Source organism: Saccostrea cucullata, unplaced genomic scaffold (genome assembly GCF_032062105.1).
Source record: "Saccostrea cucullata isolate Sc308-1 unplaced genomic scaffold, CSIRO_AGI_Scuc_v1 ctg429, whole genome shotgun sequence".
Taxonomy (NCBI): domain Eukaryota; kingdom Metazoa; phylum Mollusca; class Bivalvia; order Ostreida; family Ostreidae; genus Saccostrea; species Saccostrea cuccullata.
In genome coordinates, this window is record NW_026929220.1 from 122,726 (window position 1) to 194,814 (window position 72,089).

A 72,089-nucleotide genomic window follows, 5' to 3' on the forward strand; every position below is an offset into this window, starting at 1 on the left:
TGTGTTTTATATTCTAAAACTGTTAAACACATTTTTGAATATAGGTGATGCATGTGTCTAACTTCAATTTATATTTTATGCAGCCATCATTTACTTGAGGAATTGATCAAGTTAAAATTGGTATCGTTTTCGTTTGATTTTTATCCGACTATAAGTTTTCAAAATATTCGCGACTATCGTCTTCATCAATTAGACGCATGCCTTTTCACATATATCGAAGGGTTTGATGATCCAAGACTCATTTCCATTGTTTACTTTATAAATTTCCCGGGCGACAATTGATGGTTACATCAATGTTTTCTTGTTTTGTATTGTTTTATGGACTTTGAGATTGAATACTGTTCGTTATCTCCTTGTCCTTCTTTACTCAGAAAAGCCTTGGCACGGAAATACATGTATGGTTATTTCAACCGGGTACGATGTAATTAATTCATCCTGTAAGTAGTAGTTTTATCTTCTAAAGTCCACATTATTTTATTAGTTAAAAGAATAAGCATTTTTACTATATAAGTAGATTAATTTTATATTTAAACTACACGCGTTTGGTAACAAATACATATGTTTTACGGCAATTAAAATCATGTTATTAAAATATCGATTTGAGATATTGGTATGTGCAGAAAAAAAGATTTGTTATTTATTTATTTATCTATTGTTTATTTATATTTTAGCACCTGAAATTAGAATTTTAAAACAATAGAATAATTTCAATGCAAGGAAAAGATCGGAGGCATTCCGAATAAATCGTTCATCTTGCGTTCACCGTTCGTTCACTGTTCACTTTGCGTTCGTGTTCCCCCTTTCATTCGAGTTCTGCGTTCACTCACTGTTCACCTTTCACACATCGTTCACCAAGTTGCGTTCAGGTTCGGACATCGTTCACTCACCGTTCGCTCTGCGTTTGTTCACCGTTCGTTCAGGGTTCCTTTACCGTTCAGGTGGGAAAGTAGAACGATTTAGGAACTATAATTGTTCGGAGGTCATAAACAAATTTTAATATCGTAAGAGCATATTCTAAGTAATGAGGCTCGTCTTGAAATACATGTATGTCTGACATTTTATGTATTTTATTGATAAAGTTATATAAATCATGAAAGCAGCAACACTTTTCAAGATAAGAACTATTGTCTTTAGCTGTATTCCAAAAAAACGAAAAATACTCTCAAGATTTGTTAAGTGCAGACTTATGTATCAACAAGGAAACACGATATGGATATCAACGATATCAACCCAGTAAATAAAACAAAAATTAAATATTGGCATTAACTAAGTTTACAGATTGGTATTAATGGTCAATTAAACATTTGTCAATAACATTCTACTACATGTGAATGATAAAATACATTTTTCACTGTGGAAAAATAAATTAACCCGCCTCTCAAGGCATCTAAAACTTTGTATTTTGATGTCTCTTCGACAAGTGCTTTGCAATCAATACCTTGGTTATATTTTGCTGTAGGAGGACTAAAGATCCCATATTTTTGGGGTCGGGTTGTCTTGTCCCTGAGGATGTGTGACCCAAGGGGCATCCCCGGGTGAGCCCCCAGAAGTGTGTTTTTACATCGTGCACCAGGTCCATGTCGGTATGTCACGAGCGCCAAAACCTACTACATGGGGCAGTGCGGCGGAGCAACAGCTCGCTGCCGGGGCAACTGCGGTCGACACGTCGGCCGAAAGATCTAAAAGCAAAACTTTTTCTCAAAGAACCGGTATTAGCAGGGCACAGGTTACGGTCAAACACCGCCTGGTTTTTGTCTCGAGAAAATTACTTGCAGAAGTAAATTACAATAAGTATTATCAAGTTTTGTAATTTACATATATTCTTGTTTTCATATTTACCAAAAAGTATAGCTAGAATGCAATTTTCATTCATAATTATATTCATCACTTAAAACAGATGATGAAACAGAAAACATTTTCCTTATCATTTATGAGTAGAAATATGAATGGAAATGATATTGAATTGTGATATAATATAATTTTTAAAAAATGAAAGTGATAATGCAGTAAAAGAAATGACAAATAATAAAATCTGATGAATTAACAGTAGAATTTTATAAAGCTTTTTTTGCCACAGTTGAGTGGAATATTATTTAAAGTACACAGAGATGTTGAAGAATGTGGTAATCTATCTTTCACTTTCAATAAAAATGGGTCTTATAATACTTATATAAAAATAGTGATAAAATGTTAAAGATTAACCTATAAATTGACCTATAAGTCTTCTAAACGTCGACTACAAGATAATAGCAAGGGTAATGTCAAATACATGTAGAGTAAAAAAATGTTTTATTCTATTATTCTATTCTGTGAATTAGCTTGTTTATTTACATAATTGCAAGACAAAATAAAGAAAAAGAAGAAAAAATGGACATGGTGTAAGTTTGAAAATTCCAAACGTAATTTGTCACTTTTTCGGGGTTAATCGTGTTTAAGTTTTAAACAAGGTTCCAAAGTATTTCAATTTATTTTTTAGAAATATTTGAAATATTTTATTTATTTTGTTAAAATCCCTCATATCATTTTTTTTAAATGCCCATTACTTTAAATTTCTCTTTAAAGTTTACTGTTATAAAATATTGAAATGATAACCAACAAAGTTAAAAATAAAATCAAATGTTTTTTTATTTAAACTTACAAAAATAGACTAAAGAAAAACTAAAACAGCATTTTCTTGAGAATAGCTGGTTGGATCCTCTTCAATATCTGAAAAGATATATAATATCAAGGGGTAAAAACAATGAAAAAAAGAAATTGAAAAAAATTGAAAAACTGTCAAAAATTTATAAACATCACAAGAATTCAGGTGTGAGAGATCCGCTTTAAGAGTGGACTCAAATATCTTGGTACTGTTTTTTTATTTTTTTTTTTTTTTTTTTTTATTTTTTTTTTTTTTTTTTTTTTATAAACTTCAATTAAACTCTACTTGCACAAGTATTAAACAAATGTCACGCAAGGACATTGAAAGAAGTTCGTATTGTACATGTATTGTTTGTCAATTAGTTTAAGCGAAAATCATCGCGTTTCCAGTCAATCAGGTCCAGGAAAATCACTAGATCCACCTATATAGCTAAATATAGCTATCTAGGTATTTAAACCTATCACATATAGCTTAATCTACCTATTTGCGGAATTCACGTGCGTTTTTTGGTGACAGATTTTCACGAGGAAATTGTCGCATTATGGTAAGTAGTTCTTTGTTTCTACTGGATATGTAATAGTTTTCGTTCAAAATTTTTACATATATAAATACCGCGTTAATGAATACAAAATAGTAAAAGAAGACACTCTATACATCCTCTCAATTTTTCTTGTCATTGAAATCGAAAGAATGTCTTAAAAGCTTTTTAAAAAGTAAAAAAAACCTTACCATTCTTCATATGCGTGATCCCGTGCAATGTCGTCGCCGGAAATTGTGGTTGCAATCTAAAGGTAAGATGCGGAGTAGGTCGAATCCGCATCTTTCAGTGATATATTTATGGAAGCACAGAAAATGCAATAAATACGTGGATTTGAAAACTAAACATATTACAAGTTTTATATGGAAAAAAAGGAAGGGAAATAAAAAGGTTTTGTCGTATATCTTTAAATGGCATACATTAAGATGTCAAAAGAGAATAAAAGTATTTTTTTTATGCTGAAAAGAGGGGTGCATAACATTTCATGTTCTCTCTTCATGAAAACAGGATAGCCAAAGATTCCAATTCGAACCAAAAAAATTCAACCCTGGCAAAAAAAAAAGGACAGGAGAAAAGAGGAAAAGTTCGCAGTGGACAAAATGCTGGGAACAGTTACCAAGAAGATAGTACAAAAAGAGCCCAGGCTCTTTACCAAAGGAAAACTACTTTGTTCAAAAAGGTTTTTTTTTCTTTAATACTGTATTTATAGTCATCAGTAAATTGCACGAGAGAGTGAAAATAAAGGAACACACATTCTTCTTCCTCTTCCTCGCGATCTTCAATTTCCTCTATAAGCTGTACCAGTTCTTTATAAAATTTAAGAAGCATGGCTTTTTTCTCCGTTTTTATTTTTGCCCACTCCTTGGACTTCTCATCAGCTTAAGAAAAGTTCAAAGGAAATGAGAAAAAGTGTATAAATTGGTATACATGTACCACCATTTTTTAATATTTAATTATTCCTTAACTGGTTGAAGAAAAAAATTTATTCCTTTATCCCATTTCCCATTGGTCCTTTTTTATTGTGCAAATTTCATTTAAAATAAAATACACATTGTTCCTATTAATATTCTTCTTATTATATATGAGATAGGGCATACCCATGTCAAAATCCAATTCTTTCAATTTCTGCATCTCAGACTGCACCGCGTTTATTATTTCTACTTTGGTTTTATTTTCGATGTTGTTATAACTTTTTCTGTCTTCGGATAGGATGAATATGGGTTCTAAAAATTTGCACAGCTGCACGGAATTAGATTTTGCACATTCTTTCAAAAATAAGATTAAGTTGTTCTTGCATTTTGTTGAAAAATTTGCCAAATCGGGATCTAGATTTCTGCCTGACAAATTAGATGGTGGTCTCTTCTGGAAGGGGGTCGAGAAATATTCACAGTCTCTAATGTTTATTCTCCAGTTCTTGATTTCTTTCTCCAAATTTGTGTGGTATAAATCTTCTTCTACCTCCTCAATATTGAAAATGGAGTACAGATTTTGTCTAATCTGTGAATGTAATACAATTAATTTTGTATGTCTTATTATGTCTTATTATGTTAAATTATACATACGTGTAACGATCTGAAATGCTTAAAAATAAAAATAAAGTGTTAGGAGATAGATAGTATGTTAGATAGAAGGAAAGGAGAAACTTTATTAAATTTAATACTATATTTTCAGGCCAAAGAATTATACACTACTACTAAGTGTGAGGTTGCCATATTAATAAGGGCACCGTCAGGCAAAATGTGCCACTGGAATACGCCCTTCTTTGAGGAGGTAACATATTTAACTATTTGTAATACCAAGGTCTGGTAATTTGAAATTGAATTAAACTTCTTTAATTTTAGATAAAATGTTTCATTTATTTCTTCAAACAGTCTGTAAAATCCGTCTTGTCCCCTAATACTTCTTTGCACTCAGCGTACACTTCCCAAACCATATCTTCGAAACGCGCACCAATTTCTACATCCCATTCCACCTCTTCTACATCCCATTCCACCTCTTCTGCATCCAATTCAAACACTCTGTCTACAACCAATCCCACCTCTGTTTCCCATACTGCAGAAGTATATGACGATTCATCACCACCCTCCTCCCCACCTTCTTCCCCAACTCAACCTTTAACTGCCCAAGTAACAGTAAATTCTGCTTTCAATTCCTTCCCACAGTCTTCATCATTTTCTATATCTTTGACCTCCTCCCCTTCTCCCCGTAAATATAAAACAGGGATGGCACCAATAGCATCAGTCAGACCAACAGCATGCAGAACCAGCAGTAAAAGTACACAGACTTCTTCCTTTGTTGCTGGGCTGACCAAACAATGTTTGCCTTTCGGAGGAGGAAAAGGGGTACTGGGTCGGCTGCGACCATAAGTCATGCCGATGCTAGTACTGGATTCATGATCGATGTCTTGGATTCACGTTTCCAAACAAGATGATTCTTAAAAAAGTTAAATTTCTTTGTCCAAATCATTTGTAATGTAATTTATTAGTTGTTAAAAATTGTTAATTGTTTGAAATGGTGCAATAAAAATGCAAAGTGCACATTATATACAATATTTAAACCTTTTCTAGTTTGTCAAGATTTCTACACGCTTGGTTCCAGTGCTTCTCTTTAGGCGCGCCTGGAGGTAGCCATTTTTTTGTCATTTTGTTTCTAGACTCAAGGATAAAGTCGCATCCTTCACCTTTACTTGGATGTCCTGATTCTATAAAAATTATTATAAAAATTTATTTTAAAGTCTTTCTCCTTTTTCTATTCATATTACTTCGATGTAACATGTTTTGGAAAAAGAGAAGACAAAGTTTGGTACACTTAGGAGTTAAAGATTCATTGTCATTTAAAAATTTTGACACTTCAGCTGGTGCACATACTCTCATCAATGAGTCTCACTTCTATCTGCTGGTAATTGTACTTGTTGGTGCCAAAATATAATGGTGCAAAGTCTTGCAGCCATTATTACGTCAGAATTGTTCCTCCGAACATCAGCGCGAAACAAGTAAACAGTTAGAGTGTATGTGAAAATGTTCTCCTGAAGAAATTTGTCAATGTAATGCAAGGTATCATTATAATTTTTATTGCGTTTAAATGAATTTTTTAAAAATTGGATTAATGAAATATATAAAAAGTTGATTCGAACTTGTAATTGGGGTCCTGTACTCCACAGCACCATTCAAAGAATCCTTGAGCTGACGATGTGCCATCAATGCTCAAACACTGCCTGACATAAGGCAATAGCAATCCATCCCCTTCATTTCGGAAAAGAAATAAAAATACACGGTAACAAAAGAAATTTTACTGTAGAGAGTTTGTAATATTTTATTCCAATCATATTTAGTGTATAGTATTACCTGTGCCAAAAAGCAATATTTCTAGAAACTGGAAAGCCTTATGGTGGTCATTTGCATTCATACAAGCTTGTAACGCTTTGGGCGATCTGTACCCCTGCATTTTTGCCAGATCCTCCCCAACAACGTTCCAGATGAGCTTTATAATGGCTATAATAAGAATGTTTTATAATTTTTTAACAAAAAAACTAAATCGTATAAATTGTGTGTGTGAGGATGAGGGTGTGTGTGTATGTAAGAAATACAATGTTGTACAAAGGTTTCTTCTTTTATTGTAGTATTGTTACCTTTGGTCATGTTCATTTCGAAGTGACCCAGGCCAGGCTGCAAAAGGATATCTTGAAGCTCGCTGTGCTCCCTTATCACTCTACTCGCAATAAGATAAGGGAGGCCATCGCATCCAATAACCGTCCACCTTCTGCAACCGCCTGTTGTCGAGCCTTTGATGTTAGTAAGGACTTCTTTCACAGCATCATAGGAACAGGGGTGTGTAGTAACCGGATTGCCCATTACAATCGTTGGTTTGCCATGATGATTGTGTTGTACAAAATCATAAGGATCGTAACGAATCCTTGATTTAGAACGGGTATCCTCATCTTCCTTCACTCTTTTTCGGCGGCCGATGGCTTCCTCGATGAAATTCGTGGCGCCTGTCAAACCTTCCTTCTGCTGTTTCACAATAATCTGGAGACGGCTTTCAATGAAATTGGATCGAAGATATCGAAAGAAATCAGAAAATATTTCCAGATAAGACAAAAGATTGGAGGAAAGTGTGTTAAATGACTGTGAATATAGCCATTTCCTCGGAGAAAGATGATGATTCTCTTGTAGAAAGGTCGGGGTATTTGGAAAGAAGTGAACAATTGTGGTGATAGCAGAAAGAATTGCTTTATTATCATAATTGACACGCCAGCTTCTGGCAAGTATTTGATTGTTGTCAAAATAAGTGATTGTGTCTGCTCTTTCATCTACTGCTACTGGATCACAGGCTTGGTCTTCGATCCAAGAGAGAAGAGTACGATAGCTAGCAGCTGGCCCAGCTACTGAATTTAGAGTACACACACTCATACTACCAGAGAAGAAGTAGGATAGTAGGTTTTTGCTGAAGCTGAATGGGAGCACTAAATTTCCTCTGAATAGGGAATACAAATGTTCCACACACAAAAAAAAAAATCAAATTTGATTTCTCTTTCTTTGAGAGGTCATTGATGTTTTTGCAAATGATTGCAGATAAAAATGTAAGAATGAAACTGTTTCTATCTTTTATCCAGTTTTCAGCAGTTACTTCGAAAGAAATTCGGTATTTTTATAAGTACTGTTCAACTGGCAAATGTCATCCTCAATATTTTGTCTTTCGTTCTCCACCAAAGCATCTAGAATTTTTCTTATATGAACCACAGAAAGTTTCTATTGGATGTATTAAGTTAACTATTTCATCGACTGTTGTGTCAGTGTTGTTGTCTATCAAATTTTCAGAGGAATAATTTGCACAAGATGAACACAGATATGTCGATTTTTCGTGCAGTACTTTTTTTTCAACTAGTTTATTGATTATACTTTTTTTGAATTTTTTGCTAGAAATTTTGTACACAACAGCGTTGTTGTCATAATGTAGTTTGCAACTGCAAACAGCAGGCATGGTAGCATGCACACCTAAAACAAAAAAAACTTGTTTGAATACTATAGAGCCATTGTGATTAACCTTCATATTGCTAAATCTTCGCTCATTCATAGGAAATGTTGTACAAAAAATACTCAAAAGACGCTTCAATTTTGGAAATTTATAATACATTAATGATTTTTTTAAAAAAATCTCCCTTATAAGACTATTGATGAACCTTAAAATTTATTTACCATTTAAGAAATAAGATATCACTTTTAATGAAGTTGATTTTCTGATTTACAATATCTATGTGGTTTTTTGAGACCAAGTCTTCCAACAATGTATTGGAATCCCCATGGGAACCAATTGCGCTCCGTTATTAGCAGACCTATTTTTGTATTCATATGACGCATAATTTATGCAAAATCTTATGCGCGAAAAGAAGAAATCAATTGTTGTGGCCTTTAACTCAACCTTCAGATATATCGACGACGTAAATTATATGATAAACTTGACGACTTTAACTTTTCTATCGTCAACTTCCCTTACTTATGCAGCGATATACCTTTATCACCTGCATACGTAGTGTATATGTCTCAGTTGATTCGATACAGAAGAACATGCTCCACGTACGAACAATTTATAAAACGAGTTTAAATATTGACAAGCAAGTTGATGAAACAAGAATATCAACAGTCTCGTTTAAAGTCATCGTTTCTCAAGTTCTATGGCTGATACAATGACCTTGTCAGCAAATACAATTTATTGAGTCAAATGTTGACTGGTGTCAAATCTGCGAAATAGCAACTGCAGTATCTGTTGTTTTTTTTTAATAGAATGTTTCCAATTTTAAAAACATGACGTTTATCATGCTCTTTTAGACGCTTAAAATATAAACATTCACTATAATGGTCATACGTTCTTTAAATCACTTACATTCGGTCCATGTAACACTTTGAATTTTAAAACTATTTAAAAAACTCTTTTGTTTAAGAAAAAGAGCCTTTAGATATTTAGAATATTAAAGTGTTATTAAAAATTCAAATCGGGTTTTAAAATTTCATATTTTAGATATTGAAAGTAAAATTCTTAAAACTAGAAGCTTTCTGGTTATTTGAAATTTGAATTAGAATCAAAATTCTGAATTTCAACAAGTGTTTCACAGGCCACATTTAAGAAATTTAGATTGCATAAAAGTATAATTACAATGAAATACTTCAATGAGAGATTTAACTTTGTATACAGTACATGTAAAGATAGACAGACGGACAAGCATAATTCCAGGATAACCCATATATAATTATAGCAAAACACTCGTTGGAAACTTAAACACATGCATTAAAATCGTTATAATGTAAACATGTTTAATTAAAAATTTTTGTCATTAAAAATTACTACCTATATATATATATTACCACCCCCCCCCCCCCCCAACACACACTCACATACTGTAAACCAACTTTTATTCGCGACGACTTTATTTCGCGATTTACCAGGGGCAAACTTGTTCGCGATGATTAATTTTCGCGATCACTCCTATTTAGGTTCTCTTGTTAATGGACACATAGACTATAATGAACGCTTTGCGGCGAGAAATATTGACGATGACGAGGTTTTCGCGAACTTCGCGAAAATTTCTCGCACGCGAATAAAAGTTGGATTACAGTATATGTTACCCCTCTCTTTTTTTAACTTAATGCAAAATTTATTTTTAAACACATCTTAAGTATATATAAGCAACCGAAATTATGCATGAAAACAAGATATAAAACATAAGGAAACTAATAAACTTGAATTTTTATGACTTCAATAGTCCTCCTTACATAAGTGATGCAAACCGGGCATCAAAGTGATAATCGTCCCGGCTCCGCAACTACACAACCTTTTTCATTTCCGCTGCATGTAAAAATGGACTATTACAAAGGATGCTACAAGATTTTAACCCAAATTTTGAAAGATAAGTAGAAGAAAAAACAAATTACCTTAATGAAGGCAAGTCAGGAATATTTTTTCTTCACATTCGGCCTCTTTATTGAAAAAAATCGTGCAAACGCGGCATTTTTATTAGAATTTTTTAGCACGTGACTGAGTATTGTTAACAGGTGTAAACAACTGACTAGTACTCAGTATGCGACAATTCCTAACTATGAATTCTATGACATTTTGTGCATTTCAGCTTCAGATATAGGTAGATTAAGCTATATGTGATATGTTTAAATACCTAGATAGCTATATTCCGTTATATAGGTGGATCTAGTGATTTTCCTAGACCTGTCAATGACAAAGACATGTATTTAGTGAATTCATGGTATTGAGAAAGGTAGACTTACTTACCTTTTTTGTCCAACTTGCATGTGTTATCCAATGCTATATATAACAAAACAAGTTAAGATGGTAAATGGCCAAAAGCGGTAAAAGAAATTCCTTTAACCAAATGCACTCTTCGTCTAAAACCTGCACGTTTCCCATACTTGTAAACAGCTGACAATTAATTGTTGATCAAACGTTTGGGTCATGCGAAATTTCACCGGATGTAACCATTCATTCGGGTGTATACAAATCGTGAACAGAGTATCCTCTAGTCGATAGGAAGATAATACATATGTCTTATCTGATCAAATTTGCATTTTTGGGGGGATATATTTTGCTGGAAAGCATATATGCTTATTGAAGAAAGAAATTTCTGAGTGTATGGCGTTTTGACACGTAATGATGAATTAGCATATGGACAAGCCATGTTTTATATCATTTTTTTCTCACCTAAAAATCTTATTCTGATAAGATTGTAAATGTATTATTAAATAATTAAATAAGTAGAAATTGAATAAATTGACAAACAATTCATTTTTAAAGAAAGGATACGCATTGGGCAATACACTACATATTAATTGATGTGATATAATGTACATTCCATCCACAATATCGCATCATTTGGGATCAAAATGGCGTTTTTACGGAAGTACGCCTTGTTGTGACGTTGTAGAGAGACCCCTTAAGTGATGTTGAAATTATCAATATCTACATTTCAGTGCAAGACCTTCAAAATTTTAAGACTGTGTAATCAAATCGTTATAATTGCTAAAATGTGCTGGAAAAAATACAAATATATTTCATCCTAGACAAGATTTACTAGCGTTCCTCGTTTTCAATAATGAAACAATTAGTTTGAAAGAAGTTGGTGACAGAGACAAAAATAGATCTTCCCTGATGAACTTTTTCCTGGAAAAATAATGTTACAGTGTCATTGCAGAGCCAATTTATCATTTTTTGAAATGTTGATTACTGTACTGCGAATGTCCAGGTTGTTTTCAAGTCACATTTATTACATTTCCAACTTAAGGACAGATGATACAAACAAACGTTTTTCAAAAATTTTGAAAATAGCAACTTCGGTCATATTCTACTGAATAACATGAATTAGTGTAACTACGTAGTTTTTAATTTTTATTAAAGTTGCACAAAAATGGAACTTGAAGTGAAAAAAAATTGTATAAAATAATAAGGATGGCTTCAGAAGGGTACAATTTTGAATGTCACAGAAGGTTTACAATTTCCTTATGTTGTAGAAATTAATTTTGTGCATCATTTGCAATAAAATTAGGTCAAAAAATTTATACGAATCCAGGCATCGACTTTTTGTTTGTATCATCTGTCCTTAATGAGAATCTCTTGGATATTAGATAAAGGTAGCTATTGAATATTTCATAACTTTCGTTTTGAATATTGACAGTATTGCGCCGAAAGCTATTTTGAAAGATGAATTCTTTTCTAAAGATATTTCATTGAAATTGTATGTAGTATTTCAGAAAATCAACCAAACATATAATTAAAATGTCTGCAAAAGCCATTGACAACACCAGTAGAGTAAAGGGGAGGAGTCTCCCCCATCCAAACCCCCGATTTTTAAATATTTATGTTTTCTTTCTTTTTCTCTCGAACATTTGAGTATTAGTTGTAATTTTTCGTACTTACTCCTATATTTTTTTTCTTGAAATTAATTTCTTTACTTATTGGAGAATGGATTTAAAAAAAACTTGAAAATGTGGGTTTTTTTCCATCAACATTCGAAGACTTCATAATAGAAGAAATTATATTGAAGATTGAAAATATATTTTCATGACAAGGATTGTGCATTGCAAAGTCAAAAGAATTGAGATAGATACAGTACTGTATTTATTTCTTGTATCTGTTTAATTTTCATCATATTCATGAACATTTACTTAAACAATATTGGTACTTCAGAAGAGTATAAATCGAGGTCGCGTGTTGTAATATAGATTCTGGCACGAAATCCCTTAATGTTCAACGGTCATAAGTGCAGAGTATTATTTGAAGCAGTTTGTCGGCAATTGGTGGAGTCATAATATGACTGAAAATCCTGGAAGGGGCGTTAAAACACTTAAACAAAACTTTCAGTGATTAAAAAAATACGTGAAGAATTAATGTCATTCTATTGTGATGTAATAAGCTTGATCGTTTCTATATATAAGCATTATGTAAAACAGTAGGCAAACAGGTTATTTAGAGCATATGCATTAGCTTTTAAAGGTTCATTGCCTTGCCGATTTATTATGCATAAAGTTTGTATCTCCATTTGTTAAAAAATCACTGCCTCTTTTTTTTATTAATGTTTTAGGAGAATATACATAAATTGCGAATTTTGACATATGCATGTAAGTGCCCCTAATAACGTTATTTTATCTTTCTAAATGCAGCACACAGCACGCATAGATGATGATATACCCTGAATGCCATAGACCGAAATCAATCTTAATGATATATTTATGTAAAGTAATACTTAGTAAAAGGTCTTAATTGTATGAATAATTTTGACATATTATGAAAAATTAGTTACAAATAAGTAACTTTATAGTATAGATGCATTTAAATTCTCCTTTATCCGAATGCAAACTTTAAGAGAAATCTCCTTGATGTTTAGATACTGAAGACGTGAAGATGCGCAGCACAGTTAAGGTTACAAATGGAAATATCCGCGATTTATTAAGATAAAAAAATGCATACTTTATTAGGATGGGCGATTCTATTTAAGATTTATATTATGGATTGATATTAAGAAATGTAATGTGGTTTAATTCTACATGTTGGGGACATTTCGATTTTTTTAAATTTAGATTTCTCACGTGATGTCGACGTCACATGATTTTAGCAATTATACTTGCAGTGTAGAGGTTATCTATAAATTTCAATATTGCAAGGTCATAAACAAGTTAAAAATCTTAGTTTAACTTATAATCCTTTTTAACACTACATGTAGTTTGTGAAAAATGCTGCGAACCTATATAGATACCCTTTTTAAATTGCTAAAATTTAATTTGTTGGTCGGCAGGTTGAATATTTTGCTGGTCAACTACATTAAATATAGCTATAATGAATTTATTTGCAAGTCTTCATGAGGTTCGCAGCACTTTTCAAATATCTTAATGCTTCTTGAGTTGATGTGTAAAAACTTGACAAGATATATTGAGAGAATGCCCTTGCAATGAATCTATTTATTAGGACCATTACATTATTTTTTAATGAATCTGCATACAAACATTCGACAGTATCACATGTCTGGAGAATGTACGGACAGTTTATAAATAAAATACTAAAATAGACATCGCATCAAAGTTACCGGCCTTTTATTTAATTGCAAATAATATTTTATTTGAGAACAAAAGACATTTTTCATTGTACAAAATGTGCCTTGATCAGCCTCTCACTGTGTACAAACTGCGTCATGACGTCACATTGACAATTGCATTGCGATTGATGCATCGTTTTTATGATAAAAGTGATGATTTTAACTTTTCTATCGTCAACTTCCCTTACTTATGCAGCAATATACCTTCATCACCTGCATACGGAGTATACACATCTCAGTTGATTCGATACGCAAGAGCATGCTGTACGTAGGAACAATTTCTGAAACGAGGTAAATTATTGACAAGCAAATTGATTAAACAAGAATATCAGCAGTCTCCTTTAGAGTCACCATTTCGTAAGTTCTATGGTCGATACAATGACCTTGTCAGCAAATATAATTTATCATTAAGTCAAATGCTGACTGACGTTTTTCATACCAATTGTTAGCCCATTATTTATACACTGAATTGAAGACGGATTTTTTTCGTTATTTCCTAATCATGACAAGGAGAACACGGCGGGTGTGACCGGTCTGCAGGGGATGCTCACTCCTCCATGGCACCTGATCCCACCTCTGATGTTTCGGAGGTCCGTGTTTGCTCTGCTCTTATTTTGTATAGTTTAATGGACTATTAGACTGAATACTGTTCGTTATCACCATATCCTTCTTATATACTGCTGTGTGGGATTTAACAAACGACAAAACCACATCTAATAGTCAGGGATGGGGTAATGGTAATTGACTGTAATTAATTACAAATTTCGATGTAATTGAAAGTAATGTGTAGTTGACCAAATTTTCAATTGCAAGTAATGTTAATTTAATTAATAAGTTTCAAAAAGGCATGTAATTCACAATTACATTCAGTTACACTGGTTTTAAATGAATGAAAAATAGTCTCCTCTCCCTCAATTTTATAAAGATTATTTAAGAAAGGTTAATAACTTATATTTTAGACCAAAATTTTTAATAGTAAAATTTCTTGAAAAGAACTTTTTATATAAATTGTTGTTTAAATACAATGCCCCTTTCCATTAAAAAAACGTTTAAATCAAATTAATCTTTGTAAAGTTTACAATTAAAATTCATATTTTGATTTTTTAATTAATTAGTCCATATGAAAATAAGAAGTCCATATCTTCAGCTTGTGTTGGAAGTTATAAACAGGTGCTAATTAGTGTCTTGAGGTTGTATACTTATTCCTACATAAACATTTTCACACCTCTGACTTTGTCTGTTTGTGTTTTAATACATTGTCTTTGACTTTAAAGAGGCTGGGTGGTCGTGGCCATTTTTAGACTATTTAGATCTCCTTTAGAAGAAGAGCTCCATATAAAGATATACAAAAATGTCAAATTTTAAAACTAATATGTATGAAATTTTTCTTTGTCAAATGATAGCTGAAAGCTAAAGATATCATATCTGAAAATTTAAGTTATATCTGGTGATTAATTTTTTGTTAATTTGTTGACCCCCCAGCCTCCTTAAATTGTAAGTTGGCACAGAATAAGTCAAATACCCACATTTTGAGATAAACTTTTGATGCTGAAAAAAGGAAATATAAAGGCAAATTAAAGCATCAAAAGCACATTTAGCATAAATTTGAGCTGTCGGCAGGGGATGCTCCCTCCTCAATGTTATCTTATCCCACCTTTGATGTTTTCGACGATCGGTTTTGCTCTGTTTCTGATTTGTATTGTTTGAATGGATTTAGGAGCTTCTATGCCTTTGTAATAAACACATTTCAATATTCCTCACGATAATTTAAAGTAAGATTGACAGCTTTTTTTTTTTTTTTTTTTTTTTGTAAATGATAGCATGACACTCCTTTTACTCACTTGCTATTGTTCATTTGCAAAATTATTTTGTTAAAAAGATCCTGACTGTACACAAAAGTAATCTTGAATTGATATTAAAACTATGCTTCAGCTTTTGAATGACAATATCTATGATGTTTTTGGAGACGAGTTCTTCTATCAATCTGTCGGTTTTCCCATGGATACTTATTGCACCCCTTTATTAGCAGAGCTATTACTGCTTTCATATGAAGAAGAATTTATTCAACATCCTATACATGAGAAGAAAAAACACATGCTGTGGCATTCTACTCAATACTTACATATATCGACGAATCATTATCAATGGACAATACATACTTCCATTATTATATTGACACGTTATGCAAGTATCCCAATTGAAATAAAAAATACCACTGAGTCTGGTAAAACTGTTCCAAATCTGGATATTTTACTAGGTAAAGACATAGATGATAATTATAAATTAACAACAATGGTTATGTTTAACGAAATGACTTCAACTTTCCAATTATCAACTTCGCTTATTTATGTAGAAATATACGCTTATCACCTGCATATTGGGTTTTTTTTTCTCAGTTGATTGGATTTCTAAAACGAATCAAGCTATTGCCAAACTAGTTGATGAAACAAAAATATGAACAATCTGGTTTAAAGTCATCTTTATACAAGTTTTATGTTCGATACAAATACAAATAACTTGTCAGCAAAAACAATCTATCATTAAGACAAATTCTGATTGACGTTTTTTCTACGCTTTTCACACAAATATTACAACATTATATAAGTTGAATATAAAAGAAATTAAAGAATGCATGATATTTTTTGTTAAGTTTTCCTAATTTGGTAAGGCGTGATTTTTTTATGGACATTAAAATATTTGGTAACTAAACAAGAACGATGTGTTTCAAAAGTGTTTTATTTTTAAGAAATTTAGACACATAATAAAACCCTTTAAAACCAATTTTTTGATTGCTATTATATTCTGGTGGATAGTTATTTTGAAGTTTAAATTTATTGGAAATAAAAATAATAGGCTAACTAAAGGTTCTGCGAGCTGTTAAACCTTACGCGAATGCAATTTATGCAATTTGTTTGTGTTTACGCCTTCTTTTGTTGAGGTTCAGTTTTTTTTTCGAGAAAATACTTTAGTTTTTTTACGTCATTCTTCCCAATATTAATTTTTGTAAACGCAAATAAAATCTAATGTTATCATTAAAATGTCAAACATAACACATATTTATAAAATTATATTTTCTTTCTAGAAAATAAAATGCCTTTTTTAAAATAAATGAATCAGGGACAAAAAGAACGTTAAAGAAATAAAAATTCGAGAGATTGCGCTCTCATTTATTCTTGTTTTATTCCCTCAAACATTATTTTATACAGAACAAAATAAAGATTTTAAAACAATTGATTTGAATCAGGAATTTTTTTTTACGTAAAACAAATAACCTTAATTTTGAATCACCTCTAATATTAACTCAGTTCTTGATGTGGCATACATTTGGCTTCTGTGTTATTCTCATTAATCAAGTTCATTATAATCATATTCTAGATTTGTTTTTAGGGAGGAATTATGTAATGCCATTTAAAATTATGTGCATAGTGCAAAGAGTGACAAGTCATGTAAATTATTGTCATTCATAATGATTGTATAATTAATTCAAAAGTATAAATATTAGATATCCATACTTTTGAATTAAACAACGACTTTGAAAGGACAGCAACATGATGAATTTAGAAATAATTCTTATTTTGGTACTTGTGTGTTTAAATTGCGTTAGTATTAAGATTATTTCTTTATCATTTTTATCGTTTTAATGATTTATTCTTCGTAATTGAAATCAGTTGTAACACTTAAAATTAATTTTGAAGCATGAGTCCAAGAGTATAAGATCTTCTTCAAAAGCGGTGGGAGTTAACCAAAAAACAAGGTAAACCTTTAACTCTAGATATCTCTTCTAGCAATCTGTAGACAAATTGTAGCATTAATATTTAAATTAATAAAAACAAAATTTGCTTCTTCTACAGTCTCTATCCTAGACGGTGCTCAGGAAGGAAAAACATCCATCGGCACGATGAAAATACAATTAAAAACCAACAGGTTATCTCTCTCTTTTTCTCTCTCAATTTATATAATTCGCCTAAATTGAAGACTCGAGGGGGCTATTCTGATCGAAATCTATCCACCGTTTTGTTCATCGCCAAAATTTTTACAGTTTCAAAAAAATCTTGGATTAGAATAACGTTGGGTAAAAATAAATTCTTCAAATATTCAAATGACTTCTTATAATTTTTCTTCAAAATCGACCAAGAGGAAAAAAAAGAAACAATTATTGACATGTATGCTAGTATTAAGCATTTCATTTGTTATAATTGGTAAGTGTGAAAAAGTTGATTTGTATCTTATACTTCATGCGTAAAGTCCAGGGACGTTTAAAAAGATAATTAATAGAGATGATACCAAACCTCGGGCTCTAACTAGAGTAATTGAATGACTAACATTAGACAAAAATTGTACATAAATTGGAAGTTTACTTTTAGAATTATTAAAAAGGTACAGTTTTGGGCATTATTGTGCCCTTAAAATTTGATTTTTGTAAAAAAGATATAAAATTGGTTTATGATAAACCATGAAACAACATGCCCATGCTGGAAATTTGACGTCATTAGCTTGGTACATTTCGAAATTTTAAACAAAAAGTTTCAAAATGACTAATATCAGTGGTTATTTTGCTTAAAAAAAACCAGTGTCCACAGCCGTCGCCAACTTCATTTTTCATATATCTATTGTAATATTATTTAAAATGTCATATTTCTCAAAATTTTTCTGGGCAATGCATGTGCTCTTTATCATCTGAAAGAACATTTCACTGAAAATTGGTGTTTTCTGCAACTTTCAAAAAAATACGGGAAATACACAAGTTCCTGGTGTAACAATTAGCATATAAGAGGTCATTTAAAAAGATTTGTATATTCTTATATCATGAAAATCCGATCTTTCAGAAAGGATAAACTTTAATTTCTTATTTCATTTCAATTTTTTAAACATATATCAGGCCAAATTTATAATTAAACTGTACCTGGTTCTTTTTTATATTACCCTTGCTAATCGACGACTATTTAACTGTGGCGCTTATATATATTTAATTGTCCCGGAACTTTGGTGCTTTATTTTTAATTTGTAAAGCAATGAAAATAAACTGTAACAATGCCGCCAAATTAAACGTTTTGTGAAATAATACTGACAATCTCAGGACGTTAGGTTGGGACCTTGAAGGGACATTGAATGGGGCCTTTAACATGAGAACATTAGACATTTCTTTGAAATTTTTTCTCTCATACAAACATATGGACTTTGATTGCCACCGGAAGCAAATTTGAAAAATCATTTTTTTTTTTTTACTTTTTAGTTTTTTGAATATCTTTTTTTTGTAGGAAAAAAAGAAAATCTTGACAGAATGCATATATATATTCTTTTAAAATTAATGATTTAGTCTGGAATTCGTCATTTTTTACTTTGAAGCGCGCATCTCCATTAGCGTAATGGTTAACGTCTTGGATTTTCGCACACGGGCGACACGGAATCAATCCGAAGAAAGTCCGATTTTCTAAGGGTATATTTAATTTACGATTTTGTGTGGTATTTCTTTGATTTTAAATTTTGTATATTTCACTATCATTATTTTTTATGTTTGGGGGAATTTTTCGAGAATTGTACCACGATAACACTTGCAGTGTTATGAAAAAGGAATGATTCTCTGATAAAGAAGATGGAACGGAAGGCCTTCTTGTTGCCGTGGCAACGAGGTTCTAGTTATAATTATAATTGCAGATTTTTGATTGTTCAAAATCTGTCTTTCTTGGATAGGGTAGGGCCACTGTAGAGTATCAACCTTTTAAATTGAAATATATAGAAAGCATACTTTCAAAAAATCTTTACGCAACTAAAGAACCACCATGATGTTAATATATTACGCAAATCTTTTAAGGCCATGTAAATTTAGGTTTAGAGGTCTCTAGAGGTGGGATGGGTAGAAAACCTCAAGATCCCTCATTTCAAAATTCAAGTATCTTCAGGTAGTGTTGATTAAGGTTTCATCAAAGCATTGTCCCGAAACAACGATGGGTCCGAGTATTAAGGAAAACAGGCCATTATTACTCAGGTGAGCATTGTGGTCCATGGGTCTCTTGTTTTTGCAGTCCGGTTCAAGCGAATCCAAAGAAAATGAAGAAATAGATGAGAATAATAAAGCGGTCCAAGCAATAGCCGTCAGTACTAATGAAAAGAGGGTAAATGTTATAGATACAGTGTCAATGGTTAAACCGAATGAAGAAAATTTGCCAATGACAACTGACAACACAGATAGGACGTCGCCAGTTCCTGAGGAAATAGGATTTACGCATTCTGGGGCTGATGAAATATGCTGGGATTTTGAAGGAGACCGCTGCTATGACCTGATGTATTCACTTGTGGTAAGGGCAACGCATTTTCTTCATTTACCACGTATATCAATTACTATTAGTATCAGGGTTGTCATGTAAAGGCTGCACATCAAGTAAGGTAATTCTCACCGCCTGCGTTGCAATCTTTCGATATTTAGTAGAAATCAAAGTACGGAAAGTCATACAGGACGGAGATATGAATAGGAAATTTTATAATTTGCACAGTTTCATTATCTATCTGGTATTTACAATATACAGCTGTACGGTATAAGATATATTTAAACTCTATTTTATAATATTGCATCATTCGGTATATAAAATGTCTTTTAGGCGGTAGAAAATTGTTACAGAAAAATGCAAACACGAACAGTAGAGGAAGACATAAGTTTGAGAAAAGGCTTTTAAAAGGATTATATATATATATATATATATATATATATATATATATATATATATATATATATATATATATATATATATATATATATATATATATATATATATATATATATATATAAAGTAATCAAATACGACCTTACGATTGAAACTGATAAATTTATTATTTTTTGTGAATGAATTGTGATTTTGTGATGCAAAGAACCTATAATAATAGTATAAAAATGTACAGAGAGTTTGTCAAATACTTATTAAAACTTTATAATGTAAAAATAATCATCATAATCAACCATAGAAATTATAATACAGACTGAAAATCGAGTGTAAACCTTTCGGCAATAAGAATCGTTTTATACAACAAAATTTTGATTTTTTGTTTAACCTTTGACCCAAATATCTAAATATAAGTAAATTGATTTAGAAAAAATACGACGGCAGCTTACCTGATCTTAGAATTTACTGTGCTATATACTAGCTGTAACTATGAATGCGATAAATTAAACGTAGGCTGTATCGCGGTAAAGATTAATGCGCAGAGATATTAGTGAGGTTGGGTACATAATCCACGTTTCTCATAATGTATTTTCGTTTTGATACACAAAAAAAGTGTGTTTTTAATTTTAAAACAAAACTGTTGGTATAAGTTAAAATTTGATTTTCAAATCATATCTATTTCATTGTTTCCTTGTTTAGTGGTGTATTAAAACCTTAAGCTAGTTTTATGAGGGGTTTTTTTCAGCTTGACAAAGGAACCAAATGTAAAAGTGATGAGGATTGTGAGGGTACGTTCTAATTTTGTCTTTTATTGTTCGTATTCTTAGAACTACACAGTACATGTAAGGTGCCCAATGAAAATGAAATGTTTTATACAATATAGAATACAATCATTTATATCATGCGTCTGTACTGGTCAGCAGGGGATGCTCACTCCTACATGGCACCTGATCCAATCTCTGATATCTTGGAGAGGTTCGTGTTTACTCTGCTCCAATTTTGTATTGTTTCATGGACTTTTGAGCTTAAATATTGTTCGTTATCTTCATATATTTCATCTGTTGTTGAACGCCGCTCTAGAGAACATTACATGCATATGAAGATGCCACCACTTGCTGGCGGAGGGGTTGAAAATTTAAACCTAATACGTATACTCGGAACGGAAGACCATTGAACACTGAGGGGTTTTTTTTGCGCCAACACCTACTGCCAAACTGCACTATTCGTAGGACTGGTCTCCACGTCTCGCAGTGGAGTCGATCCCGCGATGTAAGGAACATCTCCTTACTCCGCGACTCTAGAACTCTAACAAATGCGCCACGCAAATAACTAAAAATAATTTTAATTATGTTTACGATTGTTTGTAGTACTTATATCGGATTTTAATTATTGTAATAAAATACATTTTTAGGACGACAAAAAATCCATTTATTTGGTTTGACAGTCACGAGATTAGCACATATACTAAGTTTCACAGCATTCATGTCACCTCGAAATAACAATAGTGCAAGATCATAACAAAGTTAAAAGTCTAATGAAATGTATGGAGATAACGAACAGTAATCAAACTCAAATTATTTTCTAAGTCCTTTTAAAAATCAGATTTAGAGCAGAAGAATCAGAGACCTTCAAATTATCAGAGGTGGAATCATGTTCCTTAGTTTAGTTAAGATCCCCTGCCGACCGGTTGCAACCGCAGTGTGCTCCTTGTCACGATCAGGGAATAATGGAAAATCTGTCGATTATTCAGTGTGTAACTAAATGGCCTAACAAGTAATAACAAAAACGTCAGTAAGCATTAGACTTAATGATTAAGTTTTGACAAGACCATTGCATAGACCTTGGAACTTTAGAAATAAAGACTTTAAATGAGATTGCTTATTTTCTTGTTTCATCAACTTGTTTGTCAATAACTTACCTCGTTTTAGAAAATGCTCATACGTAGAAGCATACTCTTGGGTATCGAATCAACTGACAGATATAAAACCCCGTTTGCAGGTGATGAGGGTGTATTGCTCCATAAGTAAAGGAAGCTGGCAATTGAAAAATTAAAGTCAACACGTTTATCACAAAGCTTGGTTGTAGGATTACCATTAACGTCTTTTTCAAGTAAAATATCCATGAAACAAATGTGTCAGCCTCTGTGCAGTCTTTTTTTTTCAAGCCCACCGGCACAAATCTTATCGACATAAGAATGGAAATGACCATTGTTTATTGACACTACGTCGTCAATATATCTAAATGCCGAGTTGAAGGGCACAGCAAGCGTTTTCTTCTTTTCACGTATAATTTTTTGGACAAATTCTACTTTATATGAATGATTGTTAAAAGTGAAGTTCATAATATTCACCCATTATTATAGTATTTTGTGAAATATACTGTTATAATTTATAGATTCTTTTATTATACCTCTGTGAATTTGTTGTTATAAAATATAACGAATAAACATGCTATCTTTTCCAAACAGCCACTACTTTGAAACAGTTTTTGTGCTATCTGCCCATGGTGAAATAGTCATCAAACTATTTACCAGCAGTATTCCGTTGCCCTCGCTTTTCATCTCGGAACCCTTGTGGTTTTATACGTTTTGTGACGGACATTTTATGACGTTACAAAAGTAAAGTCAGCATGGGTATAATAAAACACCTATTTACTGACTATTCGGACAAAGGCAAGTTTATCACCCCTTTTCGACAGCAAACTATTTCCCTCTGCTGCCTCTTGGGAAATAGTTTGCTGTCTTGGGGGCGATAAACTTGCTTTTGTCCTCATAGCCAGTAAATAGGTGTATACTATTACATTATAAATTCATTTTTGTACGACTGCATGCTGATTGTTTTTTTTTTTTTCAAGAACCTTATATATCCTTCTGATATATTTGCATACAAATATACGTTAGTATCAAGTAACTAGAAAATGATAGTAAAATATATGAAGAATATCTAAAAAATGTCATTGCATATAAGGCATTCAAATATCTCCATTCAACTTTTTTTTTATTATAAAGTGCATTTGTCGTCATATTACATGTAAGTAATCATTTCAACTGCTTTTCAATGGATACAAAAAAGCGGTTCAAATTCATCATATCAATTACTTTTCATTGCATACAAGCTATACGTATATGCGTGAAAAATTCTTCAGTGGGACGTACAACTACAACACTACGTATAAACTACGTCTAGCTTTAAGAAATTGCCTCATATCACAAGTTTAGAACGATCAATGACTCGCTTATACAGTAAAACTCAGTTATACCGAAGTCCTGGGGACCAGTGAATTTAATTCGCTATATCCGTAATTCGTTATAACAGTATAACGAATTCGTATTATCATATATAGCGAATTCGCAATATGCATATTTTCCCTCAAGTATTACTACCAAACATGTTAGTGAAGCAAATATTACAAAACATACTAGTACCTAGATAACTAAGGTTTGTTATGATCGAATTGAATTTTAAAAACAAAAGCTAAAAGAAAAAAAAGTCAGTTCAAACTAACAAATTTTGAGATCTTTGAAAGTTCGTTATAAAAGATGTAAATTTCATTATATTTAACCTCAATGGGACTCAAAATTTGTTCGCTATATCCGTAAATTCGTTATATCAGAGTTCGTTATAACCGTAAAATTTTACAAATATTTGGTAAGAATTTTTCCGGGGACCTAGAAAGACTTCGCAATATCCGTGAATTCGCTATATACGTGTTCGTACTAAATGTGTTTTACTGTATCTTGCTATATTGGATTTTACAAACACGAATTAGCAAATTCGGTGTAGTTTAATGCTCTGCTATCGTTTAAAAACGCAAATAATTTCAATTTGTATTATTTAAAAGGATTGGAAGCTGTGTGAGATGTCAAAGTTAATTAATTATTAATTATATTATAATTATATTTATTATAATTATTTATTAATTAAGCTTTATTTTCTTCTTAAAGTCTGCGCTACGTACAGATCCGTACCTCACTTTAAAATTAAAAATAAGTTATATACATGTATTTATAAAATTTATTTAAAGGAAATATAACCTTTCTTTCTAAAAAGTTTTGATTACTCTGAATTTGAGAAAAATAGGTTTAAGAAAAAAACATTTAAACTTCAAGGAATCATAATATTTCTAAATCGATTAAAATTATGTGGAGAAAAATTTATATACAAGTGAAATTCCTCGATTTTGTCGTTGTAATTAATAGGTTTCTTGTCAAAACTAAAAAAAAAACAGACATTCCAATGTCAAATTTTTGAGACGCCCTGTCAAACCATCAGGGCATAGAAGAGGTTAGAGTCACTAGTAAACAAAAACAGATGAAAACAATAACAGCCAGCACTACAACAAAGTTACTTAACTCTATCTATTTACCATTTAACATTATACGAGGGGTGATCAAAATGTTCGCGAACTAATTGAATCACTTCCATAAAAGAAACAATATTTGGTTTTAATGTTGATCAATTTTGAATTGATCCTCCCCAATTTTAATGCACATCAACAACCGTTCTGCGCATGCGTGAATAACGTGATATTGGCGGTCACCTGACCCCCTCCGTAGCGTTCTGTCACAGAAGTTTTAAGATTTTTCTGAGTTTTATATTTCTTTCCATGTGATTTTATTTTTATGACAAGAACAGTTCATTTGTCAGATATGGACATATCTCGGCAGCGACTGAGCTAGTCGATAAACTGGGTAGCAACTGTTCCTTTGTAATGCGCTCGGCACTTTAAAGTGAAAGTTGCGGGTCCTTTGTCAGCGGCAGGCATTGGCACGATAAAGATCCCTCACTGCTCAATTGTCATGAGTGACGAATAAAGATCAAAATTTGAAGCACTTCATCGGCATACGATGACGTCTCCATATGAGTGAAAAATTCTCGAGAGGGACCTTAAACAATATACAATCTATCAATCAATATAAAGAACAAATTCACAGAGGTATAATAAATTGAATTAAAAGATGTTATCTAATTATTTTGAAATGAACCCGTATAACTGCGAAGCACCTGCAGGTGTATAGTATTTTCTAGTATTTTTTTTTTACAAATATGCACATTTAAACCATATCTATTTGCTGTATCTTATGTAAAGCTTATGTCATCACTAGTAATAGTAACACGTTTGTGTACACATAAACATATTTATCCTGCAACTACCCCTTGCATTGACCTAATAAAGGTAACCTAATAAACCAAAGCTTTATCCGGTCACTGCCCTAATAAAGCCTCGTGCATGTATTCCGACGTTCCAAAAGCATTGTGACGTCACGTATACTGCAATGTAACATTGCAGTTGTTTACGCCATGGCGTCATAGTTTCAACTGCAGAGATGTGCCTAAATCTGTCGGAATTAGCTTGTTTTGGACGCTCAAATGTAAAATTTTGTTGCAGGATAAACAAAATACACGATAACTGTCTTGAAATATAAGCGATATTTGGGCTCGGGTCGAAAACGTAAGAGGGCTCGGCAAGCCTCGCCCTCTATCACGTTTTCTTACCCTCGCCCAAATATCGCTTATATTTCAAGACAGTAACCATGTATTTTATATATACAATGTGCATGTATTCAGATTTGTTTAATTTCTACTCCGCCTGTAGAGTCTATTCCAGGCCAAAGTGGAAAATGCTGTGACCTTCCTTGTGATCATTTGACTGATTATTATACGATTCCTGAGAAGTTGTGCCGGTACCCTGTAGATAATCAGGATCTCAAGGACTCTTTCTCTCCTGCTTGGACTCGGGACTTTTGAACAAATATCCCCAGGGCAAAAGAAAACCAAAAAAAAAAAGAAGAAATGTAATAGGTCATGTTTTGAGATAATATAAAAACAATACATGCATTTACAAGAACAATTTTGTTTGATCTTAATTCTAAAACGTGTTTTTGTCCTGGAAACATGAAGGAAAAGTTAATCGTGGATAAAAAAAATTTGGATGTTTATCAATTTAAAAAAAAAAAAAAAACTCTTCAAATTATAACTCACCAATCATTGGCAAACCTTGCTTAAAATCTGTACATCTTATTTATTTACAAATTAACGTATCCAAGATCTGAATTTACTCTTCTATATTCTATCTACAAAAATAGGATATTTTACTTCAATGATTCTAGACTTAAAAGAATAGAAGAGTTTCCATTAGCATAAAATTTCTCGATCCAGACACTCTTAGGGCGCATTTTCAGTTGAAGGGGGGGGGGGGGTTGATCTAAGATCTTACATATAAAAGGTACATGTAAGGTCGGGGTTTATTGAGGAGGTACATTTATGACTGTAAATGAGCTTAGAATGAATACTTTATATTCCATACCCGGGTCCTACAGATCTGGTATCATTAATAAATGTAATCTTATAACAGCATAGAGGAAAAACACTGGTAAATACTAATCTAAACACACACAAAACAGTTTACAGGTGGGGTATTGTGATAAATGGATATCCCCATTTAAAGGTCTAGCTAGGTTACATCGTTCTTGCAGTTTTAGTGATTAGACCATGAAATGTTTTCTATATTACATATGTAAATTAAACCCAGCACTTCTTTATAATTTCTGTTAGAAACAAAGTCCTATGGTCCATAAATTGCAGTCCTTTTTTAAAGGATAGCAACTTTTTTTCCTATTTTCTACAACGTTAAAGCCGCCCTGTCCTATTCTAATCGCGAAAAAATATATTCTTTTTTCTTCTTGAAAAGTAATAAATTCCAAAAATGTTTCAATTTTTGTCAAATTATATCCCCAAAGTCTTTTTCTTTTGAAAGATATCAAAATTCACAAGTTAAAAAAAAATAATTTTGGTAGGTCACTAAGTGACAAAGTAATTACATATTTAAAAAAAAAAATCAAAAAATAATCCTACGTTGAAATCACCTTCAAAAAATTTAATTTATTGCTTATGTCTCATGAAGAACAAACCCTAGCATTTTTTTTCACAACAATATTTTTCCGGACAATATTTTAGCCTTCGTTACTAAACTTCCTTTAAAAAAATCTTGAAAAATATATGACTCTCCTTTATTCTTTAAATATGCATATTGATATACAAGTTAAAATTACTATGAATTATATTCAATAGATTTCTTATTTTTTAAAAGATATATTATGACTTAAAGTCACACCAATAAAAGAGCCATAGCTGCCTTACCAACGACTCGGCCTACACAAGTATTTAAAAGGAAATCACCTGTTTCTATTTATAGATACATGTACCTTTTCAAATCACAATCACATGTATGTAATCATTTGTGAACCAGTGTTATATTTTCTTAGTTGCAAGTTTGTTGCATGACAGTAATTCTTCTTGTCTAATACTCTTAATTTAAACAAGATTGTTTGAAAATTTTAAAAATAAAACAGACTAGCAGCTATGACTTTGGGTCATTAAATAGTTTAAGACTGTTTTTTCCCAAGATACTTTCAATGTGTAATGCATTAAATATCTCTTTTAAAAATTATTTATACATGTATTATAAAATAATAAAAGAAAACATAGGAAAATGCACAGGAGAAAAAAAAATCATTGTACAAGCACTGTAGGGCTCGAACTCACGATCATTATATCCTTAATCCAGCAATCTTACCACTATGCCACGAAGTCTTGGTTATCAATTGGATTAAATTAAGACGGATTGTTGAATTTTTAAATATTTTAGAAGAAAAATTAAATACATATTTTCAACTTTTTCAATATGAAGATCACCTTTAACCAAAATTATCTAAGCGTAATGAAGTGCAGTCATATTCAAATAAAATTATTCAGAAGTTGTTTTTCTGGTTAAGGGTGGTCTGTGGCAACGCACTTTGAAAAAAATTACGCACTTTGAAAAAAAATTTCAAAGTGCGTTAAAATTGGGACAAAATCAACGCACTTTGAAAAATTTTTTCAAAGTGCGTTAAATTTGGTACCAACACAACGCACTTTGAAAAAATTTTTTCAAAGTATGTTAAGAGTCTACATCAATATATTTTACCATGGAGACACTTAACGCACTTTGAAAAAAAATCATATTATAGTCATGAAAAGATTTTATTTGTTATTTATCTTTCAAAAATCTAAGCCTAACCCTAACCTCAAAATGAATTGATTTTACTTCCGTCGAAAAGAGGAGAAGACGGGTATAAGATCCATAAGTCCAAATCTTTATCTTTCCAATACATAGGTGTCGGCAACAAACGGGGTAGGAGATCAATACACCTAAAAAGGGTACGCTGCATTTTCAATGCTTATACGATGTATATATCTTTCCAAAATAAGTGGGGGGCTTAGCCCCCCCTCCCCTCCCCTGGCCCTTCGCCCAGTCTCGATGTCTATGCTATACTCAAAGCATTCATATAATTATGTATTTACCTAACTGGTATGACGTTGAAAACTTTCAATAATAAATGAGTTAATGAAAACAGATGAAAACTAGAAATTTTTAGGTACAGTAAAACGCATGAGAAAGAATTTTCATAGTTTTGAACAATCAAATTGGCCCCTTTTTATTATGATGAATGCTAAGTTGCTTGAAGCTGTCCTCTATTAGTGCCCCCTATACACCTTTACATCTACTTATCAAAGACTAGAATTTAAAAAAAAAAGAAGAAACGAATTAATGAACTTAAACAATCGTCACTCTTTTTTTCAAGACTCTCTAATTTTCCCTTTTATCTTATCAAAACCTTAAATATTTAAAACGTCAATATCTCAGGTCCTACAGTGACTTTATCATAAAAAAGTTATGAAACCAGGATCTGTTATTTATCATACCGATTATTTGAAGAAATATTGATGAATCTTTGCATTTTTTTTTCAAAGTGCGTTAATATGGTCGATATCAACGCACTTTGAAAAAAAAATATTTTTTTTCAAAGTGCGTAAGCTTGGTCCCAAATTTTAACGCACTTTGAAATATTTTTTCAAAGTGCGTAATTTTTCAAAGTGCGTTGTAACAGTGGTCTTTTCCTACAGTTTGTCATTGTTTAGGGGGGTGCCTCAGTATTTACTAATATTCTCCATATAAACTGAACAATTTTTATAACTATCATATGAGGGAACTATTATTAATTGAGTATTATTTTTGTGTGAGTTGCTTTAAGGCATGTATAAACTAACATTGTATGACCAAATTTTTGTTAAACAAAGTATTTCAAAAATCACTACTAGAGTAGGCGAAAGTTACTATATAAATGCGCTATGGCTCTTTCTTGTTCTTCGGACAACTGACCCTAAAAAATTGGGTCGAACGAGCGATTTGATTATCATAATAATAAAATTTTTATCAAAAGAATTTTCAGGCGGTGAAGTAAAATAACGAAGCGGGCGATTATATATTTTTTTGTTTCCTTTACATTTCTAGAGTAAATAATTACCAAATCTTCTCCAATTGCCCTGATCATGTAAGACATTCAATATTCCAATATTCAGCGTATTATTAGGGCATTTGATACAGGTTCCTAATTTCATAAAGGTACAAAATTCTGTAAATAAATATCCCAATAATATAGAATATTAACTATCCTGTTCACCTCAAACCTTTGGTGTTTTCTGGAATCCATATTTTAGTCCTGTACAAGATTTGCTTGGTTTAATACATGTACGTACATTGATCACTCTTAAAAAGTGTTTGTTACCTCCATATTTAACATATATTTGAAAACAGTATTAAGAAAATGTGATGTGATCAAGAATATGAACAATCACATAAACCTGACCAATTACAACAGCACTACTGTTATTATAATAATTATTTTTCTGTATTTATGCATAATATCAGAACTAGCTGAACATCGCCCCAAATTTTACTTTAAAAAAATAAGACATTGTAGACCTGTTGACAAGATTGTCTCATTAATATTTATCATTTACAATCATGCCAGTAGTGATAAGTTATTATTGCATATAGTAATTGACAAATATATAATAAATTAAATTGGTATAGAACGCAAAAAACAAAGTTGATTATCAGTAATAAAATGAGAAAATATCATTAAAATCAAAACCAATTCTTTCTGCTCTCAAGAGTTGACTGGTATACAGTGTATATTTCAAAAGTATCAAAGATGTTTAAATATATTCTGGCTAATTCACGACAACTTGGAGTTAGTACATGTAAAATAAGCACAGAATCTGCTCAAGAATTGTCTGGGGTGGAATCGATTCTACCTACAACTTGCATGCACTGTGGTTCAACTGGTGGGAAATGGATCGGAAATTTCCGGAAGCGGGGAATTCAAAATAATACTTTTTTTTTACGTTTCTCTAAAAAACGAGCGGGCGGGTCCGACGAACAAGAAATTTAATTAGTGTGGTCTAACGTTAGGCTTTTACTAATGGAAAAAAATACTCGGGTCTAATTATCATCATAATGAGATACCCTAAAATCTTGAAAATAAGACGGATTTGATAATAAGCCGGTTTTGAAAATAAGCCACCTATTTCTTGCATTAAAAATTACTCGAAAATAAGCCAGTTTTGAAAATAAGCTGGTCATGACAAAGCCATATATAGGAAAGATGTTAAACGTTTGACGTTTAAACGTTAAAAATTCGACGTTTGAAAATTTCGACGATTTTTTTTACTATGCAAAATAAAACTGAGTTATCTTTCTTTAATTCATTAAACCTTTACCAATTTCTGCATACGACATAGTACGGAAGTCTGTAGCTACTAATGAACTTGTGTAAAATTACTAATAAAGGGTTGTTTTTAAAGTTAATTTATTTACCAATAAGCATGTTACGCTGGCTAAAAAAAAATTATTGCGGAACCAGCTGACATAGTGAATTTTTTTTCATGAAATTATCAAAAACAATAATTATCTCATCCAGACCTGTACATGCTAACGATGTGTTTAAAGTTGTTATAATTAAATGAGTAAACGGATAAAAGGAAGTTTTTGTTTGTAAAGCATTTAAAAGTAAGGTAACACTGCCCGAGTTGTTTGTTTGACTAATTTATCAAGTGATTCAATTGCAAGCGGATATCTTATATATCACGTATATTATTTTTACTTTTTTGAAACAAGTTTATATTTCATGTAAACTTATATGCTGTATACAATGAAATTATCCTTTCGGGATCGACATTTTCAAAATATAGAGTAGACGATTACACCATAGACGCAAGAAAACGTACACTGGGGAATGCCAATGAATAAAAAAATGACTAGAGAAAACTTTGACGAGCTAAAGTCATTCGTTAATGTTTCATCCTTATCAAACTTTCCACTTTTACAGTATTTTTCTACACGCAAGATACTGAACAAAGTAATATTATTATTTTATATTCATGATATTTAAATTTTAGATCGAACAAGTAGTTCCCATTCTATCGATTAAATTTTATTCAATGATTGTATAGAAAATAAACCTTCATTGTGTTCTTTTCTCTTACCAGTTTTTTGCATTGATAATGAGCCGGAATTTGAAAATAAGCCGGTTTTGAAAATAAGCCCCCACTTTCTTTCCAAAACTTAAATAAGCCGCGGCTTATTTTTAAGATTTTAGGGTATTTCTGAAACATAATGGAACATGTAGAAATTATTTGAGTCTAAACTAACTACAGGCCTGGGTTCATAAAAACAAAGTCAGATATACAAAATAATGATTTTACATTTTTTTTGAACAATGATATTACCAGTAAATTATGATCTAATTTTTCCTAAAATAATTTTATACAGGTAAGACTTGTTTTCACAAGAACCACTAATGAAGGCCTTTAAAAGAGAGCGGATTTTAAGAACCACTAAAATTAAAAACTACGCGCTGAAAGTTATTCAATTTACTACTTGAACATCAACAAGGTTGTTTTTTTTCCAAGTTCTTTGATAAAAATTTTTTTTGCATCATCTGTCCCTAATTCTTTACAACTTAATAAACTTTAAAATGTGGCACGAGGAAGACCCCTATTAATATTGAGGTGAAAGGGGATATGGTCAGAGTAATAAGTTTTACATTATATGTGTGTAAAACTTTATTTCCTAGCCATATCAAAAGAAGCTTCTCAGTTTTTATACAATAACTCCTTTTGGTCCCTCCTGCCATTCTTAAAGTGCCTAGTATCCCCCAGTTCTTCTTTTTACCTTACGCGTTGGACAAAGATTCCCTGAATAAGCTTGTTTTTACACTAATTTGTCTATTTTTTCCCCCGCTTGAAAAGTGGGGGATATTAATTTGGGTCTGTCCGTCCGTCTTTCTGTCTGTCTGTAACGCCGTTTCCACACGATATCCGAACCCTTTGAGCTTTTGCAATGAAATTTCTGTCTGTAACGCTGTTATAACACTTTAGTTTCCACACGATATCTCAAGAACCATTTGAGCTATTGCAATGACATTTAATATAACAACTCCCTGTGGCCTAGGGAAGACCCCTATTGATTTTGAGGTCAAAAGGTCAAAGTTCAAGGTCGTAAATTTAAACATTCTGTCTGTGTTTAACACTATCATTTCCGGGCGATATTTCAAGAAGATTTTGAGCTTATGTAATGTAATTTTATACAAAACTCCCTAGGACCTCTCTCACCCCTCTCAAAGTGCCCCGCCCCGTTTGTTTTACTAGTATTTATCGTATTACCTGTCGCTATTTTTAGCACAGGGGCATGCGGAGAGTTATTGCGTATAAAACAGGTTTTCTGCAGACTTTATGTTCTTATTACATCTATTAGAACTGTTTAATAAAGGCTAAATAAATCAAACTCCATGAATTGTGTTAAATTTTAAAATTTGATAATACCGAACATGAATGTACATGTATGTGACTTCACTTCTGCATATACTTGATTACATTAACAGCGATTCCGTGGTCCAGTGGTATGTCTCCCGCTTCATATGTGTGAGGCCCCGGGATCGAATCTCTGATGGACCTTTTTTTTTTACCTTTTTTTTTAATGATAGTATTCAGCATATGAAAATAATAATTTATGAGGTTACAAAATCATCATTACAGTGTGATAAATATTCAATATAAAAAGAATCTTCTATGTATACACATAATAAAGAATAAGCAATCAAATCTTTATACGCATATTGACATACATGTATTTTATTTGCTTCAGTATACGTGTATACATTTAATAATTCTACAAATTCAGTCAGGGGGATCCGACTTTTTCCCTAAGCGGGGGACACGAATTCTCTGAATTAGCTTGTTCTGCTTATACCCGCTCGACAAATATGCTCAGCATCTGGTCCTACATCATGTGATTTGAAGGACGGCTCTTCACTTGGTTTTTTTTTTTTTTTTTTTTTTTTTTTTTTTTTTTGAACAAAATTTTGATCTTGGATAATGTTGTTTATCGACATATCTTTAAGAAAAAAAACCCTTTAAATTCAGCCTTTAAGTAATGTTTGATTTTTTTTAAAAATTAAGAAACATTCGAACCGTACAATAATGTAATAAATGCTTTTTATTTGATGTTTACACCTTCTTTTTTAAGGTTTTGAAAGAGGATCCGTCAGGAAAAGTTTTTAAAGTTCATGTATGTTTTTTTTCTATGAAAATTGAAAAAATCATTAAATTAAGACAATAATTAATATTTGTTATGCATGTTCTTCCTAAGAAGGACGTGCTAAATCGAGCTGATGCATCACAAGGTTCAAAATGAATGTTAAACAAGCAAACTATCACATTGTAGAGCTTTCACTCTCATTTAGTGTAGTTTAATTTCCTCAAACATTATCATTTTAAAAAAAGCAGATTACAGAAAAGTAGCACATAAATCAGGAATACATGTCATTCTTATATTACATAACGCCAGTGATACTACTTCTGAATAACCTTTAATTTTCATTTTATACAAGTGTCTGATGTACCATATCGTTGGCTTCTATGCTATTTTTATCTATCTAGCTCATTATAATTATATTCATGTTATTTTATATTTAAAAAAAATTAGACACGTCATTTTATATCGTGCACATTAAGATTGACATTTCCTATAAATACTTTAATATGAATATGAATCTAAGTATATACATAAGATATATTTTTATTTACTAAACAAAGATCTTACGAGAAGATGAATGTGGCAAAAATGGAAATATCTCTTATTTTGGCAGTTCTTTGTTTTATTTGGGTAAGTATTTACATTATTTTATTTATCATTTTAAAGATTTTTTCTCATCACACGGGTTTGTAAAGGCAGCACACCGATCAAAATTGGGCGAATTAACACTTCTTTAATAGTATGTGACACTAATAAATCGGAAAAGGCATGGATAAAACTTTTGCTATAATTATGCATTCTATAGACTTCAGTGCGACTCCTACTACAGGAAGCACTTCACCACGACGTCACCACGTGACATCTTTAATTAGAAAAAAATGCCTTTATTGAAAAAGTAAAAAGTTCAACATTACCCCGGTGATAATTAATTTCAATTTTTAATAATTGTTATGTAAAAACACCTTTTCTTTGAATCATTAAAATTGCTGCTAGAATCCTCTGTCCTATCACAGAAATAATTATTCAACACTTTTGGGCGAAACCGTCTCAAAATTTTTACATTTTGTTCATTAGATCGAAAAAACATGCGACGATTCCCGTTAACCATACGATTCTAGCAGCACTTTCCAAAAAGCAATGGAATAAGAACTTTAGACATAAACAAAAATTAAGTTTCAAAGTATGCGGCGAAGTGTTAAACTTTTGCATCTTTTTTGTTACGAACGACAGAGGAAAGGCTGATCGGCAAGTAAACACACTGTCTGCTTTTATTGTACGAAGAAAATGAAGAATTATTTTAGCATATCTTAATCAAAAGCTTATTCCCAAATGAATCATACATTCATATTCATTCTAGAGGCTTTTAAACTCAGATTTCTTGTGTTTGTTTGTTTAAGTCAGTCTCAAGCGAATCTAAAGAAAGTCAAGAATTGGATGAAAATGAATTAACATCGATGCCAGGGATAACGGTCAGAACGACTGAAAAGAACAAACATTAATTTATGTGTTAATATGAATATTATTTTTTTTTTTTTTGTAGAATCATTATGATTGGGATTTATATGATTGAATTTACAGAAAATACAATATACGCTCTTATTTTATAAATTCATGCATTCATTCATAAATGGTTAATGAACTTCGATATTCATTATCAATTTATAATGCAAACGTTGTAAAAACATAACGTTATTTATGCCAATATGTTTGAGCTCCTGGGGAGGGGGGGGTTAGAATGAGACCACAGTAGGTCTGGGTCCGCTGTTTTAAAACATGCTGAAAATGTCTCTCATAAAAAAGGTCTTAAACTCTTTTATTGTCAAATTCTCAGCTGAGTAATTCTCAAAAGTTGAGTTGATATTTTTTTTTTTTTTAGAATTCCTAAAGTTTTATGACGGCGGACCTAGATGATTTGTAATTACAAAATTCAAGCATCTCCAAACACTATAGATTCCGAGAAAAAGAGCAGCTAGGGCCAAAAATAGATCTTTTTGCTTTTTAAGTCAGTCTCAAAGACACAGTCTCAACGACAATTCCGAATGAAAAGAGTTTGCTGATGAATACTGAAAGGATGCCAGTTCCTAAGGAAATAAAAATTACGCCATCTTTGGACGATGAAGTATGCTGGGATTTTGAAAAGAAATATTGCGAGCAGCTGTCAGAGGTGGTAAGGAAGACACGATATGTACCGTGATTGACATATTCGCCTTTTTGGAATTTTCTTTCACTTGCGAATAGTTCACCATGTAATTTTTTTAAAGAACATATAACAACTTTACATAAAGTATTTTTAGTTGCCCTAAAATGGCCACAGAGAACTGAAAATGACAATATTATTCAAATTTATTATGCTTCCTGTCAGTTTGTCTCTATATAACCCATACCCTACTATTCTCACATAGTGGTCTAAGGATTAACATAGCTAAAGCTATCTATGCCGATATAGTGCACGGCCTTATTTACTGATTAAAATTCTTTAATGCTCACGCGGGGAATCGAAATCACGACCATGAGGTTGCCAGTCTGACGCCTTATCGATTACCCCACAGATGAGATCACTGATTGGACGAATTTTATTAAATATATAAAATTAATTTATATACAATATGCACAAGAAGAGGAAAATAGACAAATATTATTTGAAAACAGTTATATTATTCTAAGGAAACTTAGATAAATGTGTACAACAAAGTTTCAAACTAATTACATACAGATCTTTAGATGAACTGATATCATGGGGTCATTAAAACGCTTTTTTATATTTGATTGAAGGATGTAAAAAACTATCAATGAGAATCGACGTCTGTAAACAAATTAGTCTTACTAGCCAAAACAGAAAATAAAGATGAGTCGATTTGGGACCGAAAATCCTGACTAATTTAGAGAAAATACTAGTAACCAAAATAACTAAGCATGCAACCGATTTTAGCATGAAGATTTTGAATGAGTTCTTCGCAACTACTTTAAGGACTATCCAAAGGTAAATCAGTGTATGCAGAGCCTATGGAATTCGATTATGACGCCACGGTGAAATTGTACAAATGAATCTCGGCGAATAAATAATAATTTTCTTTTTCATATACTCTTACATACTTACATACTTTGATTTCTCATAATTATTGTAAGTATAAATCAATGTGTAACTTATCTTGTCATTATACATGTAACACTATTTGAATGTAAAATCAAAGCCAGCTTGATCTCGCTGTACTAACAGATATGACGTTAGAGTCTAGTTTGACACGCAGTTTCTCTGTACTTGAGACGCAGATCAAGCTATTAGTGGAACTGAAAATATGAAAATTAAAACTAAATTAGCGTGATCTGATTAAAATTGATTCATATTTTTGAATGCATTAATCAATAGTTCACAGTCTTATTTAATTGATAACGATTAGGTCTCTTATAAAGACGCAGTCATGCACTTTTATACAGAAACGTACTACAATCACAGGTACAAAGCACTCTTCTATGATGTACTAACCCTCCAAAATCTCAAAAGTTCAACAATATCCGCTTGATAATAAATCATAATATTTTATACACATGTAGCTACTGTCCTTACTATTTTGAAAAGTGTAAGGCGCAAGTTGTGCGCTGTTGATTTTTTAATATATTTTTTATATATTTAATATATTTATACGAGGGCTGTTCGGAAATTATTGAGACAATTACATTTAATCCATAAAGGACGGAGATAGTTTCATGAAAATCCATCAACATTTTATAAAGAACGAATTACACAATTATAGAAAATTTCTAATTCCTATGAGAATAAGAAAAGTTTTGGTGAAATGATAAACATGCATATGTCTATCGACCCAGAGCAGCAACGTTACGTCATTTAACGTCACGTCAGCCGGACATGGTTTCGCGTGTAAAACGATCGCAAAGCGTTTAATACTTTTCCTTCTTTGTTATTACATATAACTTTACAAAAATTAAACAGTCTCTTTTCTCAACCTATTCTTTAAAAATGTATGGCGTTGCTGCCCAAGTGTAAAATTTTCATTTGTGGGAAAGGATGACTTAGAATCATGCAGTGCCGATTTATGTAACGCAGGTCTACGATATAAATACCGTAACGATATTAACATCGTATGTAATAAGTGATGTGTGCCAGGTGCTTTTTATTTCACTCTGGTTGAATTAATTGGAAAAAAAAATGTATATCAATGAAAAAAAACCCAACACATTATTTTTTTCTCGTTGTTATTGTTTTAGCAGGCCGTCCTGCCTGGAAAAGAGTTCTACATTGCGATACACACAATTTTAGGTTTGCTGGCTGCTCCGCCCTTGACGTCAAAATCCGTTTTTTCGTTCTTTGCAAATTTCTCTACAGCGCTTAATTATTTAATTATCTCCGTATTTGTGACCAAAATTCTTACAAAGTTGTACAACATGAATTTGAAATATAGCTGAAAAATTATACACATAAACTGAATTATTTTTGCTCTTATTATGGGTCCACCAAGGGTTAGAATGTTGGTGTTACATATTTTCAATATCTGATTTCTTGACTGCTCCGGGTACCCCTCCTATTGACGCATTTATGTAGCATTGTACAGAAAATATTTAATATTTGTAAAATATTTTTTGCTTTTATTAATTCTAAGTGTATGTCAAACGTATATGCAAAATTTCATCGAAAGACGTTCATTAGAAAGCAAAATACATACAATGTCTCAATAATTTTCGAACAACCCTCGTATATTTATATTAATATATTAAATATTAATAAATTATATTAGATATTTATATATTTAATATATTTTTTTAATAAATTTTTAATATAATTTAATATAATTATAATATATTTTTGAATATTCCTTAATTTTACATTTCTTCAATGCGTTTAATGTAAACGCGCATTGTTTATCAAAAGTCGGCTTAATTTTATATAATTCCCAGGCATGGAGAAGTTGCTCCCAGCACTTTTCGGGTTAAGAAATTTGTCTTAAAGAATAAACAATCAACTTATTGATTAAACAAACAACATATTTTTTTTTTGTAATTTTAAACATGTCACGTGACAAACAGCTGATGTACTTGAAGTCGCTTTGGCCGAACTCGGTTGAGATCTCATACATACATATGCATTAGTATAATTCCGATTTCATTAAAATTCATGCTAATAAAACAATATCAACATTATACTGATTTTTTGGAATATTTTATGGCATATTTTCTATGGGCGGCCTTAACCTAGCTGCGTTGCAAGTACGCTGTGTCAGCACCAATATTTTCAGGAAAAAGTCAAATGGATTGGCGCATGAATTAAATAATAACAACAGTCGGCATAATAATTACGATAGTGTTGCATTATGCATGTACTATGCCTAAATAGTAGGCAGGGTTTGACACATAGTGCACTCGCCTCCGGCTCGTGCACCATGTTTCAAACCCTGCCTACTATTAAGGCATAGTACATGCATAATGCAACACTACTGTATAAATATTTTTTAAAGTAGTGCAAAAAACGTACAGACAGTTCGACAATTCTTTTTTTTTTCAAAACGTTATGATTAAAAATGTCAACACAAGCAACAGAATAAACTATAATACAAACTGTTTAAAGCGAGCTTACGAAAGTATATTATTTTAAAAAGAAGTAAATTTGTAGTACAGTTAAGGAGATCTTGACCTTTTGACCTTGGCCTTTGAGATTTTTGTAATTATCAAAAGAACTTAAATATTGGCCTACTTTCAAATTTCTTAATTGTTTTCCAGTGAGAATACCCTACTTTTGGTACAAATTAATTGAATTTGCATTAAAGAAAAGTTTTATTTTTGCTATGTTGCCATACGGGGGCATCAGTGTTTCACAAACACATCTTGTTTCCATGGTTTTGAATCACTAAACATTTCATCTCGTGATGTTTTGAAGTGATGAAAGAGTTACCATTTCCCTACAAATTAAGCCGAGTCTCAGTTTTGTGGTTTTAACCCTGCTGCGTTGTTTAGAACAAACTACAATGACAGCTTAATATCCTGACCGTCGAATTTTGTACACTACAGGTAGTAATATTTAGGAATGTAATGAGCTTATCGCAGCGTGTTATCGCGTTAAAAATAAATACACCGTGGTTAAAGTTATATTGAATGTATAATCCGCGTAGCTCGTGAAGTATTTTCTTTTTGATACCCAAACAATGTGTTTTCATTTAAAAAGACAAAACTAATGGTATTTTGAAAATGATGATCTGTTTCATTTTCTCTTTTTTTAAGTTGCTTATTTGATACTCAAAGTAGTATTATGATTTTATTTTTCAGCTTAACATCTCATCAGATTGTCAAGGTGACGACTATTGTGTTTGTAAGTTTATCTTTCATTGACGTACATAATATTCTGAAGGTGCCCAATTGAAGTGTCAGTTTTTGTTTTTGATGAAGTTAAATACAGTTAATATTACGGTGGCATTTCCTTTGTGGCACTTTAGTGCATAATATACAATTGATTACCATTTTTGGGGTCAGCATTGTGAATTAAGGACCCGAGAAATGGCCAACGAGGTGATCTAACCTGAGCGAAGCAGCTAAGCAGCTTAAGTCAAAGGACTGTTCGACAAAGTAAACGTTCGCGAGCGCTCGCCAAACTTCCTTATACCTCCATGCAATAGTAATTTTGGTTAAGCTTGCGAACGTTCGCTCTGCTGAACAGGCCTCAGGTCAATGTAGCGAGTGGGCCAATTTCAAGGGTCAAAATCTAAAACAGAATTAAATTGTAAAAAAAAAAAAAACAGCCGTGTCTGCATTCCCTTGAACTAAATGTAACGTAATTCTCAATTGAGTACCCTCGGAAGGTAAACGGTAAAATTTTAAGCTCTATGGTAAAGTAACACAAGCCGTGCCCGTTCTAAAATATATAGAAATTAAACTATTTTGCTTTTTTTGAAATAATAATTATTATTAGCATTTACGTCACCATGAACGATTGTTTTTATTAAGAGGCTCATAGTTACACATCTGCATGAAAATTTATTTGATATAATATATGCCCTTTAATGTGTTTTCTTTTCCTTTAGATATATCTGAAGTTGGGAAATGCTGTAATATTCCTTGTGATGATACGCCGAAGAAGTGCCGGTTCCCAGTAGATAATCAGGATCTTGTGGATTCTTTCCTTCCCGAATCGGATCGTGATTTCGCGATAGCATCCACACTTTGACAACAATTACTCAAGTAATGGAACAGGTGTCACCCCAGCTAGCACAAAAACATTTTTAAAATGTTTTTAAAACATTTTCAAAATGTTGCGAAAACATTTTTAAAAATGTTTTAATCACGTGATTTTGTATGGTTTTTTAAACGTTTTTAAAACATTTTAGTGAAATATTTCAGCAAAATGTCGTCAGCACATTTTCTTAAAATGTTGCAAAAACATTCTCAATAATGTTTTAATCACGTGAATTTGTATGGTTTTTTAAACGTTTTTAAAACATTTTAGTGAAATATTTCAGCAAATGTTTCCGGAACATTTTCTTAAAATGTTACAAAAACATTTTTCAACAATGCTTTAATCACGTGATTTTGTATGGTTTTTTAAATGTTTTTAAAACATTTTACAAAATATTTCAACAAATGTTATCATAACATTGTTTTTAAATGTAACAAAAACATTTTCAAGAATATTTAATTCACGTTTTATTTGTTTGTTTTTTAAAACGTTTTCAAAACATTCAAGTCGAGGTTACAAAAGTATTTCCTGAATTTTTACTTTTTCTCATTAAATAATGATATATTTATATTTTAAAAGAAATAAACACAAATTATATTTAATTTTTGAACCTTTAATACAAACCCATATTCAATATGTTAATCACATTTAAATTCCATTCTCGGTACAAGTTTTAATTTATTTTCTTTCAAGTCACCGGGTTTATAAAGGTTGAAAACGGCGTCTAACCCATTCACTGAATTTTTGAAAGAACAGAATCACAGAAATCCTATGTTCACTGTATAGGTAGAACAGAGCGGCGGATCTATAAGACTTAGTTAGAATCACATACACTGAAAAGGCTGATAAGGAATCTGCCCCTCGGAAAGAATAGCACAATCTGTAAAGATAAGGAAAATTGTGTTTGTATCAGCTTTCTTATCTAATGTATCTTATGATGATCAATGAAAATATACAAAAAATATTTTAAATAATTATATTTAATTTAATTTCTTTCCTCACTTGCATTGAAAGAAGCAGAAAAATAATTACTATGACAATATTATTGAAGAGTAATAGTATTTACGTACACCTTTGCCTTCACCAAAGGCGGGTCTTTTGAATGTGGGAATTCGAAAATACGGATGATGCAACCAACACCATGCTGTAAAGAAATTTCATTTTCAAATCAACATATTGTTTGATGATTAACATTTCACAAAGACAACGAATACTTGAATCAAGAATATAATTGTGTTGCCTTCAGAATGAAATATTCAAATCAAATACATGTATATAACCTTAACGCTTTGTCATTGCTACATAATATAGTACATACAGTTGTACAAAGTTATTGATCATGCACTGGTAGTATAAAAGTATAGTACATACAGTTGTACAAAGTTATTGATCATGCACTGGTAGTATAAAAGCCATTCTAAAATGATCTTTTAAAGTCTATGATAAAGGAATAATTCTTACCATTCAAAGTTAATAAATCCCGAGATTATTATTGTGGTTTTTATGGTGCAAAGTCTTCTCATTCAAATCGGCACGGAGTAAGCGCGCACATCTTGTTTACCAGAATTCAAAATTTGGCCTAGATAAGCAGCAAACCACTATACTCTGTAACGCGCTGCCCAGCAGGAGAATTGCATAATAGGTTATCATGACACTGAAACTGACCAGTGTGCCAATCCCTATCTAATGCCTCAGAGTAAAATTCTGGGAGTGGATCACAGATTTGATGAAGAACATTTTTTTTTTAAAAAGACATTAAGAATTTTATTTAATGCTTATGATTTTATGCATTTATTTATATTTTAAATTTTTTTGTTTGCCTATCCTTTCATTTATTGATTTTTTGATTTCTTTAATCAAAGGACTTTATATAAATTATGTCTGTTTAATCAATAAGCCAAAAATAGAAATCATTATAAAATACCGGAAAAATCTTTCAATTAAAAATTACTACAATTTCTCATTTTAACACTATTCTTTCTATATATTCTTTTTTTCTTCTTCATAAACTAAATTTTAGGAAAATCGCAATCATACATTATTTGAATGTTTTAAGAACATTTTGAAAATAAAAGCAGCAATGAAAAATGAAGTCGTTAAAAAAAGAAAACACATTAAATTGAATGTTCTAAAATCATTCTCACAACATACTCTTAAAGTTACCAAATGAATTAAATTGTGCCGCAACTACATAAATGTTTCAGAAACATTTTGAAAATGTTTCCAAAAAATGTTACAAAAACTATAATGAAAATGTTTTAATTGTAGTGAAAATAATTTTTTAGTTAATGTTTTAAATAAACATTTTCACTGCCTAGACCGAAAAATATCCGGAATTGAATGTTTTTAACTAACAGCGATATTAAGAATGTTTTAAAATATTTTTAAAATGTTTCAGAAACGTATATGCAATGTTTCCGATTTACAGAAAAAGAATGTTTCATTTCATGTTTTCAGAACATTTTTAAAACGTTTTATAAGATCTTTAATATTTGGAAGCTATAAATACCCTTAAATGAATTAAGAATGTTTCAAAAACATTTTGACAATGTTCCTTCCAAATGTTTCAGAAACGTATTTATGCAATGTTTCAGATTTATGGAAAAGGAATGTTTCATTTCATGTTTTTAGAACGTTTTTAAAACGTAATTCAAAAATCTATGATATTTGAAAGCTAAACATACCTTTTGAAACATTTTTAAAACGTTTCAAAAATATTTTAGAAAAATGTTCTAAAAGGATTTGATCATAAGCTTCTTGAAAACATTTTTTTAATGTTTTTAAAATGTTATAATGAGAAGAGGAAATGTTTTAAAAACATTTTTAAAATGTTTAGTCTGAAATGTTTCGAAAAAACCTTTTTACAACACCAATAAAATGTTTTGAAAATGTTTTGTGCTACCTGGGACCACCTCCGAGAAAATGAAACATTTTTGTTGACTTAAAGCACTGGGAAAAGAAATAGTTTCAAATCTGAAATCCCCCTGATCTTTATTTCTTTCAGTTTATAAGCATTTTTATGACATTCTTTAACAATACAACCTATAAAAAACATTTTTGAACTAGGTACATTATTTTGTTTTTAAAGATGAAACATACGATCTAGTTAAGTATTTTTCCTATCTATGTTTGGGTATTTTCTCAACAAAAAATTTGAAATTTTAACCAAACAACTTAACAAAATATATATTCAAGCATGCATACATTGCCATATACGTATTTGCATAAAAACATCTCTTAATGTCATTGCAGTAACATTTGAATCGTAAACTAAATGCAAATATAATAAATAACATACTTTTTGACAATATTACACACTATTCATACATGTATAGACTGATTTATTCAGTTTTGTGAAAAGTTTCCATTTCTCATCAAATGAACTAGTACATTTGTTTTGAAGTGCTATTTGTTTTTCAATTTTAAACAAAATGGTCCATATAACTTTAAAGTTGTTAGGACTTAGTGAGCATCTTGTAAAGTACATATCAAATGATAATTTATTTTAGGATCAGAATTAACGGTCGCAAATACCAAATTATTAGATAGTTATTCCCATTCTAATGCAATCTATGCATTTTTGTTTGCTGTTTACGTCTTATTTTGTTGAGTTTTAATACATGAAATAAGTAAGGAGGCATTGTATTTTCTGCGTCGCTCTACTATGACATCACAATGAAAAGCTTTCTCTCTGGTTAATGTTTCAAACATCAGTGCATTTGCCAATCAAAACGTGTTTTACAAAACAATTGCATTTGAATTAACCATTTCATCTACTTTTTAATAAGTTGATAAATATTCCACTGTTTATTTTACCCAGCTTCCTAATGTGCATAAATCTGGTTTGATGTCTTCAATAATCTGAATGTCTGTTCTTAAAAAAAGATTAGGATATAAAGTACTGATCTTTCAAAATTCTTTTATTATATATAAAAATGAATATAAATTGTTTCTTTTTTATATCTAACATTGAAGACCAACTTTATTTTTTAAAATCCTTCTTTAATTTTACATATTTAGAAAAAAAAATTTTTTAATTTTACTCCGCCAATAATAGATTAAAATTGTAAAGGATGAAAAATATTTATCAATCTCGCATTTACGAACAATTTTAAAGCATATAATAAACAGTTTTCAATTCAAAGAAAAAAATTCATTGCGTTATCAGTACGTATTCTCAATGATCAGTTTATTCACTAAACACAACAGTATGTTGTTGTTTTTTTTTTTTCAGAATAAAATAATTCTCTATTTACAATATATACAGTAAATTCAGTAGCAGAACGTGGCTTTCCACATACGAGTGAAAAATTCACCTTGATTTTAACGGTAACTCTGTATAGAAATAAGCCACATGACTGTTAAGGTTATTTGAATTACTATAAGTCGAATATATAAATGTTTTCGTTAAACAAGATCTTTCAACATGACATTACCTCCAAACATTATTATACTAAGACAGTAAAGAACAAGGTATGGTTTCTATACAGATGTTGTCCTGTGATTTTCTAAAAAATGAAACTGGTGTAAAAGAAAAAAAACTAATGCTTTCTCAATCATTGAAATGTAGAAAAGTCATACAAACCATTTTTCTCCCATGTGTTTTTAAATGGTAATTGTGACGTCATAAACATGCGCCTTTTCCCGTATTTTCTTCAAAAGTTGCAGAGGACACCAATTTACAATTGAATTTTCTTTCAGAAGATATTGTCCACAGGCATCGCCCACAAAGATTCTGAGATATATTATTTTTTTTTTTTTTTTTTTTTTTTTTTTTTTTTTGCACAACATATCAAAAAATCAAAGTGCGCGACGGCTGTGGACACTATTTTCTAAAGGAAAATTACGCTTGAAATTGGCTAACAGAAATGCATCACATTAATGTCGTCATATTGGCAGAATGGTTATCCTCTGTGCCATATTCTTTTCTAATTTATCACAGTCATATACTTAATTAATTTTTAAGCCAGTTTCCAAACTTTTTGATAACATAATATAACATTTTTAGGGCACAATTAAGCTAAAACCATACCTTCTTCTTTAGTAGCAGAACGTGGCTTTCCACAAACGAGTGAAAAAAATCATCTTGATTTGAACGGTAACTGTGTATAGAAATACGCTAAATAACTTTTAAGTTTATTTGAATTACATAAAGTTTAAGATTTAATTGTTTTCGTGAAACAAGATCTTTCAACATGCAATTACTTCCAAACATTATAAAATTAAGACAGGTCATAAAAACGGACTCCATGGAATTCGAGAAGTGGGATCAGGTGCCTACAAAATGTAAACAATCGTTGTTGACCGGGCACAGCCGCTGCGAGTTTATTGCATTGATTACGTATACGAATTATTAAACAGACATCTATACATATCGTTACTAAATACTTATCACCCAGATCTAGAGAGAGAAAATTTAACCAGAAAGCCAAACGTCTAAAGGTTGATTTGACAGATTGATGAAGGATTAAATAGTGATCCATCTTTAGCAAAATCTACGAACAAACCAAACCCCTGAAAACGGCACCTTTTAAGTTCTGAGGCTTCAAGAGATTGGATTTGGTGCCTTCGAGGAGTAAGCATCCCCTGTTGAAAAACACGCCAGCCGTGAGTCCTACGCATTTAAATCATGTAGTCTAAATATTTAGAAGGTATCTATACGCAATACATTCTTAGATTTTACTGATAAATGGTTTCATCTGTGAAATAATTATAATATATTTATATTTTTAATTTTTTTAAATGGTTAAAGTTTACATCACAGTTATAATAACTCAATCAAAGCAAATAACTTTTTTTGAGTCTTACTATTTAGATAATAAAGCGTATTTAGAGGATTTAACGATAGACATACTTTATATGTGTAATCAGAAAAAATAACCTCAATGATCAACACAGAACAAAACAAGGATATGTCCATTCGTAAAGGAATCAGGTGTTTTACTGAATCTTTTATAATTTAAAACACACTATTTCTTATAACCTCTTATACATGTATGCATCAATGTCTGGAAATTGTTAGAATTATCAGTTAATATTTATTATTGAAATAAAAGATGAAAGAATACGCGAGTAACAAAAATCGTCAATAACAGATAATAATGACAATGTAGAAATGTCTTGGGTTTTAGAATAAACTTCAGTGAGCCACCATCATGTAAAGTCTATAAAAATATATGACTTCATAAAATGTAAAAAGCAAAGCTTCCCAAGGGATAATGCATTTCTGCTTATGGAAAAAAATATGTATCAAACACATTTCTGAAATATACCACAAGCTAGAATAATGTAACAATCTCAAAAAACCACTATAATTCTATACTTTATTATAAAACCTTGCATTCTGAAAGAAGATCCGAATCAAAATTTTCAGTTAATTTTATGACGTACATTTCAAGGGTAAGGGTTCAAGCGATTTTTCTACAGAAATTTCTCTGTTGTCTGTCGTCTCATATATTTTAATCCACTTCTCAAAAACCACTGATCCAGTTTCGACCAATTTTATCACAAAGTATCTCGGTGGAATTCAATTTTGTTCAAATAAATGGATTATCCTTCTTTCAAAAAGAATTAATTACAATTTTGTGACAAGAAGTGCAAAAAATTATTTGTTCAAATCATGACCTGGGGCAGGGCAAGACCATAAGGAATAATTAAAGTGTAACGTAGTGAAATATAGAGAAAACACATTTCTCAAGAAAAACAAAGCCATGATGGGTCATACATGTTCATATATTCATAATTATGGAAGCATGATCTTGAAACATACATGCAGATTCCAGTTTGTTAAAATCATAACCCAGAGAGTGGGGCTACAATTGGTGAACAAAGCATTACAAAGTAATACATAGGGTAAAATATCTTTCATGAAACACATGCAGAAAACAAACAGTATTCAATATCCTTAAAACAATACAAAATAGATGGAGAGCAAACATGGACCTCCAAAACACAATAGGTGGGATCAGGTGCCATGGAGGAGTGAGCATCCCCTGTTTACCGGTCACACCCACCTTGTGCTTCTTGTCATGACCGGTCAATTGAGTGCATCAAAAATGGACTAACAAATAGTATGAAAAAAGTCAGTCAACATTTGGCTCAATGAAAAATTATATTTGCTGAAAAGGTCAATGTATTCACCTTATAACTTGCGAAATGATGACTTTAAGGTATTTTCATCCTCCTGTGATGTCATAATTTTTTGCAAAAACTGTTATTAATTTAAATTATTACCCAATAGTACAACGTTTTTTGTAAGAATGCTTTTCAAAAAGTGTAATGATAAGTATTTTTAAGGAATGTAACTTCAAAAATGTGTATTTTCTTTATTTAATAAATTATTTAATCTTTGAAAAATTGTGACAAGGTCAATGACTCCTTCACAGGTATCTTCATTCAGACATTTTCTGTATTGTAAATTTAATGTAAAATAGTTTTCCTGATATTCACAATTCAAAATTATTTTATTAATACATGTAGCAAGTATTTTGGAACTCTTAGTATCAGAATAATGCATTTGAACCAGTTTTTACACACTAATTAAAAGACTTTTTTCCAAACATTTACGATTTGTTCATGTTGACATTCACTTCTGTTTATGTTTCCCGTTTTAAATAATATGGCAACCTATACATTTTTTGCGATAATTGGTAATTTTAAACTGTAATAACTGAAAATAAATGCAGTTTTTGTACTTTGAACCATTAAAATTGTGAGGGTGGAAAAATCTGATACAAGACTGCTGATATATTTGTTTGATCAACTTGTTTGTCAATAACTTACCTCAATTTAGAAATTGTTCCTACGTAGAACATGTTCTTTCGTATCGAATCAACTGAGATATACAAACTCTGTATGCAGGTTATGAAGGTATATTGCTGCATAAGTAAAGAAAGTTGACGATACCTAGTTTTAGAAAAAAAATATGCAATGTTGCTTCCAAGGTGAACAATATACATGGGTCACTTACCGGTTGACTTAAAGTAGCATCATTCAGAACCGATTTCTGCAACGCGGGTCAACGTTAATTAGTCCGTAATAATTGATGGACTTCGGCTATTCGGTTTTTATTCTAGTTAATTTATAGTAAAAAAATATATATACAAATGAAATTCAAAACCTTAGAGATATTTTCTCATGTTTATTCTTTTAATAAAAGATCGTAAGGTCTCGAAAAGAGTTCGTTTTATGGATATATCATTTATGCTCTTTTTTATAACAACAGTATGGTCCTCTCTTTTGGTGTCTTTATAATATGAGGGGCGTAATTTGAACTTGGATTCTGCAGGAGGCACGAGGGCTGTACGGAAATTATTGAGACATTGTTTAAATTTTTCTTTCCAATGAACGTCTTTCAATGAAAATATGCAAATACGTTTGACGAACACTTAAATTGATAAAGCAAGAGAAATATTTTTTTTTTTTCTTTCTCGTGGTTTATTATTGTGTCAATGATTTAAATATACGGAGCCGTCACGAAATCAGATATTGAAAATATATAAAACCAATGTTTAATCTCCCGAACGACCAATAGAAAGAGTGAAAATAATTCAATTTATGTATGCAATTTTTTTAATTTTATTAAACTTTATTTTGTGCAAGTTTGTTAGAATTTCGGTAAGAAATACGGAAATCCTCTAAAAATAATAAGAGCGAAAAGAAATCTAATAACAACAAATTTTAAAAATGGATTTTGACTTCAGGGCGGAGCAGCAAGCATACCTAAAATTTTGTCTAGCCTATGAAGTAATATTCCTTAGAACAGCAAAGCCATTATGTGTCATTTTAATTCAAATGCATCCTAAGGAAGTGTAGACTGGTTCAATTTTGTAAAACCAACCCCATTCGTTCAATCATTTTTATTCTTAACAAATTTCCGCTTTTTTCTAGCCAAAGGCTTATGTAACCGATGTGACCCGTGGGCTTCTGATTTGTATGTCGCACTAGAACATAACTCTGAAAAAGAAAAAAAAAGCGAACAAAATACAATGAAATTTTATGATGACCATTTCCATGTATGGATTTAATATTGATTTATGTTTATGTAATTAAATGGTCTTATCAAACATATGTTTGGGAATCGACTTCTTAAAGAGTTAAAAATAAAATGAAATTCTTCTGTATATGAAATAATATTTCATTGTTTACATTTATCTGACAATATTACTTAATTTTAATTTAATGCTTTGATTTAATTTACAAAAAACCAAATAAAAGTCAATTATTTGAAAAAAAATTAGAATGAATTATATACGTTTATCAAGGTTTTCTAAGGTTGGCATGTATCAGATTGTCATTTATGTACTCAGGCATTATGCAGAAGACATGCATTTTCTTCCAACGAAGATTAATTGTTTCTGTAATTAATACTATTCAGGTTTATTTTCCACGAAAAACTCATTAGGAACATTTTAATTGCTAGTAAGATTATACAAACTTCATTTTATACTGCAATTTTAATTAACAAGACACTTTATGCCCCAGATTTTTTTGAGAAAAAAACTTGGCCTTGTAAGGAAACAGAATTGTTATTTGATGTTTTATTTTAATATCTGAAACACTTTAAAGGACCATAATTAAATATAATTAACCTTAAAACCTAGCGGGATGGACTTTTATTCAGTTACCTTGCATTCTTTATATTTTGCTCACTGGTGCAGTGGTTAGAATGTTTGCTCTAGAGTCGCAAAGTAAGGAGTCGCATCTGATGACATGGAAACCGGTCTTTCGGATTAGACCGTATAAACCGAGGTTCCGTGTCACAGTAGGTATTACTCTCACTGCTCAATGACCAACCGTGCTGAGTATAGGATAAAACTTTGTACCACTCCACCGGCTAGTGTTGGCGTCTCCATATGAGTGAAAAATTTTCGAGAGGGAATTAACAAAACATACAATCAATGTATTCTTTATATCTGAAATTCAATCTGCAGATAAAGTGCATGCACACTGCAATCAATGTTTATACAGTTATTAAAGACTTGACTCTCTTAATGCTTAAACAAGGTTCGCTGAAAAAATTCCTGTCATTTTGTTGTATTTTTTTTACTAATTAAATATGTACTTAACATGATTAAAAGTTCCGGTCATGGGATTTCTTTCTTATTTTTTTTCTTCAAATTTTTTTAGAGTTTGGGGGGTTTAGATACATCAGATTACTTTTAACCTTATGCAACAAACGATAAATTTAAAAAAAGATAACACTATATATTCAAATATTTGATTGTATAATTTAAATTATTTGAAAACAATTGTTTTAATTATATATACAAAACTGCATTTTTCAAGGAAACTCATTTGGAAAAAATTCTTCAATAAATATTTCTAAATTTCGATTGAATGTCAGTCCTTCATAGTAATTTTTTACTGAATAAATATCACAGGGTGAAGCTTACCTCAATATCGCACAGGACATCGTTTTATTAGAAAGCATAAAAAAAACCGTGCGTATTTTTTCAATTTCAGGAAAACAAAAACATTCAAAATTATCTAAATAGAGAGAATCTCTGCCACTAAACACGCAAAAATACTAATTTAAAAAAATCTGCTTCAGAAATTTATGATATATTGAGATATATTTAATGAAATAAAACTTCTAAACGGGGTATGTATATGCTGAATTCAAACACTTCTATGACGTTTTATACTGCAGGGTAAAGAGAAACAAATGTGTATGACAACTTCACAATATCTAAATGATGGCAAGATCTTTAAAAATTTTATTAATAATAACTAAAATTAAATGTTTAAAAAACAATTTTAGAATTTTAAAATTACACAAAATAAATTTAACAACGTTTAAAATGTATATATATATTATGACGTAATATGTCTTTATAATCATGTGACATGTGTCCTGTCTCCCCTTAAACAAGGTTCGCATTACATTGTGTTGTATTTTTTTTTACTTTAAAGCTTTCATCGTGATGGATAGTTCAGGTGGTCTCAATTCATTTTCTTTGTTTTTTTTTTATTTTTTTGTCATTTAGAACTTTTAACCTTATGCAACGAGGTCAAGATTTAAAAAAAATAAAGACAAGAAAGGGTCTACTTGATTGTATAATCTTGATTGTATAATAACAAAACTCAAATTCTGATGAAACTCTTTTTTTCATAAATCATCTTTTATCAATCTTTGAAAAATAAAAAAAACTTTATTCGGTAAAAACCAATATTTGCCCCCCCCCCCCAAATCAAACTTTGATGGAGATATATGCTGACTTCAAAGCACTGAAAAAAGAATGAATATGTGTAATACGTCACAAACATGAAGTAAGTCATAAAAACAAAAATTGTGAATACACTGCTTTGACACTATAATATTTTCTGTTGATTTATATTTCTCATACAATTTATTGAATTCAGCACATTTCAGGAAGTTTTCAAAATTTGACTTTTGTGGGCGCAAATATATGCAATATACCGCATATAGGTCTTTAAAACTTTTATTAAAATAAATTATTAATTGCAAAATGATATTTTGGTCGTAATCGTAGGTTCTTTTTAAAAACTTGACCCAATAAAAAATATCGCACTGGTTAATCGACCAATGAATTTATTGAATTTTTGATCGATAGATTGATTGACTGATTGATTGACTTACTCATGTTGATTTCGGGACTTTACATAACTAAAATGCCGTATAATTATAAGTAAAACATATGCAGCATGCAATTCGTTTAATGTATTTCTCAGATACTTCATACGACAAATGATAAATATTGTGAAAAAAAAATCTGAAATGTTATATCTAAACAAATTATAGCAAGAAATTAATGAATATGACTCTATGGTTATTTTGTTTTAAAAGCACACTTGAATAAATCGAAACTACACAATACGCAGGCATAATACTTATTATGCAGCGTCCAGCTCATTTTTCGACAAATTTACAAATTTTGTGAAACGGATATAACGAAGTAATTTCATAGATCCCAGTGAATATGCTATAACCGCTTTATACCGTTTTACCGTGTATGGAGATAATGAACAGTATTTGAACTCAAAGTTCGTCAAACAATACAAGATAGGAGCAAAGCAATTAAACACGGACCTCCAAAACATCGAAGATGGGATCAGGTGCCATGGAGAAGTGAGCATCCCATAGCAAAGATTTTAAGCATTTCTAGACAAATTGATATTAAGATTTCAATGCATTTTTTGGGTATTTTTAAGACTTGTAATTTTTGTATATATCAATGTATATATATTCTGAAAGCAGGTATTGTGTAGTTTCCGAAAATGATTATAAAAATATAATTTCTATTGCCATGGTAAGAAAATACACAATACCATTCATCTTAATTTTTTTTACATGCATGTATTTTGTACTGTCTTTAGTGATGTAACATCAGGTTTGTTACTTTTCAACAACAATAAATGAAAATGAGATAAAGCTCCACCCATTCTGTGACGTAAGCGGTCCAACATTTCACTCAATGGTCCAACACCGATTTTTTTATGCCCCCTCAGCAAAAAATTAGAAATGTTAGACTTTTTCACGCATAGATTTGTATAGGAACACATTTTAAAGGTATAACAATGTTTTTTAATGTGATTTATGTTTCCAAATGATGTAAAATTCATATTCTTTCATTTGCTGAGTAACGTCTATGATATTACTTATGGTTTACCCCTAATTTGAATTCAAAACAAGATTCATAATATTTCATGGAGGTGAATCAAGCGTGTGACTGTTTACTGACAAGTTCATAAAACTAAGTTCATCTTAATTATGAAAAGAAGTATAAGGAAATGAGAATGGATAAGGTATTAGTGCACATATATGTGCTGAAAAACATTATAAAAGCAAGTGATTGGCTTGAGTAATGACCTGTTTTCTGTTTCTATTTGAAGCCACAGCATTCAAAAAAAAATGAGAAATTCCGGACTGTTAGTGATATTGGCACTGTTCATTACGATATTAGTAAGTAAATGTGTTGGTTTATTTTTATATTGTTAATGTCTTTTTTAAAAGATATATTTAAAAAATATCGATAATTTGAACTTTAAAAAGTGTGAAAGAAAGGAAGTATTTTTTTAAATGGAAAAAGTAATTAAAGAAAAAAATGAGAAATTCCGGACTGTTAGTTATATTGATACTAATCATCACGATGTTAGTAAGTAAATGTTTTGGTATTTTTTTTATATTGTTAACATCTTTTTTTAAAAGATCGATAATTTGAACTTAAAGAAGTGTAAAAGAATGGAAGCATTTTTTTAAATGGAAAAAGTAATTAAGGAGGCTGGGGGGTCAACAATTTTACCACAAAGTAACCACCAGATTTAACTTATTTTTTTAGATATGGTATCTTAAGCTGTCAACATTCATTTGTTAAAGAAAAAATTCATATATTTTAGTTTTAAATTTTGATCATTTTCTATATCTTTATATGGAGCTCTCCTTTTAAAGGAGATAGAAATAGTCTGAAAATGGCTGCCACCCCCAGCCTCGTTAAAGAACCTTACGTTTCTTTCTCTTCTTTCAGGGAACATCATTTTCTGATCCTGAGGTTACGTGTGGTTGGTGGATTCCCAAGTTCATTTGCCCTAGACTAGGCACTTCTGTATATTTATATATATTTCTTAAATGATATGCCAACTTTGAATGTTTTTCAATGACAAATAATAGTTTGTAAAAATTTCAATTACTGTGATAAGAACTATTTTTCATCTGAAAGTACGGTTAAGTGAATTTTTTTTCAGCGTTTGACACGTTGTGAAAGTGAGGTGGATTGTCCAAACAAAAGTAAGTTCCCTTTAAAAGCAATATGAGCTGCAACTTTGATTTTCGAAATTTTTGCTGCAGTTTTGTAATCAATTATTTTAATAATACCACTTTTAAACTTCTGTTGTTAATATTTGCGATGGAAGAACTATTTTTATGCTTTAAGGGGGCCGACTATAGTTTCCATTGCGCAATATTTCGCGCATGTTAGTAAAATGAAGCGTATTTACTGTTTTAATGCATTTTTTTCCGCTTAATTATTGAAATTAAACAAAATTAAGAAATTGTAGATATAAAAATGTAATTACAATTTGATGTAACTGACTTTTTAACCGATTTTGCAATTGATAGGTAGGTTGAAGTTGCTGCAGTGTGTTTTTGACGTTATGATAATCTGTAGCTCTTAAAAAAAGAAAAAATAAAAATATTAAGGAAAAAGTAAAAAACATACGCTCTTAAAATTTAAAACATAGAAATTTGAAAATATCTCCAATATTTTTATCATGTTTTCACGTGAATTCATTGTGTACGTCATATTTTCCAGACCCTGAGACGTGCTACTACCCCACACGCACGCTGCACGAACGGTACACGCTCGCTACACGGTTTACACGAAACGCTACACGGTTTACACGAAACGCTTTGCACAAAAGGCTGCACGGTTCACACGAAAGGCTGCACGAAACGCTTTGTGCACGATTCTCACACGCTTTGGCCTCGATTTGGATTTTCTACACGGAATCTATCGGAGATTATTACGGTTTTATAATTAATAGATGAATTAAATCACAATCTTTTACAAAACCACGTTTAGCAGCCGTTTAAATTAAAACTCAGTACACTAATATCATATAAACCGATAGAAATATTTAATACTCTCACAGTTGTAATTAATTAATAAATAATTGTTATTTCGTATTTATTTATTTAATCGAAATGCTGATATAATCGTCTACGTATAATACATTTTATTCGCTAGCTGAATGACTATTTGATAAACTATAATTTTTTTATATTAGTCATTACAATGTATCTCTTGCATTTAAATATTTTTAGGCGTATAGTTTAATAAATTAAACAAAAATTCGTTTTCTTACTGCAGGAATATGAACTCATTGATTTTAAATAATATTGGTTCTGTTGTGTTTGATTTTCGTAGGCGAATTATTTTTCTTCATTTTGATATAGTTACAAAATTTGCCTATATACTTTACTAACGATTAATGATAGTTTTTAAAGAATTTGTTATCTAACGTAAGCATTATCTATAAAAATGGGATCTCTATTGGGAAATGGGAAATCTATTTTTATTCTCTTTTTACATAAAAGTTATCAAATAATATCAATATACCCAGCATACTGTAAAATCCTTCATTTCAAAACCCGACTAGACGTACCTTAATAGTCGCGGCATTTGACTTTATATTGTACATACAATGTACATGTAGATCGATCTTTACACAGGCATTCAGGTATATTACAAGAAACCTTAAATATCTTTGATGAAATAAAAAGTACGTGATTTATAAAACAAATAATATACAATAATTCATGATTTACTACTAAACTTTTCTTACGTGATATTCATGAAAAGACAACCAAATCAGATCTGTTTATTTTACTGTTTACGGCTAGAAATTTTACAAATAAATTAAAAGATGAATTAAATCCGCTGATATAAGTTGTACCCATTGAATATTTATAGAACCATTTTATTTCGAAAAAATAAAACTCAGTCGTAATTTTCAGGTGTCATTAAGCCGTGAACTCAACATGTACATGTAGCAAAACAGGTTTTCAGTTCCATGCACTCGGAGACCGTGATCGCTGTTGTAAACAACCTTGATCACAGTTGAAAGGCGGAAGGAAGATTCCAGTATATTTTAAGGGGTGATTCTGCGCACAAATTTAACAAAGGATTTTAAAAAGAATAATAGAAAATTTAGCATTTCTTTAAACAAACATTACAGTGAAAGTTACATCAAAAAAAAAAATGAAAGACTGTACTACATGTAGTAATTTAATTTAACACCTCCCTTTTTTCTGAACGTGCTCGTCAGTGCACGAGAATTAAAATTATAGTCCATTTATTTGACAATAATCATGATAATGAGCAACAAATTTATGCATTAAAAGGTATTAAATGATACATCGTTTCAAAACTTTCTTTTACGTATTTAAATGTAAAGACAAGAACGGAGTCTTGATATATTTTTGCTTTAAAGTAAAAAAAAAAATAAATACCGGTATTAATTCTTTCTTTCTTTGGAAAAAAATATTTAAGAAGCCATAATCGCGTCGATCTTATATTGAATTCAATGTCCTTAAAATTGTTGTACATAATTAATTAATTTGAACACATTTTCTTTAGAAGAAAAAAAAACAAATATATTAAACATTACCGTGTAATTTCATTTTGTTGTTCCATTTTTTTACTCCTAAAATATCACAAGCATAACTAATTCAATAATAAAAAAATACTAATACAATTTGACATCCTGACCTATTGATATACATATTTAAAATGAAATGACTTCCGAATGAATCTTACACGATTCTTGCACGAAAGTCACACGTTTCTCACACGATTCTTACACGAAAGTCGCACGTTTCTCACACGCTTCTCGCACGCTCGCTACACGGTTTGCACGAAACGCTTTGGAGCTTACACGAAAGCTGCACGGTTTACACGAAACGCTACACGGTTTGCACGAAACGCTGCACGGTATACACGAAACGCTACACGGTTTGCACGAAACGGAAAGCGCACGAAAGTAACACGCTTTTCTGGGGGTAGTCTGTTCTAATACTCTATAAAAATAGTAAAATTTGCTAATTTTTTGCATTTTGAGATGGCCCCTCTGGTAACATGACGGTAGAATTTTGTGTTTCTTACATATATTGTATAATATAGGATTACTCATCAAATATTATAGTTTGAACAAAATGTCTGTTGTAGTATTTGTATAATTTGCTTTAAAGTGCAAAAAAATGGCATTTTCCTATATAATCCTATAGTAAATTTACCTGTATTTTAAGATGGTCCCTCAAAAATACCTGAACGGTTAAGATTTTCCCCAAACTTTGCATGTACACTGAAGTTAATGTAAGTTACATATGGTCTAAAAATGAAAAGTTTCGCTATTGTAGTTTTCACACAATAAAACTATAGTCGGCCCCATTAAATGAAGGAAAAGTGCGTTAATGTCGTCCCATACAATAATAATTTCTCGTGTAATACTTTACATTCCATTGTACAGAAAACGTTCATGTAAGAAAATGAGTACACTATGTACATCATTTATGTCTTATTGTACTTCAATGAAGTCTTATTGAATATAAGAAATTATATTATATTCATATTATATAAGATTATACGAAATTATATTATATTCAGATTTATCAAAAAGCTCATTTTAACAGCAAAATAAAATTCTCAAAAATGCAGCTCATATTGCTTTAATTTAATTGATGGGATAAAGGATCCATAGAATAAAATTAACGTATCATTAAGTGTAAGGAAGCCCATTAGTGCCAATATGAATATATACAGAAAAAAATGTATAAAAGCAAAACTCAATAGATAAATGAAATGCGATACATAGATATACAACCTCGATAAATTCATGTTTAAATTATATATGCAGTGAAGCTTATTTTAACCTGTCAAAGGATGAAACGTGCAGATTACACTTTATGAACCGTGAAGCGTTATCAAATATCATGTTAGAATTTATGACAGTTAATTCTATTTTGATTTAGAACCAGCATATAATATTTCACTGCACAAATTAACTCTATGTGTGCAAACTGTACGAAAAAAGGAATCCAAATTTAACAATTACATTTAAACTTCGAAAGAAAAGAATTGATCATTTTCTTCTGAAAAGAAAACTTTTGACAAAATATCGGTACATGTAGTTTCCCTCTTAATGCTTTCGATATGGATTTTACTCATGGGGTTTTCGTTGAATATGCATGTAGTTCAAATAGCATTGTAGATTATCCAAATTTATTGTTAAAACTAAAAGAAATATGTAATTCGTTAATCATTCTGACGTCATAGCAAGCAAGATGATGTCTTTTTAAAACTGAAGGTTTGATTAAATTTGTATATAGAGATATATGTTATTCTAGATTATCAATAGATACATGTAAATGTTAACAGAGATCAAATAATTTTACTTTGTTAATATGTGTTGTATCTGTCACTTGCATAAAAATCTCCGACCGATGACGTAATATTTGTATATCAAGTAATTTGGGAATTCATTATGGTGTGTAAAGAGGGATTGTTTGAATATTAAAAATAATTTGACATTTTAATAAAAGTAATAGAATATTTTCTATAACAATAAAATCACAGACATTATTTCATTTCAAAAAAGGTTTTTTATTTATATGTTAAAGAGTGGAATTACGAATGTGAAAATTAATCAAATTTTAAAATATCTTTTTATTGCTAGTTTATAAACAAACCTACCGTACATGTATATACTCGCCTATAAGTCGGTTGCATTTTTTTTTGGCATGTTTCTTGAGGAATTTGTCATTGGCCCGCTTATAAGTCGGTACAACTTTTTGCTAGAATTAGTTTACAATATCCAATGTTTCAACCTGGTTTCAATCGCTAGTTTCTTTCAAAATGATGCCGATATTTATTCTTAATGCCTTTAAAAAAAAAGTAAGTAACGCACACTTAACATAAAAATAAAACCGATAAAAATTTCTATATACTTGACTGTGCTTAATGCATAATCTTAAAATACAAAAATGATGTAATATTAAAAGACTTTCATCAACGATAACTTATTAAAATGCTACCTTTTGTGGTCCAGAAAGACACTACTGTTTCTATGACTCGCCTATAAGTCGGACACAGAAGTTGGAGCCAGTTTCAACTCCCAAAAATCGACTTATAGGCAAATATATATGTTATCTGTTCATTTTATTAAAATCTATGTTTTCTTTGTAGAAGAAGCATGCTGCGAGATCCTATGTGACAAATTGGAATGGCGAACTTTTTGCATGCCTATTAGAAAAAGTGGAAAACACTATCGTGAATACAAGACGGAATCATAAAATCCTGTTGTGATCTTTTCCCCTAAATCGCCAGCTTTTTGACAATATATTTTAATCTTTCGATTGTCTGAGAAGATGAGATTTGGAGTGCTGAAAATGAATGATAAATGTCCATAATTATAGCACGCTTCGTAGTTTTCTTGACATAAAAAATTGTACAAACTTTGCAGTTATATAATTTGATTGAATCTCAACACCGTATGAGTCATGTTAAAAAAAATAAATCATCAAGGTCAGACGATACGTTCCCCAAATCTCTGTTTTGCATATCTTCATAATTTATGAAAAATATACAAAAATATACAAAGAAATGTGAAATTGAACAAAAAAAACATTGTACATTGATTTTTTGTGAGAAAAACATGTTAAAAAAGTAATGATTCTTCAATGACAAAATCTTGGAAAAAAATATATTTTTTGGAACGATCGTCATTGAAAAGGGAAACATCGGAAATATATTTTATTTTTGTATAAAAAATTTTGGATACATATCTACATACGCGTACTTGCATTATATTGGTTTAATATGAGAATCATAAAAATGACCTCATATGTAAAGCATATGATTCAAATACAATTTTAACAATTATATTAATTAAGTAGTCGTTAAATTAAAAAACAAAAACATTGCATTGAAGTCTATGCTGTAAAAAAAAAAGCGATTTTGTTCGGAATAAAAATAAGATTAAATTAAATTAAGAATAAGAATACCATCAAATACTTTTGGATAGATGCATTGAAACATTAGAAATGTAATGTATATAATACATATAAAATTCCGGGTCATAATCTATGACACATTCTATTCTGGAATGCTTATAAGACATGTAAAAAATGGGATTTTTTTCAAATATGTTGAGTATTAAACACCAACACCACATAGTCAGTAAAACATCCAGATATGAAACATGTGATAGACTGTGTCGGCTTTTTCTTAAACTTCACTTGGATATATCTTGGAAGAAACCACAGTAAATTTAAAATACGTCGTCCATATACACATCAAGTTGAAAGCTTCAGTAAGTGTTCATTTCTCTTATGTATGAGGTTTTGAATAATTTCTGCTTCACAGAAATATAAGAACAATACTGCTAAAAAGAGATTAATAATGATTAAATGATAATTAGGGCGTCATCAGTAGTGTATTTGTCAGCTCTTCCCCCTGTTTGGTACTAAGAATTCAATACATGTACCTCTTTTCTAACCAACTTCTTGAAATTTAAAATGCATTAACTGATCCTCAAAACGTGACCTTCTATCCGACTTCATTTTTCTTGTCATAATTTTATCAAATCATTCCGTTACAGATTTGCATACAGACATTTTTTGTTTTGTGACGTTTTATATTTCTGTATTAATCTTTCATGCCATTATTTAAAAAGAATATGATTCCGTTTAATTGGAAGAGTTGCTTAGAGTAATTTTTTTTAAATTTTCAAGCATTTTAAAAACCCCTTTCCAAATCAGTAGCAAGTAAAAAGCCATAATACTTGTATTCATGAAGATGTCAAATAATTTCAATACCAAATGACTTCTCCAGAGAGAAACTAATGGATTAAGATACTACATTGCATAGTAAGGGACTAAATTAAAGCCTAAAACTATCACTCTGTTGCAATAATTATAAACTTTAAAATACAAGACATAGTGGGGGGGGGCACTTGTTGTCCCTTACTTATGCATTCAAATAGCTTACCTCTATCATAAACTCTGCAAAAGAAAGAAAGGATAGGGCTTTCATATACATGTATTTAATTGTACACGATGCATATGGTCTCAAATACAAAAAAGGACTTACACTTACTAAAGATAGCTTCTTTAATAAAATTGAAAATATACTGTTCATCTAACATGAGCCTATGTCACTAACGGAAGTAAACACATACATATGTGATTATAAAGGTAAAGCAAAAATCGAACAGATAAATACTTTTCTTTATACAAAGCGATCTTTCAGAACAACTTTATACGACGTGGGAACTTCAGTTCCACTAATTCCGCTACACACCCCTGTAAAATCTGGATCCACCCCATTAGGTAATCTAAACTCAAATCTTTGCAGAAGATACGCGCACATCGTGACAATCTCCGTTTTTGCCATAGCTTCCCCTAGACATGACCTCACCCCTGCTGCAAACGGCAACCAACCCTCTTGTTTTCCCTCCAGTTTCCCATCTGCTGTCAGGAAGCGCTGTGGATCAAACTTCTCGGGGTTTTTCCAATACTTTGGGCTCAAGTGGATAGCATATATATTAATCATGACCGTGGTGTCTTTTGGAATGTCGTATCCACCAGCCTGGGTGTCACACAGAGTGGAGTGTGGTAAGCCAACGGCTGCTACATTTCCAAGCCTCAGAGTTTCGTACACGCAGGCTTCCGTGAATGGTAAGTTTGGTCGATCATAGATTGACGGGCGTCTAGATCCTGATTATAATGAGATTAAGTAAAAATGGAGAAAGGCTGTTGTAATCAGATAATTGTTAATTATTTGAAAAAAATTACCTATTCAAAATATATCTTGTTTACATAAAAATAACGGACAAAATTATAATCATGATAAACGAAAACCTTCACTTAAAACACAAACCTATGACAGCATCGATTTCTTGTCTACATTTTTCCTGTACTTCCGGGTGTCCTGACATAAAACAGATAAACCAGTCCATTGTCATTCTTGTTGTATCGACCCCAGCTGTAATTTTTTTTTTTTCAAATGAATATCTTATAGTGAATCAATAAAACAAATATTTCCATTTCCGACTAGTAATTAGAGGTCGACTCACTGACTTACCGTAGAAGATAGCTAAAACGGTTTGTAGAATACGAGTGTCGTTCATAACTTTCACAACCACTTCATCGCGGGAATCATCAGCCTCGTTTCGAGACAAAAGCAGTTGGTCTGTTATATCCCGGATGTTATCTGAAATAAATCCATTCAAATGCTGCAAAAGCTTGAAACTGTCTCAGATTTAAAGAGTTGACTTTACATGAATTTTGTTATTGAAAAAAAATATTAAAATGTTTTTAATCACAGAAATATACACATGTATAGTTAATTTTGAGTACCAGTGCATTATGAAAAGAGCATTTAAGTCGTAAAGAAATGTGCGACAAAATCTTTAGACCAATTTTTCGGTCAGAAGTCTGAAAAATATTCCCGAAAACGGACTTGAAATGTTAAACATTCACCATCCGCACATTCAGTACAATTATTATATATAAGCCAGAACATATATTTAATATAGTTTCAATAAAGTAATCAGATATGTACTCACTTTTATCAAATGAACTTTTGTGTTCCTCTAAATATCCGTAAAAGATGTGTAATAAATTGTTCACCAATTTTAGATAGAGGCAATAATTTTTAGATGGCCACAGTTTCTCAAAAATAGGATAGATATCTTCCAAAAATCCTCCTCCAAAGGTTTTATTAATCTCTTCTACTCTCCGAATAAAACTTTCTATTTCTTCGTCTGTTCTACAATAACACGTTTTATTTCATAAAACCTTGACTTTATCGATAGGGAAAACAATACTCAGTAATTCACAACAAGTGTACTTCTAAGTTATGGAAGAATGTTAGTTATGATAGAAATTGAAAATGTAACGTTTAAGTATCAATTGATCTAGAAAAGAGGAAACAAAATATATATATTAAATCTATAACATCGTCAGTTTTGACTATATATGGAAGCATGTCATTTACAGTAAAGGTATACAATAATTACATTATTAATTCTGAAATTTTATAAGAAACGATTTACTTCTTTGAAAACGGATAACTTAAATTAAATAAGGTTAATTCATTTTGGACATAGCATATTAGAAAAAATATAATTGTACAACTTTTCAGAGTAGAAAATCAGCAGTTCAAATATTTTTGTCTTAATATTTTTTCACTTTACGGACTGAATAAAGTGTATGCTGCATTTCTTTGATATTACAATGGGTGTAAAATAGCACATATTAACAAATTATTCATACATCTGACACGCTCAAACCGTATAGTAGATAATCAAATTTAAAATGATATGTTTTTCTACCCCAAGCTTAATAAATAAATTGCTTTTAAAGAGCTAAAGAAGGCTCGAAACCTACCTTTGTCCAAAGCATAGAGTAAAAAGAATATGGAATTGAATCTTGTTTAAGTATTCTTTCGCTGTTATGGGTTTATTTTCGGCGGACATTCTTTCAATAAACTGAATCATTTTCTTTTAATTATTTCATCCATAACTTTGCTCTTCAAAAAGTTCCTGGAAATGAATACTTCGTTAAAATATCGTAAAAATATTTTTAGATATACAATATGAAAAAAGTTTTCAGAAAAATTTTCGTTTTTGCATTCTATGGAAAAGTACACATATAACTAGTTTGAATATGAAGAAGGATGCCTTAATACGACACTGGCCACTTTACGGTTTATCTTCAAGGGTTCAGAGTATGGAGAAAATGAGATTCCACTGCCCTCTGAGAAGACCTCAACTGAACAAAAAATGACATATATGGAGATATAGAAATAGTCCATTATACAATGCTTATATTGCAGCAGAGCAAACAAGAACCTCTAAAGCATTAAAGGTTAGCTACAAGGATTAGGGATCAGGCAAAACATTGAGTGATTTCTAAGGGAGAAAATTATAACAAGTTGCAATACCAAAAGATTTTTTCCTACTTGATCTCTATTGCTTTTATATTTTTTACAATGAAATCTTTTGTAAGCATAAAAAGTTGTTTTCAATAGAATACATTTTCTATTTTTGATTGCGCCATTTCAGAAAGTCTGTTCAAACTACGTGCATTTTGAAAAAAAATCGACATATTTAATCGGCAATGTTAAAATATTCGAGTATGTAATTGATTAATAATTGCTGTTGAACATTTTTTTTTTTTTTTGATAGGGGAGTTTGCTTAAAGTTGAAAGGTTGATGTTGTATAAACCTGATACTAAGCAAATGTAGCACATTTTTGAAAAAAATATCAAAATTAAATATTTTACGTGATCGCAAGGATGGTCTTCCCGCGAAATCTGTCTTTCTTTTAACAAGCGCCTCCATAGCTGCCTCATAGTCATTGATGAATACAAACGTCTTCGGACCTGTGGATTTAAAAAAAAAAGCAATGTATTTCCATCATTCAAGAATTTTAATAATTACACTTATATTGCTCTACTTATATTGCTCTACTAGGCCATATTTCAAAAGAGACAAAGCCTTCTCCCGGCCGATTGCCTAAAAATATCCAAAACTTTTCTCAACAACCTGGAAACAAATATTCTTATGCATTTCAAAAACAGAAACAAAAATTACATAACGTTTTTAAAATATCGGGAAATTTTTTTTTTCCACCTAGCTCACAAACGGACTTTTTTTCAATCTGAGTCGAGAGATTGCAAGCAAACATATATTTTTAAGTTGGGCTTGAAGCTGAAATTATTTTGAATCCATTAAAACTTTAAGTTAAATTGACAAAAATTGAACAAGTTAAGTTTAAACTACTGCGTTTCGTAAACAACATTTGACATACTTTATTTTAAAATTTAATCAAAAAGATATATGTCTACATGATTCTTTTGTAATCCATTATCTTCCCTAATATTATCTAAACCGAAAGTGCTTAACTTGATTTGATTACTTGAAATAATTTCTAATTTCGGAATAGTGTCTGAATTGCAAAGGTTTTCTGATTTAAAAAATAAATAATTAAATGAAATAAAAGACCAAGTATTGATTGCTAAAATACTTCTCACCAAACTTCAAACGTAGCACTGGTCCGTACTGTTTGGATAACTTAACAACTTCTCTGTGATAGAGTGGATTTGTATACACTAAAATGAAAATATCGATTATTATATGAATATATTGTTATTTATTATATATTTGTTATAAGAAAACATACATTATTTGAACACAATTGAATACCCAGTATATTTATAATTATTGTATTTTATTTCTTTTTTAAACTTGATGGCAGTTTATAGTAGACATGATACGCTTCGATTTGTGTGAAAAAGAAATTCGTCCTAGAGACGATAGTCGAGAAGATTTTGTAAACTTATAGTTGTATAAAAATCGAACAAAAACGATACCCTTATAAACTTTATCAATTCCTCAAGAAGACGTTGGCTGCATAAAATATGAATTAAAATCAGACACATGAATCACCTATTTTCAAAAATGTATTTCACTTTAACAGTCTGTCTCCGAGAAAAGCATGCAAAATCTGAAAAATCGTCCAAGAGGGTGTATAGAGCTTTTCATTTTGTCATATATTTTTTTAAGATCTGGGTTGTGTCAGGATAATAAAATGAAATCTCAAAAGTTTGTCAGCTGCTTCTATTTTTCGTAACAACCCAGTTTCTATATTAAGCAATAATTGGCATTGTATAGTAGGTAAAAAAAGGAAAGTTTGGGGCCTGATAAAGTCATTGAAAAATTTATTTTCAAAACGGTATTTTATTATTTCATAAATACATATATGTCAAAAATTACAAATACCTAATTTCCATAATGATTACAACTATCTGCAATCTATACTGAAGCCACATGTTTGGCGAAATTGTGAACTTCAGAATTAATATAGATATTTAGCTCAGTGGCACAGCGTTGGGGATAAAATAATTTGATTACCGATAAATAATGTTTTTATAATAATTGATTTATGTTCTACCAAATGTATGAAAAAAAATCATCCTTGGCAATTTAGTGCACATACTCGTATATTTTATGCATTGTTGTAGTAATGACCGAAGCATGTTAGCATAGCTCTCAATTTGTACCACAACATTGATCAACCTAGAGGTACTGTGAGCAATGAGCTCACTAAATAATACCCCACGCCTCCCATGTGAATATAATGGCAGTATCCATGTTTTCCTCTGGAAAATCCAAAATATATGTCAGATCAAAAAGTAAAATAGGAGGTGCACAATGGCAATATGTAATAAAGATTCTGTGAAAGTTTCATCATATTTCCTTCAGTAGTTTGAGAGGAGTTGCGGATAAGAGATGGGTACCCCAAAGCGTAACAGACGGACGGACGGACGTACAGACGGACGGACAGACGGACGGAAATACCGATTACTATATACCCTCCCACTTTTCAAGCGGGGGGTATAATGATAATAATTTGGGTTTATTTCATGACCAATAAACATAGTTTAGTCTAAAGTTATATTTTGAAAGTCTATAAAATTTTAAAAGTAGATTAAACTCAAAATTACTCCGAAAATGATAAAAGATGATAAGATAATGAGAATGAGTAAGGGTATATAAGAGTTATCTCCAGTAGTGGAAGTCTGCATATAAAAAAGGGGGAAATGACATAATTCTAATGTGTCACGGTCGCCAAGAACAATGCGATTTCGGAGATGTTTTAAACAGTTAAACATTTCGTTTCGTGTATGTCAAGTATTTTATTTGCATGACTGTATCTAGGGTCCATCATGACTGTATCTAGGATCCATCATACTATCTGCGCTTCTTTAAAGCTCCGACCGAGCCCCTATGGTATCAGACTGTATGAAAAAAGTTATGGACCGACGGGAGGTTTTGTTGTGAAATGTGGATTTTTTTTCCTCATTTTTTTCTCATGACCATGTTGACGTGGTACATGTATATTTATACCCCCTGCTTGAAAAGTGGGGAGGGGGGTATACTGTAATCGGTATGTCCGTCCGTCTGTTACGCTCTAGGGTACCCATCTCTTATCCACAACTTCTCTTATACCACTGAGTGAAATTTAATGGAACTTTCAAAGAATCTTTATTACATATTGCCATTGTGCACCTCCTATTTACTTTTTGATCCGACACATATTTTGGGTTTCGCGGCCGCGGCAAAACAAGGACTTCGTCATCAGTTATAACCATATGGGAGGCGAGGGGTATCATTTAGAGAGCTCATTGCTCACAGTACCTCTAGTTAAAAGTAGAATCTATCAAAGCCATACAGTTAACTTCGGGGGTTAAACTGGCGAAGAAGAAGCTTCTGCTACCCCGAGGTTAACGAGAAACAGAGGCATCTGACAGTAGGCCAATCTCTGATGACTACTGAGTTGCATTTTTAAGAATTTATTTTGCCATTTAAATATATATATAATGTGTTATAATGATAGATTATATTTAATTTAAACCTTCATGCTCAATAAAACTAAAATGAAGTATTAAAATGTTTCAGAAGAAAAGAAGTGTTTCCGTACAAGCAAATTAGTATTATTTAAGAAATCAACATTGTTTAGGACAATGATAATGCTATATTGCTTCAATCATAGGTTATAAAAAAGTCCTTTCATCGCAAATATGAACAACAGAAGAGTATAAATATTCTTTTTCTCTGTTCTTGAAATAGTTTATTACAATTCTGCAATAATAAAAAAAATGGGACATCAAAGTTGCAATTCATATTACTTTCAATATCTGAAGTGACCTACAAATGTACGTACAATGTATATAGAATTTGTAATGGAAATTTAAATAATGCATGAAAATTTTATAACTAGGAACAGTAATATTTATTGTTTGATGTGTTGTTGAGAGTTGGCGTAAAATAATACTTTTTCTAATTAAAAATAATCAACATTCAACTGCACATATGCATTGATTTGCATATATGTGATTTATACTTTTTTGAATTACAGGATTGTGCAAGTAGTGAAATAGGGTGCTTCTCAAAATAAGTCTGAACTAAAGAGTATATAAAAGTGCCAGGTATTCAAAGAACGAAAAGGTATTTTTTTAATCCAAATATTATCACACATTTTTTTTCTAATTGAAATTCAAAATGAATACAAATTTTTGCAAAATGATATTTTAAAAAGGTAATGGGTCATGATAATATGAACTCATAAGAGACAGTTTATACGGAACATTTTATCATGCACAATGTGATACTTAATTAATTAGTATACTATATGTTGGAGAGGTTTCAACTGCTAATGCAAAATGTATAACTAACCTGGGTAAATTATAAATAATTTACAATTGATTAACTTTCACTTCTTGTAGCAACATTTGTCAACAAGCAGAAGATTTTTTTGGCCCTGTACATAAAAAGACAAGTGTCCTGATCCAGATTTAAATGGTAAGTATTGTTATCTGAAGAAAAAAATTATTTTAAAAGTCTGATATGAAAAAAAAACAATAATTAAAAGCTCCTAAGAGCTACATTTATTCAGTGACACAGTTTTGTCATAAAGCCAGTGATTTCGTACTTTGTTTTGTACATAAAGAGGTGATTTTTGCTATTCTCTTGTTCTCATTAATCAGCAGATCACATCTAAATGTAAATGTGAATGATTTTGCCCTTAAACTTAAAACTTCAGTTTTTACTTGTTTTCCAAATAAAATGAATTTTTGATGTGTAAGTAGATCAAAAATTGACAAATCATTATTGGAATATTAAAAAAAAACATGCTTTCAATCAATTAATCAGAAGTTGATAACTGCTTTAAAATAACAAAAATCGGATATGAAATTTTGTTAACATTTCATTTTTACATGTTGAAATTTTCAGTGAAATATATGGGGATAACGAACAGAATATTCCATCCTAGTTTTAGTTACAGGCCATAAAACTTTGAAAAACTTTAAAAATTTGATTAGCTCAATAAACATTTGTCTGATTTCATTTTATGCAAATACTTGATTTGGCTAAAAAAAAAAATCGGAAAAACTTTCTTCCGGACTATTTTGGATGATTTTCTCTGAGACATGCTGTTTAAGGATATAATACACGAACTGTTAAAGTACGTTTTTTATGCGATAAGTAAAATTAAATGTTATAAAAAAGGGACTTGTGCTTTATTCGATAGTAAATGATAAATAACTCAATAAATAAAATATTAAAAACAAATATAGTTTTTAAAGATTCACTGTATGGAAGTAAAATATATTGTGTATCTCTTAATTCATATTTTATAAAGGGAGGGAATATATCCTGATGTAGAATATTTTTAATGTTTAGTAAACCGTTAATTCTGAATAAATTCTCCCACCTCAATCCCCATAGTTCTATATTATACTAATTTGATTTAAAAATATGTGAGCCTCTATTTTTATTTAAAAAGAATATCAGTCGGGGTTATGAAATACCAAATATGTACCACAAGAGGCCGTTTAACATTTAACAATTTAAATTTCTAAAATGATTTTGAGTTATACAATGTTAATATATTAGTATAAATTTCTAAATTTCAAAAACTCATGCTCATTTTGGTATATTGAAATTTAACATTTTAGTTCAAACATCTAATTTTTCAAATATCCATAGTGGTTTTAACATTTTTGTTTTTCATATTTTTACCTTAAACGTTTAAAATTCAAATTTTCAAAAACGATTTTTGTATTTTAAACTTCTGAGATTTTAATATACTGTTCGTTCAGAAAGTTAACGCTTAACTATCCACATTCAGTAAAATATGTTGTCTTATGTTTACTTAAAATTAACCTCAAACTTCTAAATTTCAACTCTCAAACGTTTTAATGTTTTTACAAATTCGGTACTTTGATTCAAACACTCAAATTTTATATATTCTAAAAGACTTTTTATATTTTTGATTTTTAGTCTTCTAATTCAAATATCTTAAATATCAAATTGCATACCTGGTTTGATTTTTGAAACTATTTCAAAAACTTTTTTGGTCATACAAAAGAGATTTTAGATAGTTTGAATATTGAACTGATATTCCTTCAAATCGGGTTTGATAATTTGCTATTTTGAATAATTCAAAGTAGAATCGTGGTTATTTGAAATTTGAATGTTTGAATCAAAATACCAAATTTCAAAAAACTCAAAAGGTTTTGAAAGTTGAAATTTAGAAGTTTGAAGCAGTTAAAAAAATTAAAAGACAAAAAATTGTACTTGACTTTATTGTACTATACAGCATAAACATTCTGAACAAACGGTAGATTAAAAACTCAAAAGTTTAAAATACAAAAATTCTTAAAGAAATTTAAATTTTAAATATTTAAGGTAAAATTCAAAAAATAAAATTAAAAAAATTGAAAACCTGTGTGGAAATTTGAAAATTTAGATTTTTGAACTAAAATATTTAAGTTTCAATATCATTTCGAGCTTTTGAAATTTATAAATCTGAACGTCAATGTTAACATTCTCAAACTCTAAATCATTTTAAAAATTTGAATATTTAAGTGTTACACAGATCGACAAAAGAATCAAAGCAATTATTTTGAATAGAAAGATAAGTGCACGTACGGCGTTCCATAATGCCCTACCTGAGTAGTTGCCGACGATCGGAAAAGCAAAAGGTCCCGGTGGTAATCGGTATCTATTTTTCTTCAGAATATAATACACGAACAGAGCCACAAAGAATCCGACAAGAGCAGTTTGAATGTCCAGCCACATAGCTGAAAAGTTATCATAAAACGAAGTACATCTAGTACGGTTTTTTAATGTAAACAAACATACACTATAAAAAATCTATAAATAGATCGGCGAAACCAGGTTAAGGTTTAATTGAAAATAATCAGATGCATTTTTAAATACGTTTTGTATTAATGCCTGGCGTTTATTTAGAACCTTTAGCTTGTATCAGAGACGACTCGGAGTACTTTACTCACCAGTTTCAGCTGTTTAAATTGACGATTATCATTCTTGTTATACACACCTTTTAAGTCTTTGTTACCATGCAAATGTAATTTTTTTTTTTCGCAAGTTGCAGAAACTACGTGAATAACGAGCCCGACTCTCTAAAAACTTGATTCGTTTGTTTGTGTTAAATTCCATTCACAAAGTTTAAACGTTTAAAAAATGTCGATACCTCTGAATCTATATCAAAAACAAGAAGAGCAACAATAACTGCTGACACACCTATATATTCAGAAGCATCTTCTTCAGTTTCGGAGAAATAAATGAAAGCATCCTCAGTAACAGTAGATTCAAAGGAGAATGCCTCCTTCCCCGCTCTGCTTATCCACGAGATCCATGGACGTTTTATTATTGGAATCTTATCATTCGAAACGAGTAGTTGTTTAATTAATGATATATTTCCATGCAGAAAGAAAAGAAAAGAACAAAATCCACTCAAAAGACAACTATCACAACCCAGTTTTTCTACATTTTATTTATTGACTAGGTGCTGGTGTTGAGGGTGGGCAGTACATTTTAGTACAGGCGACCACGCCCCCTGCTGCGCAGAAGCACCGGTTACACCCGTCGTCAGCAGGGAAGCCTTCTCCGACATTGTACGTCTTCCCGTTATAATCACAGACCTCTGAAACAAAGCAAAGAACGTCAAAGAATGGCAT

The 72,089-nt window shown here is 30.9% G+C and overlaps 4 protein-coding genes and 1 long non-coding RNA gene across 5 annotated transcripts in view; 1 reads left to right on the forward strand and 4 right to left on the reverse strand.

Moving 5' to 3' along the window:
- Positions 1–3,632: 3,632 nt before the first annotated feature.
- On the reverse strand, positions 3,633–6,129 carry LOC134280164 (uncharacterized). The gene is made up of 5 exons (XM_062762593.1): positions 6,066–6,129; positions 5,738–5,880; positions 4,277–4,676; positions 3,932–4,057; positions 3,633–3,637 (listed from the first exon to the last, which is right to left on the reverse strand). Exons 1-5 carry the CDS (start codon positions 6,127–6,129, stop codon positions 3,633–3,635), a joined length of 738 nt encoding a protein of 245 aa, XP_062618577.1.
- Positions 6,130–17,312: 11,183 nt separating this feature from the next.
- Positions 17,313–26,253, forward strand: LOC134280140 (uncharacterized). Its single transcript, XM_062762568.1, has 6 exons — positions 17,313–17,366; positions 17,463–17,521; positions 17,619–17,691; positions 19,791–20,063; positions 21,169–21,211; positions 26,019–26,253. The coding sequence occupies exons 1-6, from the start codon at positions 17,316–17,318 to the stop codon at positions 26,168–26,170; spliced, it is 651 nt and encodes a 216-aa protein (XP_062618552.1). The 5' UTR covers positions 17,313–17,315; the 3' UTR covers positions 26,171–26,253.
- Positions 26,254–41,555: 15,302 nt separating this feature from the next.
- On the reverse strand, positions 41,556–42,964 carry LOC134280141 (uncharacterized). Its single transcript, XR_009994847.1, has 3 exons — positions 42,481–42,964; positions 42,090–42,163; positions 41,556–41,899 (listed from the first exon to the last, which is right to left on the reverse strand). It is a non-coding gene; the product is annotated as an uncharacterized LOC134280141 (long non-coding RNA).
- An 18,662-nt stretch (positions 42,965–61,626) lies between these two features.
- Positions 61,627–71,481, reverse strand: LOC134280149 (steroid 17-alpha-hydroxylase/17,20 lyase-like). Its single transcript, XM_062762577.1, has 10 exons — positions 71,403–71,481; positions 71,058–71,189; positions 65,574–65,651; positions 64,824–64,922; positions 64,203–64,309; positions 63,926–64,038; positions 63,103–63,305; positions 62,619–62,747; positions 62,415–62,519; positions 61,627–62,251 (listed from the first exon to the last, which is right to left on the reverse strand). Exons 2-10 carry the CDS (start codon positions 71,185–71,187, stop codon positions 61,764–61,766), a joined length of 1,452 nt encoding a protein of 483 aa, XP_062618561.1. The 5' UTR covers positions 71,188–71,189; positions 71,403–71,481; the 3' UTR covers positions 61,627–61,763.
- A 415-nt stretch (positions 71,482–71,896) lies between these two features.
- The window catches only part of LOC134280143 (kielin/chordin-like protein), a 5,144-nt gene continuing 4,951 nt past the window's right edge, over positions 71,897–72,089 (reverse strand). Inside the window, exon 7 of the mRNA XM_062762570.1 lies at positions 71,897–72,055. Coding sequence (XP_062618554.1) covers positions 71,907–72,055 — 149 coding nt within the window. The 3' untranslated portion in view covers positions 71,897–71,906. The remainder of the gene's footprint in view (positions 72,056–72,089) is intronic.

What these genes read in the sequence shown, in the direction of transcription:
- LOC134280164 (XM_062762593.1), bottom strand. Translation starts at nt 6,129, where the DNA reads ATGGCTGCAAGACTTTGCACCATTATATTTTGGCACCAACAAGTACAA. An exon ending in ATCTTGACAAACTAGAAAAG is followed by an intron (nt 4,677 to 5,737) that starts GTTTAAATATTG and finishes TTACATTCACAG; the next exon opens with ATTAGACAAAATCTGTACTC. An exon ending in AGAATTGGATTTTGACATGG is followed by an intron (nt 4,058 to 4,276) that starts GTATGCCCTATC and finishes ACTTTTCTTAAG; the next exon opens with CTGATGAGAAGTCCAAGGAG.
- LOC134280140 (XM_062762568.1), top strand. Translation starts at nt 17,316, where the DNA reads ATGATGAATTTAGAAATAATTCTTATTTTGGTACTTGTGTGTTTAAAT. An exon ending in GGAGTTAACCAAAAAACAAG is followed by an intron (nt 17,522 to 17,618) that starts GTAAACCTTTAA and finishes CTTCTTCTACAG; the next exon opens with TCTCTATCCTAGACGGTGCT. An exon ending in ACCTGATGTATTCACTTGTG is followed by an intron (nt 20,064 to 21,168) that starts GTAAGGGCAACG and finishes GGTTTTTTTCAG; the next exon opens with CTTGACAAAGGAACCAAATG.
- LOC134280149 (XM_062762577.1), bottom strand. Translation starts at nt 71,187, where the DNA reads ATGTGGCTGGACATTCAAACTGCTCTTGTCGGATTCTTTGTGGCTCTG. An exon ending in AAGACCATCCTTGCGATCAC is followed by an intron (nt 64,310 to 64,823) that starts GTAAAATATTTA and finishes TTTTTTGTTCAG; the next exon opens with TTGAGGTCTTCTCAGAGGGC. An exon ending in AGAAATCGATGCTGTCATAG is followed by an intron (nt 62,252 to 62,414) that starts GTTTGTGTTTTA and finishes CATTATAATCAG; the next exon opens with GATCTAGACGCCCGTCAATC.